The sequence below is a fragment of the Oryza sativa genome, chromosome 7 (genome assembly GCF_034140825.1).
Source record: "Oryza sativa Japonica Group chromosome 7, ASM3414082v1".
NCBI lineage: Eukaryota > Viridiplantae > Streptophyta > Magnoliopsida > Poales > Poaceae > Oryza > Oryza sativa.
In genome coordinates this window covers 1,183,552-1,252,661 of record NC_089041.1, presented here as the reverse complement: position 1 = coordinate 1,252,661, position 69,110 = coordinate 1,183,552, and the positions used below count along the sequence as shown (strand labels likewise).

The following is a 69,110-nucleotide window of genomic DNA, read 5'->3' as shown; positions in this document are numbered from 1 at the left end:
TTGCGGTAGATATAAACAGGAGAGCAACGATGGAGTCGTTCCAATCTGATAGTGTTTGCATAAAGGAAGAGAGATAAACGTCAGGAAATTTAATTAAGAGCGATTAGTCGTCATTGCCACTCATGATTATATAATTAAGAACGGTTTGAGCGTGTGATCACTAAAAGAGAGCCAGCCAGGCCATACATACGTCAAGCATTTTTGCTTGGACAAGTCAATAATACCTAATTATTTTAACCAAGAAAAGCTGATAACAATATCATACTCCATATTTCATCTATTTGGTACTGGGACCGAGTGATACGTGGTAGCAGTAGCACACACTAATTTAGTAATTTTTAGTATGATCGGAAACGTCACTCTGTTTCTCCTACGCAATTAGGTATATTTAACCCAAAGATTTAGCTCTCTCTCTCTCTCTCTCTCTCTCTATATATATATATATATATATATATATATATATATATATATATATATATATATATATATATATATATATATATATATATATATATATATATATATATATATATCTAAGCTTATCGATCTATTGATTGCGTGCTCATCTATATTAGCCCTATACACGAATGAATGAGAAGTTGAGAACAGCGCAAAAAAAAAAAACATCCACCTTATTAGTCAATAGCTAAATTTATGATACTTATAACACATTGGAGGAAAACATTGTTAGTTGCCACCGACGAATTAAAGTCGAATTCCACAAACATGATCTTAACCAACAAATCAAATTTCTTCCATAATGATGGTAGTATGATTATGTCAAACATGATCTCAACTGACAAATCAATTTTCTTCCCAAATGATAGTAGTACTTATCACCATTTCAGTTAGTTAATTAACAGTTATTAGTCAACTGATGGTGCCATGTCATACGGTGAGTTCTCATTTCCCCCGTGGTGATTAGTGATTAGATTGAACGGATTTCTCCCCTATTTGCTCGGAGTTACGGTGATGATCCGAATGTATTGGAGCCATGCATGCCGTGGCCTTTGATGCATGTAGATCCAGCTATATACGGATAAGATTTTAAAAAAAACCCAATGCATTTTTCCTTTTACCATTCATTTCGGCGAACCATTGTTCTGTCGATCCATCGGTATCCTGGTCAATTGGCAAGTTGACGAAATGCCCCATGAGCTTAATTTGCTGGTTGGTTTATCAGATACATCCAAATTCAAATGTAAAACTTAAATTTATTTTGAGTTGGTTTTGAGATTTTTTTCATTGTAATTTATTTTTAGCACTGGTTTTTAAATCACTAAGAAAACAACCCATTTTGATGAATTCGTTTATTTTGTCCCACAAAACTAATAGCACTATCCACTTTGAACAAACAAGATTTATTTAATTATGACCATTCGCTAATCCGGCCAAGACCTTTCTCTCTTCTCTCCCTCTATAAAAAGCCTCTTCCTCATTTCCTCTTCCATTTCTTCTCCTACTTGTTGGCTTCTATCTCCTGTTAATTAATTTCTCAAGATTAGTAGTAAAAGGGTAGGGTATTAGTGGCGTGATTAATTTGGCGGGAGCAGCGATGAGAAGTGGCGGGAGCGGCGGCGGCGGCGGCGGCAAGCTGGTGAGCTGGCTATGGCGGGCGCCGCGCCGGGCGCTGTGCCGCGCGCGGGACTTCTACGTGCGGAGCATCACCGGCTGCGCCGGCCACCTCCCGCCGGACGCCGCCTTCGGCTACGGCTACCCGACGTTCGCCGCCCCGACGACGCCGACCATGTCGAGGAACAGCAGCTTCGCCTCCTCCCGCTACTCCGCCGGCGGCGGCGGCGACGACGACATGCGCGAGCTCGTCCGCGCCGCGTCGCAGAGGCTGGCGGCGGAGCGCGCCGCCGCGGCCGCGGAGCCGGCGACCGTGCCGCGGAGCCAGAGCGTGGCCATGGCGAGGATCGACGAGGACCGGCCGTGCGAGTTCGCCGGAGTTGGGCTGGTGTTCCCCCGGAGCCAGAGCTGCGCCGTGGGCGCCGGCCGCGTCGGTGGGCGGAGGGGGAGGGTAGCTGCCGTGGCATGAACCACCGCCGCCGATCGCCGCCGGCGATTCTTGCGTGCGGTGAGGCGTAGAACGAAAGCGAAGGACACGAACACACGACGTGTTCTTGTTCAAATTTCGATGTTTTCTTTTTCTTCTGCTCCAAAATTTGCAGCTGCGATCTGTAATTCTTGTTGTTTGCCACTATTGATCTTCATTTTTTTATATTGTTCTTGTTCATCTGTAAACATCCCATTAAGAAGAACAGAATTAAATTACTCGTTTGGTTGGCTTGGTCGACCGAGGTAAAAAACTGAGAGGATTTTTAAGGTGATTTTCACCCTAGGCGAGATGGATTCAAAGATATATCAGATATCTTTGAATTTCGGGTGAATTTTCAAGCTAGGGAGATAGATTCGAAGATATCTGCATCAGAAATCTTGAGGTAGATTTCGTCGGCAGCCCATGCGATCCTATCCTTGTGTCGATTGGTGTTGAATAATTCATCTGGAGTAGTATGCGGAGTCAAATCCCGTTTTAACCAGTCAACGGTACACCAACCATTCGGAAACCGAAATGGTGAAAGCTCTGTCACTATTTTGTTCTCTATTATCCAATGCAGGATTATCTTTAATTTTTTGTTTGAGATGTAACGGTTGCTTGAAGGAACGTATCAAAACAAAGGGCCTCATCGGTTGCCCTATAGTTTATAAGCCAAAGCCAAAATTTAAATTTTAAAACTTGATTTTGAATTTGATTTTAATGTTTTTTCAACATAGTTTTTTTCAACTTTGGCTTTTCAATCACTAAGAACATACATACAAAAGTTTTACTCACATATCATTTTTTAATCGCTAATAAGCCGTTATGGCTTATAATAAGATGCGGGCAACCGATGGGGACCAAAGGATTGGAATATCTAAGAAAATTTCTTATACACGCCTTATAGAGCATTTTGAGATTATCAAATTCCTATGGATTAATTTCTTAATTCTTATGCCCCAAATGACACTTCTCCTTTTGTCTCTCTACTTCCTCTCTCGTATCCACCAAATTCCTGTGCATTTTTATATCTCCATGAGATTTGGTAGCGCGTGACATTGTAACACGCGTGTTTTTGTAATTTAGAGTATGACCAACAACTTACTTATTCTATTCTATATCCTCAGATTTAAATCGCATCCAACAGAATCTTCCAATAATCCAGGTTCCCAACTCCGGGTATTGCGAGATGAAGGAGGAGTTGGCCACGCGGTGCGCGCATAGGGATCAGGGTATTGCGAGATGAAGGAGAAGCTGGCCACGCGGTGCGCGCATAAGGAGCAGCAGAAAAAACTAATTTTCTCTGTTGGTAGTTAAAGGGAGGGAGGGGTTACTGATTAGTTTTCTCACTTCCTATATTCATTTTAGAAGCTTAAAAAAACATAGCTTTGGGATTTGATTATTGTCAATCTCTTGGTGATGCTCTTAGAATATTGCGTTCCAAAGGAGTACTAGATTTTCTTTAAAAGGAATCACATAGAACACACCACCTATATATACCTAGCCCTACCATATTTTTAAACTAAGTAAAAGTCACTAAGTTTCAATTTTTCAAAATTTTCTTCGAACTTAACCATAAACATCAAACTTCTACACCACAACTATTCTTACTGTTGGGCTTGGCCCAGCCGCGCCGAACACTGTCGCAAAACCACGAAGCTGAAGCCTAGTTGGGCCGGAAAGGAATATCCAAGAAGTGTTGGTCCGAAACGTGGCAGCAAGAAACATTTTGGCCCATTTGAGAGCCCACAAGCTATCCGGCCCATCTTCTATAAGAACGAAACGATGATACCATCGTGTCAGTCTCGACTCGTCGGCTCGCCTCCTCCCTTCGCCGTCGCCGATCTCTCTCTCCGCCTCGCCTCCTCCGCCGCGCGCCGCCCGTACGACGGCGCCGCCGCCTCCATGGCGCAGTACCACCTCAGCGCGCAGCTACGCGGCCACGAGGATGACGTAAGCGTCCCCTCCTCCCTCCCTCCCGCACCTCTCGGCGTCGCTTCTCGCCTCGTCTCCGCTTTGCTTCTCCCGCAAGTCTGCGCGATTCCGCCGTCGTTCCCCGATCCGAGCGCTCGCCGGTGGGGGGCTCGGGTCCGCTCGCGGACGCCGCGGGCTGCGGTATCGATCTGCTATAGTAGGGCGATGGCGCGTTTTGTTGCGGGGACGGCGGTGCTGCTTGCGGCTCCGAATTGGGGGTAGCTCGACCTAGCTTGGTTGCGCTCGCTGTTCTAGCTCTCGCGCTCTCCTCCTGTTTGTTCGGTGCCTTACTTGGGTTCGTAGATTTCAAACGCTCGTGCATTGCTAGTTTAGTTTAGTTCGGTCGGCAAGCTTGCTTAGTGTCAGAGCCAACTGCTGTTTTGATTGCTAGTTCGGTCGGCAAGTTCTACCCAATCTATCGCATGTGAATTCACTGTGTTACTGTGGATTTTGGGGGTTTAGTGGAGGGTTATCGTGGATGTCCTCGCCAGTGATTATTGTACTTTGGGTAATTAGTAGATTGGTGAACTCGTGAGTGATCAGTTGCTTGGTCTCAAATTTGATGTGATTCTCTTCATTTCGTATCACAGTAGAACTTCCTGTTCCCTGCTCCACCCGATCTCAGTAATTCAGTCCCATCCAGAATGTTCCTTGTCAATTTGACAACATTTTCGTCCTTTTTTTTTCATTACAAAGCATGTTTTGTTATGCATGTCTGTGCCTGTAGAATGCGTATCTTATATGACATGAGCTAATTGCAGCTTTTCTTTGTGCGATCCTCAGGTTTTTCAATTTCAGCGCAATATAGTTCAATTATGCTTATTGTGCCCTTCCACATTAACAACACATTCTTCTAATTTTACATTTGCAAGCACACTTGTTTCATGGTCTGCTTATTGCGATTTACTCCTCAACAGGTTCGTGGCATTTGTATCTGTGGGGATGCTGGGATTGCAACATCCTCAAGAGACCGGACAGTGAGATTCTGGACACAGCACCCAGAAAAGAAGCATGAATACGTTCTCTCGAAGACTCTTGTTGGACATTCCAGTTTTGTGGGACCATTGGCTTGGATCCCTCCTTCAGACCGCTTTCCTGAAGGAGGACTTGTTTCTGGTGGAATGGATACTCTTGTTTTGCTCTGGGATTTGCATAAAGGAGAGGTTGTTGAGACTATGAAGGGTCACACTTCACAAGTTACTGGACTTGCTGTAGACAACAATGGCGACATCATCTCTTCATCCATGGATTGGTAGGTTTTCTCTGAGAAATCAATATAATTCTATGCTGCTTTCTTATATGGCTTGGTTCTGTTTCTGCTTGCTAATTACTATCCTATGCTAATTTCATTAAAAAAATGTATGTTGTCAATGGCATAATGTAACATGCTATGATAATTTGTATAGCTTTGGCACCTTCTTATTTATGGATCACTCATTTTCTTTCATTTTGTGCCAATTCATGTTTCTACTTCTGTTTCCTTTTCCTTTGAGGCTCTGTTGCAAATGTTACTACTAATAATTTGTGTCAAAAGCTGCCTCTAAGTATTTGGTATTTTAGGCACACGCATCTGCTATTTACTCTTTCTTAAATTGTTTGTTCTAATGACAGGATGGCCTAATACTAATAAACAATTAAGGGTCCTTATTAGAGTGGTTTATTGTTGTCCTATCTGATATATGTATTGCCAATTGTCCATACAGCACTGTAAGACGGTGGAGAAATGGCAGTGTAGTAGAGGTTTGGGAAGCTCACAAGGTTGCCGTGCAAACTGTTCTGATGCTGCCATCTGGAGAACTATTTACTGGTAGAGCATCTGTTATGCCTTCACATTTATTTCGTTTTTACTTGGTACTTGTTTATTTTCTGTATTTGTGCACTGGCACCTTGTTCATAACTGATCCAATGTGATTGGTTTGAGCTTCCTATCAAACTTTTGGAATCTGATGGTTTACTGGAAATATCCCGAAAGCAATGGTTCATCTGGAATTGTTTTGGCTTTTTGAAAGTACTTATAATAGTAATTCTTATTGGATGTACTAAGTAGCTATGTGTCTAGCAACCGCTACCTTAGAGGCGAAGGAAAATGGGTTTACTAGTATAGGTAAACGTCTCAATTTCCACAATACAGTGCAGGGGGTACAAAATGCATACTGAACCTCAATTTATTATAGTGTTTCCTGGGACTTGTTCTGAACAAATGTGACCAAAAATTCGTCAAATGATCTATTGATGCTTTTCCTCCTTCATACAGGCTCAAGTGATTCCACAATTAAGTTTTGGAAAGGAAGGACATGTCTACATACATTCACAGGACATGCAGGTTATTTGCCTGTTCCTAATGCATAATACTCTGTTTATTGTTTATACTTTCTTGGACATTGACACAAATGTATATGTGTGCAAGGGTGCTTCTACTGTAATAGTGTGGTTCACCAGATAGCTGAGAGTTGTCAATTTTACTCTGGTCAATTTTTTTTTCTCACTTTAGAATTGATTCTGGTTGCACTGGAGCAAAATGTTATGCATTTGTTTTATGCAAAGAGAAAAATATCATTTATGAATTGATTGTCAGTGCCCTTCTCAATATATAAGCATAAGTTTGTTTTTGTGTTTTGTTGCTAGCTCACCCATGTTTATTTGACCTCATTTTGTGTAACATTGTTACGGCAGATACTGTTCGATGTTTAGCACAAATGCCAGGGCTCGGGATCCTCTCTGCCTCACATGATGGGTGAGTAACCAGCTTCACTTACAAATAGAGAGATAAAAACTGTCGGTTTGTCTCGAACTAGAAAAGCAGCACATTTACATTATTGTTTGATCATTGTTATTGCTGTTGCTTCTTCTAAGGCCTACTTCTCATGCAGGGGCCCTTTGGTTTACTAAAAAAATTTAGCCACCCCTTAATCCTTTTTTTTAAAATTTTATCACACACATGTGCATCACTGTATTTTATCACGCACGCTCGCAAATGATATTTTGTTTGGTCACAGCACTATTAAGGTGTGGGCATTAACTGGCCAGCCCCTGTTGGAGATGATTGGACACACTTCTCTTGTGTATTCTGTGGACGCACATTCATCTGGGGTAATTGTTAGTGGCAGTGAAGATCGATCTGCCAAGATATGGAAAGGTGATTTGTTCTGCGTTCTTCTTAGACTGAGTTCATGTTAAAATTCAGTAGTATTTTTTCATTGGATTGATTATACTTGCATAGTCAACTCATGAGTCCTACCATGAACATTTGTTCCAAACAATTTCTGAACTGATTTTTCCATTGTGAAGTGCAATCCGTTTTACAAACTCCTTTGTCTAAAGAAATGTAACTTTGTAGTTAAAATCATTATGTAAGATTCAGCTTCCTCTGCTCCAGATCTGATCTTAACTAGTTTTGTATATGACACCTTGGTATGGTAGTTGGTAGTACATGTTTGTATTCACATTTCTTGCTTTTGTAACAAAGGAAACGATCTTTGAGGTGAAACCCAGTGAAGTGTATGTTTTGCTAAGCAGGGATCATGCATGCTTTTTCAAAAAAAAGGGTGTTTTGTATGGTTGTTATAAGTATGTAGCAGAATGCACATTAAGCACCTCATGTACTTGATCAAATGACTTTGCTAGTTGTATAATGCAGATGGGATCTGTGTTCAAAGCATTGAACACCCAGGTTGCATATGGGGTGCTAAATTCTTGGAAAACGGAGATATTGTAACTGCATGCTCTGATGGAATCGTGAGGATATGGACAACTGACAATAATAGGTTTTGCAGTGATGAGGAGCTTGCAGCTTTTACAGATCTTATTTCTCAGTACATACTTAGTAGGTTGGTTCGCTTTGCTTCTTGAATTATTCTATTTATGTTCTATGCGAAGTATTGACATCTTCTCAACGTGCCCCCCCCTCTTTTGGGTATCAACGTGACCTAATTGTAACCTTATCGGTATGCATAAAGGATGCATAAAGTAGTCTATTTACAGTTTAGACATGATTCTTTTAATCTTTTTATTTGAATAATAGAACCTGATGTTTATTCATGCAATATCAAGTTTTAATTTGACCGATAGTTTTTGTGCCTTTTATTTTGCTTGTATAGAAAGACTGTCGGTGGATTGAAGTTGTCGGATCTACCAGGAATTGAGGCACTGCAAGTTCCAGGTCACATACCTCATTTCTTATCAATTTTTTTAGATTATTGTTGATATTCCTACGTTGCTTAAATATACATAGAAAATTCTTAAGCTGTTTGCCTTTTTTTTTTAAAAAAAATAAATCAAAACAGCATGCTACTAGAGTTAAGAAGCATAAGAATTAGACTTGATCTCTAAATGAAGTTTTGTACTTGAAAGTACTTTGTGGGTTTATGCTAAATTAGACTTTTGGAAATGTCTAGAGTATTTTGATAAAATATTGCAGTTGTGAAACTCAATTGTCTACCGATTCTTTAGTAACTTTGTGATGTTCAAGTTGAAGGAATGAAAAGTTCATCTTTCTTTATCTTTGCATAATAGTATCATCATTTTTGAACTTGTTTGCTTGTAAGCAGGAAACTCTGATGGTCAGACACTGATTGTTAGAGAAGGGGACAATGGTGTTGCTTATTCTTGGAATTCAAAAGAGCTAAAATGGGACAAAGTAAGCACTTTTGTGCTTTTAGTATCTCCATTGTGTCCCCCCTAAGTTGCCATTCCTTCACATGAGATAATATGAATGTTGAAGGTGTCTTTTCATTATTTGCTGTTTGATATTGATAAATATATTTAACTTAAATGCAACCTATGCAATTTGACATACCTATGAGGTATTAGCATTATAGGGAGCTTAACACATTTACTGCGTAACAGGTGTCATAAATGATGCTCTCTGTTTATATTTTTCCATGCCCATGCTTGACCTGCACTTTGTTTTGATTTTATATGTGATTTTACCTTGTTATTAAAAAATCATGCTAGATTGGTGAAGTAGTGGATGGACCTGGGGATGCTGCAGCTGCACCAGGCCAGTTTCATGATGGTGTTCGTTATGATTTTGGTAAGTTGCCTTCTGTTGGATATATTTTTGTGCTAACCTCATCATTTACTTATGTTCATCTGAAATCCATGCAGTTTTTAATGTTGACATTGGAGATGGAGAGCCTATGCGAAAGCTACCCTATAATCGATCAGGTATGCCTCTTTTTTTTAATGCTTTTGTCTGCTACTGGTTCTAGAGTAACCCAATTAGTATTATAATTCATATGCTTACTTTACAAAAGAGAGTTTTACCATTTAAGTGTCCACTAAATGCAAGGTCCTTTGCTTGCATGTGCATTTACCTTTAGAGACTCTCTTGACATCACTCTGACACTCGCGTACTTTCTTGCAGATGATCCGTATGCAGTTGCGGACAAATGGCTCCTGAAGGAGAATCTCCCTTTGACATATCGCCAACAAGTGGTAGAATTTATACTACAGAATTCTGGCCAGAATAATTTTGTTCCAGATCCATCTTTTCGGGACCCCTACACTGGAGGTATATGTTTTTTTCCATCGTTTTATTTATATTTTTTTATTTGCCAGTTATGGTGTTGCTGTTGACATTTGAGTTGTTTATGGTTCAGCTAATGCATATGTACCTGGGCAATCAGCGTCTTCAACTGGTATGTGTCCACTGATATGAAAATAGAGATCTAACTGATCTATTTTATTACTTTTGTTGTATTCAGTGATAATGGCTTTGCTCCCTTTCCCCACTCTCCTTTTTTTGCTTCTTCACAAGTCCTAACATAATGTTCAAACTTGTTTTCAGTTAGTGCTCCTAAACCAACTTTCAAGCACATACCAAAGGTAATACTCACCTTTGTCATTGTTGATTGTGGATTTACTGTTATTGTTAATAACTTAATGTAGTGACTGAACAGTTAACATACATATGAATTAGCACCCTGTACCAAGATCTTGTAACTTGTTATTTTGTAAGCACATGGGCTCGTACACATCTGATATATCTATTATTTGTGTTAAATTGGTTGGTGCTTAGTGCCTTAGTGGAATTAGCTGCTACTATCATTTTGTGTTGCAACCTGTAACCTGTTGCAATTTTACTCAAAATTTGCTTATGCTTTGCAGAATGGAATGCTGACATTTGAGACGGCTCAGTTTGAGGGAATTCTTAAGAAACTCTCTGAATTCAATGCAACACTTTCATCTAATTTGGTAATTTCAAAAATCATTTGTTGGTGAATTTGTTTCTTCTGATAATTTAGTATTTTCTCCCAGAACCTGGGAAGTTTAGCTTGGTTTATACCATCCTGTCATCCTGTGTACTATTTTGAAGTTTAGAACTATGTTGGTGTTTTAATGCTTTAGTTCGTAGGCAATGAGTTTTAAGCATTGATACAGACCATTCCCACCGTTTGAGTCTCTTTTTTTTTTCTAGCTGTGTACCTAGCCTGTTTGGAGTGCAGGAATGTCCTCAATTCTTGCAGGGACAGAAATTTTCCTATGAAACTCCTTTATTTCAACTTAGTGCCTTCTTTGAACTTAATCATTGACTTCTTTCAATTCAGGAACAGAAGGAACTATCTTTGTCTGAGATCGAGTTGTCCAGATTAGCTGCCATAGCAAAAGTATTGAAAGAAACATCATTTTATCATACAAGTAAGCTTGCAGATGCTGACATGACCTTGCTGCTGAAAATGTTGAAGTCTTGGCCTACACAAATGATGTTTCCAGGTACATGCTTTTCTCTTGAAATTTTCAACTGATGATCACTGAAACAAATCCTTGAAATTTGCATTTAATTAAAGGAAAATGAATAGAAGAAAATCATTATGAACTGTAATAAGAAGGAAGCAGTTTAGATAAATTATTACAGAATTTCTGTTAAGGTTTTCCTTTGACTGGGAATTTCTGTAACAATAACAATAGGAATTTAGTTACTGCTTAAAACTATAACATATATGTTTTTCCAATTGTAAAAGTAGTGACTCCTTTAGTGGTCGTATTGCAACCATCAAAAGTGTTTAGAAGATCTAAAGTTGGATGTCTCTTATTAACAAAATTGTGTATGTGTGGGTGTTAGAAACAAGTGAAGCCAATAGTCATACCCACTAATGAGAATCAAGCATCTTAATCTCTTAATCTTAGTCCAAGCACCATAAAATACAAACCAATCAAGGAAATGTATTTAGTTAAGTCCTTCTATTGACCTTTCCAATGCAGAAACAAAGTACAGGTAAAAATAGGAATGTTACACCCCCTTTTCTCTTATACAGAACAGAAGTAGTTCTGTTCATGCCATAAACCATGTACCGCATATACTTTAGACAATATAACATCGAGTGAAGATTTATTCTAGGCTATTCAGTTGCTTGGGATCACGTTTCTTGACTTTTGTAGGATTTAGCTTGCAATCCATCTGAAATATTTGTCCATCTCTATCTTGCAGTTATTGATTTTCTGAGGATGTTTGTGTTGCATCCTGATGGAGCCACTCTACTTCTCAAGGCTATTGAAAGTGGAAATGGTACAGCTTGGATATATCCTGTCTGTGAATGTTTTATTTGCCTTGTCTGAACTATCTTTACTCTTCGAGCTTAGATTATCTTTGTTATCTTCATTACATCTCTTTATGATTGCTGCCAACTAATGTTTTCTTTCATACTATTGTGAAATTCATCGTTTTGTTAGTATTACTCCAAGTATTAACTACAGTTACTCATGAACTGCCAGATGTACTTGCCGAGACTTTCCATAAGGTTGTAACGCCACCTGTGCAGCCACCAAATGTGCTTACAACCCTTAAAGCAGTTACTAACTTATTTGACAAGCCATGCTTGCACCAATGGTTGAGAATCCATGGCATGGAGGTCAGTTCTTGAACTACATACGGTCATTTTGTTCTGTAATGCATAAATGTAACCATTAGTTCATTTTATTTGTTGTATTATAATCACAACATCTAGTGACCAATGCAAGCGTCTCCTTTGTGGGATCACTAGTCCGCAAAACATAACTAGCTTTGGTAGACACTTAGATTGACAAGAGTTTGTTGTTTTTCTGCTCAGACTCTAGGAATTATTATTTAATCTATTTTTAGGAGACTGATATTTTTTGTTTGCTAATTTCAGATTATTGATTCAGTATCAAGCTGTAAGACAACTTTTAGCAAGAATGCTCACCTGGCATATTCCACACTTCTACTCAAGTAAGTCACAAGTTGAATTCCGTGTAATCATGCTTACAGATTCTATTTTGTCATAATTTTGGATAATACCTGTTCTGGTCATGAAAACATGTTGTTTTGGACATTGACATGCTCTTGAGATGTAATTTTGAATATCTATGTATGATATTTTGTAAGGTCCAATAAAGCTGTTATGAATGTACTTTATGAAACATTAATGCTCAAAATTTTGAGAAAGTTTGCATGAGCGGGGGGACTAATAAGCATGCACAAAATGTTGATGTTTGATTTCCTACATCTTTCTCCCAGTTATGCTGTTCTTTCAATCGAATCAAAGGATGAACAAAGTCAGGCACAGATACTTTCTGCTGCCCTTGAAGTGAGTTTCTCTTATCTGAACTTTGTAATTATGTGATCGTTACAGTGTTTTCAGTCCACCCATTGTTACATCTTCTTTATTTGAAAATTCAACAGATCGCTGAAGACGACACCCAAGTTGCTGATTCGAAATACCGGGCCCTTGTTGCAATCGGCTCTCTCGTATCCTTCTCAATGATACACAACACAATGCTTAGTACTCCCTCCGTTTCACAATGTAACACTTTCTAGTATTGCCCACATTCATATGCTTCATCCGTTTCACAATGGAAGTCATTCTAGCATTTCCCACATTCATATTGATGTTAATGAATCTAGACAGTACTGTCTAGATTCATTAACATCAATATGAATGTGGGAAATGCTAGAATGACTTCCATTGTGAAACGGATGAAGCATATGAATGTGGGCAATACTAGATAGTATATGTACTGTCTAGATTCATTAACATCAATATGAATGTGGGAAATGCTAGAATGACTTACATTGTGAAACGGAGGGAGTAGATGTTAATGAATCTAGTATTGTGAAACGGAGGAGTATTAAATGTTTTCAATAGCTTTCTTTCTTTCTTTCACAACAGTACAAAAATATGTTTTGGCCGTGTTGTCCTTAACCTTACCCCAGATGTTGAATGGCCTTGTGAAGTCCATTGCTCTTGATCTTGATGTTAAGAGTGTTGCGAACACCGCAAGAGCTTCAAAGGACTCGAAGATCGCTGAAGTTGGAGCCGACATCGAGCTTCTGACAAGATGATAAGATGGCCGAAGACTCGCAGACGGTTGGTAGTACGTCCCCCCTTGCTGGAGGCGACATTGTTCATGATACTGCTCATCAGTCACCATGGAGCCGTCACTCGTGCAGGGAGGCAGTTTAGTGTTTAGCCCGTGCACCTGGTGGCGCCGGTCGTGGGGTAGGGTCAGGTTTGCAACTCGGTTGCTCGTTGCGCCTTCTTGTAACAAACAGCTTGTGTTTTTGAGCTTGAATCACCCGGCCTGAGCAAAAGGTTTGTTTTTAAGCCGATGTTTTTACGTGGGTTTATGATTAGATAGCTGCACCTATACACTTTTATCCAGAAACGGCAATCCCAATTCAATTCTTTCACAAACCTGGTTTAAACTTTCCTCATCTGTGTTGTTATCAAGGGCGCTTGTTCTGGGCTGTGCACCTTTTGTGTTGAAGTTACTGGACTACCTCTGTCGGAGAATGAACTCCTCCACCAGGGAACCGTGAGGCCCCTCTTTGTGAGTTCGGCCGGGGGCAGCGGGTGAGATTCGAGGATTCGGTGAGTAAAGCTGTGTGATTTTGAGGGGTTCAATCCCCTAAAGACAATGAGACAAAAGAGGTTTATACATGTTCGCGCCGCTGAGAAACGTAATACCCTACTCCTGTGCTTAGCTGATCTTATGAGAAATTACAAGATCTCCTTGTTGGGGTAGAAGGTGTTGATCATCAGGGGCTCCAGCCCCCCCTCCTACTAGGCCTGTACCTCCTTTTATCTCTCAAGGGATTACCACATGGGCCAAAAACATAACTTAGTGGAGAAGGATTACAATCTTTGCATTAAATGCATGTCTTGTCTCTTGACTTGGGAAGCAAGCGCACGTCATCTTGATGATGAGGCCTGTCAAATCTTGCCGCCTGACACGGGGGGTGCCCCTGTCAGTCACCATTTAATGGGTGAGGACTTCTGGGCTCCTATTACACCAGGAAACGGGAGCCTTGCTTTGACCAGAGCGGGAGGACCGACTCCGGCTAGGATAAGAGGATGAGAACCTCTCACCATCATTATTTGATGGGACATGTCGGGCTGTGTCACGCCCGGAAATTCACCAGTAATTTCCGAACTTATTTGTGCATAAAATCCTCGTCCAGAAATCAGCCGAGGTACACAAACTGACAATTTAATATACAGATTCATCAAATTAACTAAAACGATAAATACTTACTTAAGAGGCACTTAGTCCTCACCAAGAAGAAAATTGCAGCGGAAAATAAAATCTAGCGAAGCTCCGGCTCCACTCCCACAGGCAGCTCAACTGGGGTATAAGCCAAACGTCTTCTCCTTCTGGATCCTTTTTCTTCAACTGAGGTTGATTGATTATTGCAAGGTGAGCATATGACATACTCAGCAAGCCACACAGCAAATATGCAAGTGCACAAGGATACCAAAGGATGGCATAATATAGGCTCATTTGCAAAGGCAGCATTTAGCAAAACATTTAAGAGAAGTAAAACAGTGGAGTAATTAATCAGAAATTTTAATCAACACCGAACAGCACACCCATGCTGCACAGGCCCAACCATTCTGAACAACCATACCCGGCTGAACAGATCTAACTCCAAACCAGGAGCTAAGCAAATTATTACCAGGTATAACATCCATAATTATTGTCAGAGGTGTGGGACTAATCACGAAAAACATTGCTCAACTCGCCCATAACCGCGGGCACGGCTATTCAAATAGTTTTACTCTGGCCAGAGGTGTACCACTGTACCCACAAGACACAGCCTCAACATCATGTCTACCATGCGTCGCGATACTGGAAAGTACCCGAATAGAGGCTGTGACAATACCCTCTGCATAACACAACTCACCACAGTGCACCATTCCTGGATCATAATCACCCCCTTATAAAACAAGGCATGGACTCCCCAGCGACCCCCGTGGGCTTATCTCCGCCACTTCTCAGTCTGGTGCTCCGCAATGAACCATGTTATACAAAAGGTAAAGCCGTTGCCCACGCTGGCTTGTGGTTGGCACGGTTAATGTTTCACAATAGTAGCTCGCGAACCGGTCCTTAATTGTCATGAGCACGACTCTCAAAACCATGTGCTCACAACCCACCATTATCAAGTTTTAGTTGGCAAGTAATTAATTAACCAATCACGATTAACCATCGTGAACTATCATTAAACCATCATTAAATAATAATGAATCATAAGTTATCCCAATAGTGTGCTAATGTTTCTAAGCATGGCTAAGCAATCACATCTAATATCTAGCTGAACCAATATATAAAGCTCAACTAGTCAAATTATAATAACCCAAGGTATCAAGGATTAAAGTAATCAATGCAAACAGGCCATAACAAAGGAATAGATTCACACCACCCAGTGACATTCGAAAATAAATGCACAGTTGAAATAAATAGAGAATTTAAATATAGGATCAACATGCTCAAAGGATTGTGTTTAGGATCTGTGTGACTTGCCTTGCAATAATCGGTCTTCAATTAATCTTCTTGAATACTTCCGGCGCATTCGCGAACCTTCACAACGACGAAAACGACAAGCTAACACGCAAAACGAAGAAAAAGACTAATAAAAACCAAATAAACAATACATAAAAAGTAAACAAACATGTAGATCATAATTTTAGATGAATTATGAGACTTGAACGGCCTCATTCTGACTTCATATGAATTTATTATGAATTTTACAAGATTAAATCTAATTAAAGCCCATTTAAAAAGAATTAAATAAATTTAATTCAATTTATGGACAATTTTAATATGTAGATCTTTATTTTATATAATTTTTTCAACTTGAACCACATTAAACTGAGTTAAGATGAATTAGTTATGAATTTTTAAAGATTAAATCGGATTAAAACACTTATATGGATTTTAATTGAATTATGACGCAATAATGAATTATTTTTGAAAAGGAAAAGAAGGATTATTGCGTCAGCGGCTAGGGTTTGCGGTGGACCGGGTGCACGGCAACGGTTCACGAGAACGGACGGCCGAGATCGATCCTATCCAAAACGGACGGCCGAGATCGAACGGTCCACGACCGGCTTACGGGAAACGGCAACGATGACGTCAGCGACGACGGCAGCGATGACGTCAGCACCGGCGGCGACTCGGGCGGCTCGGACGCGCATGCTCGCCGGCGAACGACGGCGCGGCGACGCGAACGGAGGGCACCAACGGGTAGAGGACGACGCGGCGAACTCACCGGTGACCAAAACCACGGCGGAAGAGCAACAGACGGCGCCGGCGACGAGGAAGAAGCGGCGGCGGAGATCGGGTCGACGGCGGCGACGGTGCTCCGGCGATCTTCGACGGCGGCGAAGGGGCGGACGGGGACGGCGACGACTTGGCGATCCCGACGGTGGCCTTCCCGAGCGACGACGACGACCGTAGCGACGGCGGCGCACGGCTGGACGAACGGCGGCGACGGCGGCGCAAAAGCTCATGAGGCTAGGGCGCTACACACGACGGCGGGCGAAGGCGAGAGAGGCGGCGGGTAGAGGAGAGCTCGGGGATCCTTTTAAAGGGGCTAGGAGGCGGCGGCGAAGGCCCACGGCTGCCGTCGACGAGAAGGAAAGATTGGGGAAAAACGAATCCGAATCCAACTCGAATCCGCCTATTTCCAAAGGAAATTGACCGGAGTTTCTATAAGAGAAAAGGAAGAGGAGATCGAGGAGATTATTTCCCCTCAATCGATTTCACCGGAGAAGGAAAGGAGCGGCCGGATTGGAAAGCGGCGGCGGCGCGGCTAGGCTAGGGTTTCGGGCGGCGGCGGCCGGAGGAAGACGACGGATCCGACAAGTGGGGCCCACCTGTCAGCGACAGAGAGAGAGAGGAGAGCGGCAGCTCGGCGGACTGGGCCGGGGAGGGAGAGAGAAAGAGAGGTTTTGGGCCGGCTTTCGGCCCAAAGCCAAAAGAAGACTTTTAAAAACCTTTTTCAATTTAAATTATTCATGAAATGCAATTCCATTTATTAAAAATACTTCCTTAGCTCAAATAAATCCGAGAAAAATCTAGGAATTATAGAATTAAGCAAAGTATTTAATGAAATTTTATCTAGCCCAATTTTATATTGAGATTTAACAAATTAAAATTAGATCTTCTCTTTTAGGCTTTTAAAATCATTTCTAATAATTCCTTTTAAACAACAATTTATAATTTAAGGATTTTAAACAAGAAAAGCTCTTAACAATTATAATTAGATCATTATTGATCAAATAATTACTGAACTGTTCTTTGTATCATTTAGGAATTGAGCTCCGAAAATTCCGAGAAAATTTCAGAGAGTATAATTAATCATGGAGAATTTAATAAAAAATTAAATCCATCCATGCTTTATATTTAGGAAATTTTATTTCCCACATTTAACTTCACTTGTAAATTAAAGAACATTTAATATAAATTCTATTAATAATTTATTAAATAATTTATAAATCCTGAAACGAAAATCAGGATGTGACAGGCTGCACGTCACCTGACACACGAGCAGCGCACAGGTGCACTACCCCAGTCCCATCGGTCATTCGACCGGTCACAGACCGGTTGAGTGCATTGCACACCGCATTAAATGTGGCGTGGCGCGACTACTCGGGCCGCCATAAATGCGGGTAGGTGGGCACCTGGAGGCGGACACTTAACCCACCGTACATGGTGACCTAGAGAGGGGGTCAGGGGAGCCCGACCCCTAGGCACGGGAGGGGGCGGCCGCCGCCCGACCTCAGGCGGCCCGATCCCCCCTCGGGGGAGGGCCACGTGGCGCCTAGGGCATCCTTTTCCCTCTAGTCTCGGCCAGGGAGTGGCCACCGCCCTACCTCGGACCCGATCCCCCTCGAGGGAGGGCCACGTGGCATTGGGGGGCAGCCTCCTCCGTCCAATCTCTAGAAGGGAGTGGCCGCCACCCCACCTCGGGCCTAACTCCCCTCGGGGGAGGGCCGCGTGTCATTGGGGGGCAGTCTCCTCCGACTAGTCTTTGTGAAGGAGTGGCCGCCACCCCACCTCGGGCCTGACTCCCATCGGGGGAGGGCCACGTGGCCTTAGGGGCAGCCTCCTCCCTCTAAACATGATACCCCTGGGCCCATATCACCGACAGTAGCCCCCGGCGTTAGTCCTGACCAAAACCTTTCCCAGGTGGTCAGGGTTGACGCCAATCTTCTAGTCAGTTGACATGTGGGCCCGATCTTCTATCCTATCATTCTGGGAGTTGGGCGGTGGGAGTTTAGTCACGTTCATACGTCGCCTTAACTTCCCACTGTCCTCCCGGTTTCCGAAGCGCTGTGGGCTCGGGAGTTTAGCACGTACCTTAGGCCGTGAACTTATTTCCTGTATATACTCAGCAAACGTTGTTAGATTCTCTCGGGCCCGTGACCTTACGCCGCGTACCTCGCTTGCCCCTGCCTTTTGTTAACCTCTGTTGGTGTTCTACTTCATCTATTCAAACAATTATTTTCGTGTGAGCGTGAGGACTGAACTTTCCATAGCCAGCAATCTTTACCCGCGATCAAGCCAGGCTAGGCGCCGTAGCCAGCCGGCGGGGCCAAAGCTAGCTGCTATGGAAGAGCCAGCATAGGCGGCCCCGGGCGTCGACGGCGACCAGAGCTCGACGCAGGGCTAGGATAGAGCTAGGAATCGTAGCCCCCACACTTTTAGCAAAGAATCATTTGAATAGATGAAGCGAATACAAACTTTTTGTTACCAAGGGGGGCAAACGAGCGCGCGACACGTGGGTACCGCGGGACCGCGAGGAAGAGATGGGCGAGAGATAAATATAAGCAATAATAATTCTATGCAAACGATTATCTTCGCGCGAGTGCGAGGACTAAATTTTCCATAGCCAACAATCTTCACCCACGATCAAGCCAAGCTGGGCGCTGTAGCCAGCCGTCAGGGCCAAAGCCAGCCGCTACAGAAGAGCCAGCACAGGGGGCCCCAGGCGTCGACGGCGCCCAGAGCTCGACGCAGCGCTAGGATAGAGCTAGGAATCGTAGCCCCACACTTATAGAAAAGAATTGCTTGTATGAATGAAGCAAACACAAACCTTGCTTGCATGTCGCGACCTTTCAAACCTTTAGCTCGAAGAGAGCCCCCCACCATGGGTTCCGAACCATCTTGGGAAGCCTGTGATCACTTAGCAAATGAGGTCAGGTTCCCACGAGCCTGTGTCCCCACGCTACATATTATGTTTGCTCTTTCCTTTCGGTGGCCTCCTTCCAATATCTCTCCCTTCTACACGGACGACAACTTTCGCACGAGTGTGAGAGCCGAAAAACTCTAGAGCCAGCGATCCCTGTCTACAGTTGAGCCGGGCCGGGCGCCGTAGCCAGCCGGCGGGGCCAAAGCTAGCCGCTACGGAAGAGCCAGCACAGGGGGTCCCTGGCTTCGACGGCACCCGGAGCTCAACTTAAGGCTGGAATAGGGCTAGAAAACTTAGCCCCCACACTTGGCGAGGAAACATTCATGTAGATGAGAGAGAGATTGGGCTCTTACCACTGAGGAAGCAAACGAATGCGCAACACGCGAGCGTCGCAGGGCCATGAGAAAAGAATGGGGGGAAAAGAAATATAAGACTTCAAGCTGTATTAAGCTGATGAATTGAAAAATTAAAAATACTTGAGGCTTGAAAGGACGATTAGTTGAGCCGGGCCGGGCACCATAGCCAGCCGGCGGGACCAAAGCTAGCCGCTATGGAAGAGCCAGCACAGGGGGTCCCGGGTTTCGACGGCACCCGGAGCTCAACTGCAAGAGTCCTCCCAAGAGTAGACCGAGGCAGGCAGCAGGTTCATGAGCCAACCCCGCGCTTGGCCCCTGAGGGTCATGGGGAAGAAGCTCGCCATGACCTGGTCATCACCCCCCGCCATCTCTATGATCGTCGTGCAGATCTGGAGGGACTCGGAGGGCCACGTGGTATTGGGGGCAGCCTCCTCCGTCCAATCTCTGGAAGGGAGTGGCCGCCACCCCACCTCGGGCCTAACTCCCCTCGGGGGAGGGCCACGTGTCATTGGGGGGCAGCCTCCTCCGACTAGTCTTTGTGAAGGAGTGGCCGCCACCCCACCTCGGGCCTGACTCCCCTCGGGGGAGGGCCACGTGGCATTGGGGGGCAGCCTCCTCCGACTAGTTTTTGGGAAGAAGTGGCCGCCACCCCACCTTAGGCCTCACTCCCCTTAGGGGAGGGCCACATGGCCTTGGGGGCAGCCTCCTCCCTCTAAACATGATATCCCGGGCCCATATCACCGACAACCTCTAAAAAGTCTAATTGTACTTCGTTGCAATAGCGAATGTCAAATGCAAGTTCTCACAAAAGTCTCGAGAGTTTTTACATGACGAAATGCGTAGTTTGTGCATCTTACAAGTGTAGTCAGGGAAAAAAAATTCTCCCATTGTCGTTTTTCCTATGCGTTGTTTAACACCGTGTTAAACTATATGGTTTCACTTCTTAAGCCACTTCTTGCTAAACAGTGTTTTTCTTCCGCTAATGACAATGGAACTGAAGCCAATTAAGCCACCGGTGAAGTACGTGATGCAAATGGTGCAGAACTGCGTAGACCCAAGGGGGATCAGAGACTAAAACTCCGACCCCTTTTGACCTTTATTTTTTTACGTGCCTATCAAAGAAGTAAAAAAAAAAACAAAACGGGGGTTCGTGATCTTGTAGTTTTTGCAGGCCTGTCACTTTTTTTAAAAAAAAAAACTGATCTAAGGGGTCAGAATTTTAATCACCGACCCCTCACTTGACCTTTTTTTTCCTCACATTTATCTAAAAATTGAAATAAGGATACCAAGCCCAAAGGGAGTCGAGATTAGGTTTGACCTTAATTTGTTTTCTGGGCATATGAAAAAAACGAGATTGTAGTAGATAGAAAAAATGGCGGTAGGCTTTATTGCTTCATTGTTCCTTCGATTCAAGTCTAACCATTGTATATTTGTATGCATTATGCAACCTAAAATTCCGTTGGATTCCCTTAAAAATAGATCACTTTGATACCTTAATTATTTTTTTTTTGCTGGAACGTCCATTCAATACCTTAAAACATCCTAGCAGAGAACAATATTTGTCTCTTACCTATTTGCCTGTAAATCGTGTTGCTACTGTTACATCATCATCAGTAAATACAAAACTTAAACCACTTTAGGTAGTTAAACAAAAAAGTAAGAAATCCGAGCAGGGAACAATATTTATCTTACTTATTTGCCTGTAGATCGTGTTGCTACTATTACAAAATCATCAGTAAATACAAAACATAAACCACTTTAGGTAGTTAAACAAAAAAAGAATTTAGGTAGTTAAACAAAAAAAGTAAGAAAAAAGTTTCCATTGCAGGGATTTGAACCCGGGTCGCCTGGGTGAAAGCCAGGTATCCTAACCGGACTAGACGACAATGGATTTTTGAAGAACTGATTCCATCAAACAAATTTATTCAAAATACACCTCTCGAGCTAACATTATGTGGGTCAGTGGGTGCTTCGATATTGGTCCTCACGGTCAAGAACTAAAAGTTGGCATTGCATCATCAATAACCTAATTCAAGCTAAGAAAAGCTTGTGTGTTTTTTTCGGGTACCATTTCACCTATCAACTTTTGTAAAAAGGCAAAAAGAAGTGAAAAGGACTACAGGAACATGAATGAGCTTTTGTGTACATGAACTTTTTCTCAAAAGCATGTGTTGAAGTTATGGTCAAAGATACACTGATGGACGATCCCTTGTATAAATTTGATCAAAGCGATTGAGAGGCTTTAAAGAAAAACCACGACATTAAGGCACGATAATGCCTTGTGCTTTACTTCGTCAGCATTGTTTAGGCAAATGCTTTACGCGATTACATGGTTGAGAGCAAGGTTTATCTTACCAGGGTAGGAGAGGACCAACCGTGGATAATCCTAGGTCACATCATATTCTAGGTTGTTTTTTTATTGAGGGAGTATTCGTTAAGCCCAATTACTAAATACTGAAAAAACCGGATAACATTTCCTAAAAAACTAATTTATGTTCAGTTTTTAAAATTAGGTCCTTATCGTTACTAAACAGCGACAGTAAACCTGGTTACCACGAATAACCGGCAGTAAGGAAACCCTGGTTGAGAGGCATTCTACGGGATTAGATCGATCCGTCTTAATTATGACAATTGAGTTACGACGACCTGCTTGAATTGTGAGAATTTTCTCTTTCTAAGGGATGATGTATGCTTTTTTTTTCTAATTCATGCAAAATTCTAGAGTTGGTTGCGTGCTTCCTTGATGTAGAGAACAAAGCAGTCGTGCACTCTTTCATTATTGAAAATGTAAAATTCTAGATGGATATTTTTGTTTCCCATATTGAGTCTTACACTATCATATGTGTGGGGGGCTATCCCACAAGAGGTTGTTTAAAAAAAAACAAAATAATTCTTCTTTCAAAAAAACAAAATAAGTCTTCTTTAAGTTTGGGCCCTTGGTCATGCAATCACTAGGGAAAAAAATGTTTTTTTAGTGGAACTAGAAAAAGAATGTTGGTTGGATCAAATCAATCTTGTAACAAATTGTTTTCTCAATAATGAGTAGCCCCAAAGAAACCGAGCATAGCGAACAATCACTAGATCTCACCTCGGTTTTAGCGTATGATAATTGGTTCAAGTTTTCTAATTTCAAATCAAACTACTCCACCTTGAAAGATGCAATCTTTGAGTAGTTGCTCCAATCATGGAGCACTACCAAGTGCCAAAGAACCTAGAGGAGGAAAAATAAAAGCCTTGAAATCTAGCGGCACACAACACAAGCATCATCACCAATCTCAAGCAATCAGGCGTGCAAATGCTGCAGAAAACGGCAAACGAGTGACTACAACTACAAACGCATCGTGTGTGAAGAACATGCGTACTATCCTGCGCCCTCTTCTCCATAACGTTTTGGTAGTTGTTAATCACTGGGATATATATATATGTTTTGCCCATAGCTTCCAAAAACATAATGCTCTTCAGCATCGATCAATGATGCAAATGTCCCAACATTCTCTCTTCCATTTCGAACTTTACATCGAAAAGGTCCAACCTTTTTTTTTTTGAGAACTAGGTCCAACCTTTACTCATCAATTACACGCCAATATCAAGAAAGAAATGTTTCTGCACTAGGTAGTCTAGTAGTACGTGTTTCTTTGTCAAAGTCATCCCAAACAGTCAAATTTTTTTAGCATTTTTCATTGTTTGGGTCACAAGAATTTAACTTATTAAAACGATACAATATTAGTGTACATCCTCTATTCTAAAATATAAGCATTTTTTTTTACAATTTACCAGGACCGAGCTAGGGTTATTGATATAGCTACAAATGCTTACTACTTTGTCAAAAAAACGAATTCCTAGCTACAAACGTGGACACATGTGTGTCCATATTCATTGGTAGGATTGATTTTTTTTTTTGGACGGAGGGGGTATATGTTTTGGATCGAAATGAGTAACAGTTACCAATTTCGTACGTTTGGATTGTCTAAAGGCTTTATTTGGAATGTATGAAGTTCACGGAAATTTCAGAAAAAGAAATGCTTCATTTTCGCATGAGTACAAAGTTTACACCTGAATCTAACATGACTACGTACATCCAACCAACCGAGAGTCCAAGATTCGAGCAACTCCTGCACGCAGACCAGAGTCAAAACTCCGCAGGGTAGAGGTAAATAAAAGCTGTGGTAGCAGGTAAAAAGGTTCGGTAAGTTCAGCTAAACTTTTTCCCGGTGACAGAAGAATCTTAGTTAGGGTGTAGAGTTTTTTAAGTATACATACACACCTTTAAAGTATTAAAGGTAGACTAATAAAGACCAGATACTGGAGTACTACTACTAGACTGAGTGTGAGTGCGAGGCTGCGAGCTCGACGACGACGCATCTTGCTCTCATTTCATCCGAATCAAAAGAGCAAAACGCCCAAAGCGACGCTTCATCAGTGCATCCAGTGCAGTACTATTGCAGGCTGCAGCTGCTGCTGCTCGCTACAGTCGCAGCCAGATTCATTTCAGCTCTGCAAGTCTGCAGCTGCAACATGGCGAGTAGTGCTGTCAAAAAGCTCTCACATCGCATTCACTGATTGATTGATTCATTCGCATTGCGACGGGGCCAAGGAACAAGAAGGGGGTAGGGTGGGGTGGGGGTTGAAGAACAAGCAAGAAAAGCTTCAAGAATCAAGAAAAAGGTTTCAAGTTCAAGAAAGAGAGGGGTTTTGAGGGAATAGGAGGAGGAGGATGCCATGCGAGGCATGCCATTTGCAATGCCATGATTGCTGGTGTGGTGTGGTAGAGGGGTAAAGCGAGGACACTACTCATTGGTCCAGAGGTAAAAGGAGCTAGCTTCTCTGCCTGCCTTTGTGGTGCTCTTTACTTTGCCCTTCTTGGCTTCTTGCTTGCTTGCTTGCTTCTCCTCTTTGCCACCAGCTCTGGGAAGAAGAATGGTGTGTGTGATTGTGAGGCTGCCCTTCTTCTTGAATCTTGATTGATTGTTTGGTGCAGCATGAGCAAGGTTGTAATGTGAGGTACACCCTGTTCTAGTATTTTGTTTCTTGCAGTTTGTTGCCCTTCACAGTGTTCTGCTAGTTCTTAAGTTGGAGGGATTGTGATTTGTGAGAATGTGGGATTTTCTGTTGCTATTTTTTTGGTCAGTTTTGTCTTAGGATGGCAAAAGATGAGGGGTTTGGTGTGAATTTTAATGTGAATTTTTAGGAGTGTGGAAGAGTAGTTCATCTTGGTTCATGTGCTTGTTTGCCCCTCCGTTCTTCATGATGCTTTGCTTCAGATTTTGTGGTTTGAATGGGTTGGAGAGTCTTATTTTAGTGGTTGAAAGTTGCAAATTTGGTTATTCCTTCATTCTGATTCCAAAGGTAGTTCATTTTTTTATATGTGATGAATATGTACCTAATACTAGGAATGAAATGAGAGTTAATGTACTGGGTAAAGTTTAAATTCCGGCTCTATTTCATTGGGGAAAATGTGAATGGGAGAAAATTAGCTATGTTCTATTAGGTAAGGAAAAAAAACATGAAAAAGGAATCAAGAAAAGAAAGCCTGCAAGTGCAATGAATCATGCCATGTTCTGTTGTTTGCTTACTGGAGATCTTTTTGACTGCATCCCCTATTTCAGTTATTCAGGTGAATTTTGACTCTTCAGTTAATTATTGTATGTCTTTGTTCAGGGGTGTGCAATAGTGCCAATCATAAGGTCAAAAGAAGATCACATAGTTGTTAAAAAACTTTCTGAATCAATCTTCTCTGAAGATACAGGCTTCTTCTGAAGACAAGCATGGAAGAATTCAGGTTTGGAAGGCTTGATGGTCAGCCAGCAAAGATCAGAAATGTCCCCATTGCTGTCACACCTGAAGGATTCTGGTGCTGCCCGTCGCAGGCCATCCTCCAGAAGTCGATGAAGAACCAAAATCAGCATGCCAGACCAAAGGGAGGAGCATCCCCATCTGTGTCCAAGGCATCCTCAGTTCAGAGGACTCCAACTATTTCTTTGGAGAAAAGAACACACTCTACTCCTACTAGGTCTAGAACCAATTCAGATGAGCAGGTACTGCCTCCAGCAGATGATGCTATCCCTGATCAACCAAAGGTATCACCAGTGCCAGACAAGAGACATAATAAGCAACACAAGATATCGGTCGGATTCGGTCAGCTTCACACGAGTGATTTGAAGGTTATGCTTTATGGCAGGGAAGGGGTTGCTGTAAAAATGATTGTTCACAAGAACATCCTTGCTGAAAATAGTACTTTCTTTGCTGATAAGCTCTCTAGGCAATCTCCAGTGTCATGCATTGAGGTATCGGATTGCGAGGATGTGGAGATTTTTGTTGAGACTGTTGGGTTGATGTATTGCAAGGATGTTAAGCAGAGACTGATCAAGCAAGCTGTTGCGCGGGTTCTTCGAATCTTGAAGGTTTCTCCTTTGAGGCTCTGATACTTTCTTTAGTTACCAATTTCATATTATTGATATCCAGGTTAAACATGTGCAAATATTGTTAGCATTTACAGCTAGATCAAGATAGTTGATAATTTAAACTGGTGTACTATCAATTGCTCACCCAACTAAACTATTTAAAATGTGTGCTTATTTACATTTAGAATTGTGTTGATCATAAGAAATCAGTTGACAACCAAGAATGAATCTGGAATCGCCTTCCTTAATTTAAATGCCTTACCATTATGCATTGTTGTTCTTCTCACCAAGAACCTAGTTATGTCACTAAGTTAGCTTAATCTGTGGCATTTTTATATGAACATTTCACAACTTCTTTTAGTAACCTTTTGGAACATTGCACATTGATACAAAGATATGCATCAGCTAGAAAAGGTAGTATTTTCTCTGGTCTTATATACGCTTTTATTCCTAAGTATTTTTGTATGGTTCCAAACTACAGAAATAGCATCCCTTGTGTTAACTGAAAGTAGTAACTCGTGTTTCTGAACTCATTATACTCGAACTGACATTGTTGCACAAAAGTACCTCTATAAGGTACAACTGATTATATTTCGATGTCCATTTCATGTTGTTGAATTGAGTGCATCTTATCTTCTCAATGATAATACTGTACCATTTCATAACCCATAGAATCTGACAAGGACTGCACTTGATAGTTGATCAGTGCCAATTTAGGTAGGCTGTCGTTCCTTATTAACTCATTATACTCGAACTGATTTTTGCAACAAAGTATCTCTACAAGGTGCACCTGATTATATCTCGAGGTCCATTTCATATTGTTGAATTGAGTGCATCTTATCTTTCTGAGCAACAATAGTAATACTGTGGTGTCATCACATAACCCATAGAATCTGAGAAGGACTGAATATTTGACAACTTTGAAATATCATCTAGCTCAGTGATCAGTTGATAGTTGGACAGTGCCAATTTAGGTAGGCTGTCATTCATTATCTTGTGGGACAAATAGAAATCGGAGGAAAACATGTTCACCAAATTTGACCATGGTCTTTTGTACCCTGTCTGTCTCTAAATACATGGTCACTTTTGTTAAGGATTAACTGATTGGATTTTTTCAGAGCAAACACTACTTCCTCTGCTTGTAGTGTGTCATTTATGTGGGCTTTTCCTGTACAGGTTGCAGAATCACTAGGTTTCCCAACATGCATCATGTCATGCTTAAATTATTTGGAAGCAGTGCCTTGGGTTGGTGATGAGGAAGAAAATGTGTTATCATCGATACGGCAACTTCACTGTGAGAATTATGGAGTTAGCCCCCTCCTGAAAAGAGTAGCATCTGACCTAACAAATCCACCTAGTGACACCCTTGCACATATCATTGAGTTGGTGCTGAAAAGCAGCGATGACAGAGGGCGGCGCGAGATGAAATCTTTGGTCCTGAAGCTTTTGAAGGAGAATAACATCTGGACCAACGGTTCATCGGATTCCTGTGTAGTGACATTCTACAGTTCTTGCCGGAATTGCTTGGAATCACTATCGAACTTGTTTCGCCAAGCTTCTGAACCTGAATTTTCTGAGCAATCTTCAGACAGTAAAGAGGTGATCTTTAGACAGATCACTCTAGAGGCTGATAACCTCCTCTGGTTAGCTGAGATCTTAGCTGACAGAAATGCAGCTGATGAGCTGACATCAATTTGGGCAAGCCAGGGAGAGCTGGCCAAGCTGCATTGCAGGATACCAGTGATGCACCGGCATCTCATCAGCTGTGTCACTGCAAGGCTCTTCGTCGCGGTAGGGAAAGGCGAGGCGTTACCGTCTAAGGAGACGAGGCAGCTCCTCCTTGATGTGTGGCTCCAGCCTCTGATGGATGATTACAACTGGTTGCAGCATGGCTGCAGGTGGTTTGATCGGAAGGTCATCGAGGAAGGGATAGGGCAGACCATCCTGACGCTGCCATTGGAGGATCAGCAGAGCATTCTGCTCACCTGGCTTGGAAGATTTCTCAAGGTTGGAGATAGCTGCCCAAATCTTCAGAGAGCATTCGAGGTGTGGTGGAGGAGAACCTTTGTCAGGCCTTACACTGATCAGCAAGCGAGTTCTTCGTCGCAATCGCGATGGAGCTGATGAAAAATGGAGGGTGATGTTGCTTACACGTTGCATAATATGTGTAAGAACTTGGTGGTATTGTTAGTTAGGAGAACATCAGTAAGGGAAGAAGAAAAATTGTGTAGGATTAGTAGTAGTGCAGGTGCTCTTTTAACTGAACTGAGGGTGTGTGTGCTGAATTGCTGATTGTTCTTGTGTTGTAATGCCTTGAAATGTGACAGCTCTCTGATTTCTTTGTTACAGGAATAAATCCTGTATGATTTACTAATTGTGAGCAATACTACTATCTTTCATGTGTTGTAATGCCTTGAAATGTGATAGCTCTCTGATTTCTTGTTACAGGAATCAATCCTGCTGTATGATCTACTAATTGTGAGCAATACTACTACTATCTTGGATGTGAATTATTATGTCTTAAGTTGCTTGATGTTCTTGTTGAGTACAACCAGTTTGTCTGCTACGCATTTTGGCCATGAATAGCAAAATCAGGCAAAATAAACTTGTGCACTCACTACTCTGTCAGCCTGAAAACTGAACTATTGCAATGTCTCAGAGAATAGGCTAGCTACTGTCCAATTTTTCTCCCATCCATTTGCAATCACATCTGTGTCTACACTGTATATATGCAAAGCATGCATGTACAGTTATTGCCTGAATACATTTTGACTGTGGCCATTGGCACTCTGCTTTTGCATCGGCTTCTCTGAATCTCCTGTGCAATTTGATCAGGTTGCCAGATACGCGTGCCATTCAAGCTTATGCATGCGAGCATTCACTTCACTGAATCCTGAAGGTTGGTGAGCCAAAAATGAATGAATGAATGCTTGATCTTCAGCATTAACCACCCGGAGATCCCTCTGTTCCCTCTTTACTACTGTCACTCTGACATTGTGTTAAAATGGTCATCAGTGCAAGTCTGACAGGTCTCCTTGTTCGTCATCAGTGACTGCATCCATCCACGTCAGCCACCAAATGTACAATCAGCAAGTGCCAAGAGGGCAATGTCACCTTTGAACTGTAGTACTCCTATATGCTTGCATGCTAGAATTGTGTTTGCAGAAACATGTTATCCTTTCAGCTGCATTAGCATGCATGTTCAGAACAGTGTAAAGATAGTGCTACTTGTTTAGTTGTAATCCAAATTTATTTGCACTTAATAAAGGCCAGCTTCTGCCGGAGACCCATTGGGCTGTGCACCTGGGAACGCCCGGGGTGCGAGGGTGGAGCCCCCGCGGTACGGATCGTAATACCTTTTAGGGTTCCATCTCATATATATACCTCTTGTAAGCCGCCGTGCGGCGTTGTAACCTCACCCGATATAGTGAAGATATTTTGCTGGCTGATGTCCGTAGTTTTTTTCTCCTGTTTTGGAAGGGTTTCCACGTTAAATCTCGTGCCTTATGTAATTGATCTATTGTTTTTTATCGTTTGTTTGCCTATCACTCCCTAACACTACTATGTGACCATGATGTTATTTCAGATAATAAAATTTATCCCGACCTTTACTTCAAAAGAACTATATCCAATTATTACATAAGTTGCAGGTCGAATGAGTGTGAATCACAAAAATTAACTACTTGGTTAACAACAAAAAAGAGCTACTTAGAACACTAGCCTAAAGATAAGAGATAACACAAACTTCTGTCTATGGTTGATGAGAATATACATAACCGTTGTTCCACTCGGTGGACTTTATGTTATAAATAGCTGTATTTCCTTAGAAATTGTTGCTTTCAGATACAAGAACTTTGTGGTAGTAATTATTCAGCAAAAGGAGAGTAGCAAATTAGGTGATGCACTGGTGCATACCTGCAGCAACACGCCTCACTCTTTTGGCAATTATCTCACCGACCATGCTGTAACTCTGTAACTTGCAACAAAACTGACGACAAAATTCACATCCGTGAGCCACCGACCTCACCTGTGCCGGCCGCAGATTAAGAAGCAATAAAACCGGGATTAGTCATGTCATAAAACACTCACACACCACTATCTATTGGCCGTTGCTATGCAATCCATTGTTAAAATTCAGAATTAGCTTCCGCTATCCATTAATACATTTTTTTGAAAAAGAAGAGCTTCTAATAATTTCACATTATGCTTTCTTCCACTATCTATTAATACATACTCCATTCGTCCCTAAATATAAGGGATTTTATATAACATCCAATCAAAATCCCTTATATTTAGGGACGGATGAAGTATTTTATATAAAAAAGAAGAGCTCCTAATAGTTTCACATTATGCTTTAACAAATCAACTTTCTCATGCTTAACTGATGCACATTCGGTGAGTGACATCGTTAGGCATTATTGATTATAAGCCGTCAAGCTTATTAGCGATAAAAAATAATTTATAGGCAAACATTTATATATGTGTTCTTAGCGACTTAACGATCAATACCGGAAAAAAACTACGATAAAACATCAAAATTAGCTCTAAAAATAAGATTTAAAATTCAAATTTTGTATACAGCTAATAAGCCGAAGAGCAAATTAAGGTCATGTGCTGCTGTCCTGACATTCGAAGTTTTTAAATCTAACCATGCAACCCTCGCCCGCTAATATTGAAGCATGTCTCATCTTTTGGTGAAAAGATGATTGAAAAATTTGGGCCTTTTTTCCCTCACATTGTTCCTTCTTTTTGCCTTTTCTACAAAATTTTCTTTTCTGTCTCCCTTGTGGGTATATGTATTGAAACTCTTCTTTTTTCACTTTCTCCCTTTAAGCCTCTTGATCCCTTTTGGCTTTTGTTGCATGGGCCATTCATTTTGATTTTTTTTTTCTCCTCTTGGTGTTGGTTTTTTTTTCATGTGTCTCTGTGAGACAGTGTGTGCACAAGAAAAAAGTTTGGGCGCACGTATCATTGGCCTTTTCTGCTTTTACGTGCATGCATGCACACTGTAGGGTGCAGCACGATTCTCGGTGAGACCTATGCTAATGCTAATAGTACTAATTAAGATTCACTTAGGCTTCCTAATTGTAGGGTTAATTATAGTGGTTATTTCGAGGCCCTTGAAGCATGCTGCCAATTGTACGGATTGAGAGCCAAAAGTTCTTGCTAAGCATAAGACCAATGTCATTTGGAGTAATTGTTTTGCTTCCACTAGTATTGGAAGTATTTCCAATTAATGGAATATTGTTGTCATGACTCATGGTAACTATTGTGGTTACTGTGTTTAATTATGTTTTTTTACACAGGTTAAAATCGTTAAAATGGAGTATTTCCCTATTTGTAATTTCGGCGTAAATTTCTGTGTTCCAAATGGAGTGCTATACTCCTAATAACAAAAGTAACACGCATGGGTACATTTTCAATAGAATTTTAGTGGGGATTTGCCGCTGGTTTCCAACTCTTTGAGCGAGTATTGGGGAGACGCATTTGTAGGTGTGATATTTGTAGTGACGTGTGTATATGCGTCTTCAGTGTAATTGAAACAAATAAAATAAACAATCTCATCCACAACAACTGCCACTGCAACTGCAATGTGGAGAAAAGCTATCAGCCAAAGCCATCCCCTTTTCATGTGTTCTATAGAAAATACTTAAGAAGGGTTGTCATTTGGGATGGTAATTACGTTACTATTAGCTAGCAACTTGGTTGTATGGCATTAGAGTGGACTTTGATAGAAGACATTGGATTCGCCCGTCATTTGACTTCGAAGTAAACTAGAAGAAAAACGGTGCAAAAACCTAGAAGGAGACCTTGGGGAGACTAAAAATTTGCACACTTGAACGCAGTTGCACTTAGATAAGATCAAGCTTATCAAACATAGTGTGCAGAGAACCACAGAGGAATCTTCTTTTGCTTATAGTAAACAAATATTTTCAGTTTTTGGAGTTTGGACATAGATTGGTTAAATCTGAGCTGATCCATTTAAAGTTGTATTACTTCTTTGGCTATATTTTCGGATCAGTAATTATTTTCTTTTTTGGTCCTTCACCTCAACATATTTTTCTTTAATTAAGAGTCACCTGAAGAATTAAGGATTGTTTAGCATCTGACCGCAAGTTTATGAAACAGAATTAGGTATAGCCCTTCTTCAGTTTAGGTATCAAACCTCAGATCTGAACAAGATCCATGTGTGATTTGACGATGTAAATTTATAATTCTACAGATTCCAAGCCTCATCTGACTGCAGGCATATGTCCGGCTGTTTTCCTGTCTGTCGATCTTGTTATCTTCTTGTGGCTGGCTGGCAAATAAATATTTCTTTCGCATCATCTTATAATCATTAGAACAGTTAAAGGACACTGGTGATGCTAATGGACATAAACCGGTAACATGAATGATAACTCGAATTGTTGTTCCATTCTGTCGATCTGAATTCTAATATATACTATTATATTATCAATATTCCCACCCCCTCCTCCAGAAATTGTATATTATGGTCCTTGGGTTATATATTTGTTGAAAAATTAGATATGCTGAGATTTCGCAGGACATAAACACTTGTATGAATAATGTGAATCTCATATGTTTGGTTGTAAATTGATTGGGATTATTACTGAATCTAGTACTACTACTATACAATCAGACAAGTGGAATTAACCTTGCTATATTAAAAACTTAATTTAGGTTCAGGTAAGTCCAGGCCAACCAGCCAAACATAGCCGAATTTATTTGTCCTACTTAGCCCATGCATGTTTGAAAGTGAAATGCAAATTCAGAGCCCCACAAACTCATCCAAATGAGACATGCAGAGACAACATTCCACAACAAGGATTATTCTTGTGACAAGCAAGAAGGTCCCTTAGGGCAGAGGACAAGTACTTAGTTGTATTGGGGCTTTCTTTTGAGAAGAGAAGAGGAGAGAAAGCTTAGTGAGTGAGGTGAGCACTAGTGGTTTCTAGTCCAAAACAAGAGGAAGCACCCAACAGGGCAAGGCTTGTTTTCCTTGGGGCACAGCTACATTGCCCCCTTTATCCCCACTTTCATCACTTTTGAGGCTACCCCCTGCACCTTTTCTTCCATTCTTTTAGTTTCATGCACCTGAAGAAGGTTTAAACATTCTTTGGACAAAACATGGTTTTGTCTTTAATGACTGATTTTCTCTTAAGTAGTGTTGGCCTACTACTATTTTCATATTCTGGTGTCTTTATTTAACAGTTCTAGATGGACTCCTTCACCAATATGGCAAAAAAGAAATATTTTGAATAAATAAATGAATAAAATGTAAAAAAATAAATTTGGATTCATAGTTTTAAATTCATATATTAAATCCACCAAAGTTCAGAAGACATTTTGGGCTTGTTTGGTTTAGTACCCTACCAATATGTTGGTAGTGCCAAACTCTAGGCAAGTTTTGGCACTACCAATATATTGGTAGGGTAGAATTGTAAATAAGTGCTTTTGGATTTATGGGCATGTTTGGATTGCTATCATACCAATTTGTTTGTAGTGCCAAATTTTAGGCAAGTTTTGTCACTACCAACATTTTGGTAGAGATTTCTATTGATTTGGCAAGTTTTGGCATCAATCCAAACATCACACAAGTACTATTTAGACTACCAAAAATTTGGTAGGGCAAGATTTGGCACTAAACCAAAACAGCCTTATGTAAATTAAGAGCCAAATTTTAAATTGTAGTGAAGAATATTCAAGAATTGTGCCAAATTGAGTATAGGCATTACCAAATATTTGGCTTCAAACCAAATCATCACATTTACTATTTAAACTACCAAAAAATTGGTATGGCAACATTTTGGTATCAAACCAAAACGCCCCTTTTTTGGCACTTGTTTTGCTCTTGATGTAAACATACAGTACTACATTGAAATTATGAACATTTTTTTAACAAAAAAGAGAGAATAGTGCAAAAATCTTGAAGCTATATGAGGTGGTTAGGTTACTTAAATGCCACAGTCAAAGACCTAGAACTCATACTCCAGCCCTGCATTCATATCCTACTCTTGTTCTCTTGTCCATCAATGTCACAAAGATTTCAATGTGAAAGGGAAATGAAATAATACTGGAATTATGAATGAAATTCTACTTCTGTTTGTCACATCCGCAAACCTACCAGTGAAAATGTGTACAACAAGTACCAGAATTAATCATAGGCAAGAGTTTAATATGCTATACTTTATCAATGTTCTTGCCTTTATTTTCCATAGCTTCATGTCACCATGTGACCATTTAGTCCTGCTCACTATTTTGAAGTTGAAATCTTGATTAGTTTGGTAGGAAAAGAGAGATGATCCGCGTCCCTAATTCTATCGTTTGCGTTGTCATTTGTCAGAAAGCATTGGCTCCATTAGGGAAGAGGAGACAACAATCTTCCACTAACCTAATTGTTATATCAGTGCTCCACTGTACCTGAAACTATTGTTATGTCCAGGTCAGGAGCAGTGATTAAAAATAACAGCACACAAATAACCAAGCACAAGTTTAAAAAGTGCAACCTTTTCCCCTAGTTTTCCATAGCTGTGTAACAAAAACTACTAGTATTAAGAGCTTGCATTGCATGGCAGGAGTAAAATTTTCTGACCAAGGCAAAAAGGTGCAGTAGTTAATATGGTATCATCTACTACTATTACTGTACCATCTACTACTCACAACAAGGAAGCAAAGGCAAAAGCTTATGTTTTTTTAATTAGGTGTCATGGTCAATGCCTTTTTGCAGGCTAACACACTACACTATAACAAGCCAGTTGTGGATGCTGTTTTGGGGGGTTTCTGTAACTGAAGATGCAGTTAAAGAGGCCTTTTTTCCCTTTGCAAAATGTCTACCTAGCCTAACACTTTGACCTGGAGAGGAGGAGTTGGTGGTGGTAGATAGATGGCACATTGGCAGTGATGGCTGTGTACAGTTGCAAGGCTTCTTGGATTTTAGTGTGGCTTCTCTGCTCTCTGAATCCACCATTCTGCTCGCCTGCATCATTGGGAGCTCTCTCTCCTTCCCTTCTTTTCTCTCTTAAACTCTCCTCAAAGTTTTGAGCAAGCTGGGAATAATTGTGTAAGTTATTCTTGTGTTCTTCCTGAATGCTTCTCTCCACCTGGTTTCTGGGCTTTTCTTGATCAGTTGTTTCTTACTGCCATGGTTTGGTTTTCCATGTTGGTTTCAGTTCTTGATTGGTTCCAGAAGGTGTTCTTTTGAAGAACAGAGATGGAGATACTGGAGAAGAAAGGGCGTAAATCCTTGCCCAAAGCAATGAAGCCCTCCAATACCACAGCAAAGCACAATCGTTCAAAGAGGTTGGACATATGAACTTGCTTCTGAAAGTTTCTCGCTTTTTTGTTGTTGTTATCTTACCAACAATAAATGTTAATCAAGAAATTTTTATGGTTCTTGTAATGTCAGTGATTTGGAGGATAAGAATGCTAAAGATGCGTTGTGTTCTTCACTGAAAGCATGCAATCAACCTAAGCTGGTAGGTTCTTGTGTTTATTGCAAGATTCCTTCTGTTACTTGTTGCTGTAAATTTGAGCCATTTCTGAGGTTTTCTATTATTTTTCCCCAGCCTGGTAGAAACTCAAACCCTCATCTGAAGAGTGAAACCAAGAAGGGAATTCAGCCATCCAGGAGTGAGGCACAAAACTCCTTGAGAAAAGAGGCAAGGACAAGAAAAAAATTTACTGTTCTTCATTGAACCTATCCATTATTATTGGTTGTTGTACTCACATCAAGAACAGTTCACTCCAGGACTTCCAATGTTGACCTGCCTGTACTTATCTCTCTGAAAAAACCAAATCCTAAGTCAAGTCTTTGCAAGGACATTTGGTTAATCTCCATCTTAATTTTTTTACTGAATTTTTTTCTGATGCAGATTCTGCAGCTGGAGAGTCACCTCAAGGATCAGCAGGTGGTGCGCGGCGCACTGGAGAAAGCACTGGGCCCTGATCCTGATCATCCTGCTCCTGTCAATCTCTCGCTCGAGAGCCCAATGCTAAAGGTGAAATCATTTCCTGTGTTTACTATCTTCCATTCTCTTTTAGCTTGATCCATCCAGCCATGAACAGCATGTTCATCGGATCATGGTGATGTTTCAGGTTCAACCTGCGAACGAGCTGATTAGGGAGGTCGCGACATTGGAGCTAGAGATCAAGCACCTGGAGCAGTATCTCCTGACACTGTACAGGAAAGCATTTGATCAGCAGCAGCAGCAAGCAGCGACAGTGGCGTGTTCAGATGCGGCGAGGCTGTCGGTGAGCTCGCGGTGCTCGCAGCTTCTGGAGGAGACGCCCAAGGCGAAGGCGGCGGCGGCGGCGGCTCCAGGCAGGAGAGGCGGCGACGCGATCCATTACAGCTGCCCGCCGGCGCCGGTGAGCAAGAGGTGGAATAATGGCGGCGGCGCGGCGGACGACTGCTCGCCGTCGACGTGCCCGAGGAAGACGACGGATTCGTCCGACCAGTACAGTGGCCTCCGCAGCCAGTCCGCGCTCTCGTTCCGGGGAGTGTGTTCGTCCAGGATCTCGCCGTCCGAGGACAGCCTCGCGAGGGCTCTTCGCTCCTGCCACTCTCAGCCTTTCTCATTCTTGGAGGTGATTCCTTTTTCTCTCTTCTTAGGATGCAATGAAAATTTCTCAGATTGCTCTTGTTAGATTACTGCATTTCTTTCAGAAATCAACTTTACAGAGTGTTCAGAAGTTTTTTTTTTTTACACAAGAAAATATCAGCAGGAACTTCACTGACTGTTCAGTCTGTAAGAATTTCTTTGATAATTCATGAAATTTGCTCAGATTGCACTTGTTTGATTGCTGCATTTCTTTCAGCAACTAATTTTACAGCTTATTGTTCAGAAGTACTAAGATTAACAAAAGTATTAGCAGAAACTTCACTGAAACTGAATGTGTAAAACTAGCATTCAGTATTAGCACTGAATTTTGTTACATTGTAAGATCCTGAATTCTGATATTAACTGACAGTGCTTGTGTTCATGAGCAGGAAGGATGCCGTGAAATTTGCTTAGATTGCACTTGTTAGATTATTACTGCATTTCTTTCAGAAATTAACTTCACTGATTGTTTAGTCTGCAAACATTTTTTTTAAAGAAATTCTGCAAGAAATTATCTTGATAATTCTAGGATGCCATGGGATTCAGATTGCACTTGTTAGATTACTGCATTTCTTTCAGAAACTAATTTTACAGTCTAGTGTTCAGAAGTACTAAGATTAACAAAAGTATTAGCAGAAACTTCACTGAAACTGAATATGTAAGACTAGTGTTCAGTATTAGCACTGTAACATTTTAAGAATCTGAATTCTGCTATTAACTGACAGTGTTTGTGTTCATAAGCAGGAAGGAGAAGCAGCACCATCAGGAGTGGTAAGCTTAGCTGACTATCTGGGGACAAATGTAGCTGATCATATCCCTGAAACTCCAAACAACCTCTCTGAGGAGATGGTCAGGTGCATGGCAGGGGTGTACTGCAAGCTTGCTGATCCTCCTCTGGTGCACCACCGCGCATCGTCGTCTCCGGCATCATCATTCTCCTCAACCAGTGTGGTTTCCCCACAGTATCTTGGGGACATGTGGAGCCCCAATTGCAGGAAAGAAGCAACTCTCGACTCCCGGTTGATCAACCCGTTTCGCGTCGAGGGGCAGAAAGAGTTCAGTGGACCGTACAACACCATGGTTGAAGTTCCATCGATTTCCCGTGATCGTCGAAGATTAAGAGAAGTAGAAGATTTGCTCCAAACTTACAAGTGAGTGGTTCTTGAAAATGGTTCACGTTGCTTTTTTACTCTCAATCCTCAAGTGGGTTCAGTACTCTGAACTGTGATATCTGTAGTACTATACACTTATAATTAGCATTGGTTCTTCAGGTTAATTTTGTATCGGTTGGAGACCATTGATCTGAGAAGAATGACAAATGATGAAAAGATTGCTTTCTGGATCAACATACACAACGCATTGTTGATGCATGTAATGTTCCTTCTCATTTCAAATTATGCACAGTGAATTGTAACTGCTACTGTTCTGCCTACTCATTCTCTGAAGTCTGAATATAATGACAATTGGCACTAACTTCCACAGGCATATCTCAAGTATGGCATCCCACAGAACCATCTGAAGAAGACATCACTTCTTGTCAAGGTAAAGTGGGACCTCACTCCTGGCAGAATCGTCAAAATGACCTCGAGAACAAGTAAAAGTTTTTTTTCCTTCTTGATCTTGTTCTGAGACTGTCTCGAAATGCTTCCTTCAGGCTGAATGCAAGATTGCCGGGAGAACCATCAATGCAGCAGTCATCCAGGGGTTGGTTCTTGGATGTAGCACTCACTGTCCAGGACAGGTATGTGTGTGTGGACATCATTTGGTCAAGAACCTAGTGAAGAACAGAATGTTCCTACATAGTACTTGATGAGATGTTTAAACACAAATTTTTAACCTGAATTTTTGTTGATCCTTTTAATGCAAGCAGTGGCTGAGGACTTTGCTTCACCCAAGGATCAAAAGCAAAGCGAGCAAAGCAGGAGGGGAATGGCAAGCCTTTGCCATCCATCAATCGGAGCCTCTTTTGCGCTTTGCGCTTTGTTCAGGAAGCCATTCCGATCCCGCGGTAAAAAAAAAGAACACACCATCCCATCTCTTAATTTTTTCACCTGACAGAAACAGTAACCAAGCTAGGCATGCCATTTCCTGAACACTCTAAATCTGAACTTCTGAACTTCTGAACATGAACATAATCCTAGTAGAGTACAGTACGCATGTTTCTCAAAGTGTTAAAGCTATCCATGCAAAGCAAATCCTGACATGACACAATCATGAAAGAAACTTGACAAGTAGTATATCTCCTCTCTTTTCTTTCTCATTTCTTCACCTCGATATGAGCTACCTACCTTAATTACCTAGCAGCTGCTGCTGCTGGAAACTTGTACCATGGAATGTTTCAGCAGCAGCAGCACTGCATCCACTGCACTTTGTTCATCATCATTTCTGCATCGAAGTAAGCATACTCCACTACAGTAGTAGAAGAGGAATTCATGATTGGTGATGTGTGTTCATGGCGATGGCAGGTGAGGGTGCTGAGCCCGAAGCGGCTGTCGCAGCAGCTGGAGGCGGCGAGGGAGGAGTACATCCGGGCGACGGTCGGGGTGAGGAAGGAGCAGCGGGTGACGCTGCCGAAGCTGGTGGAGTCGTACGCCAGGGACGCGAGGCTGTCGCCGGAGAGGCTCGTCGACGCCGTGCAGAGGTGCCTGCCGGAGAGCCTGAGGGCGGCGGTGCAGCGGTGCCGCCAGAGCAGGCCGGCGAGCAAGGTCGTCGAGTGGGCCCCCTACCGCCACAGCTTCCGCTACCTGCTCGCCAGGGACCTCGCCTTCCCCCACCTCACCTAGCTCACCGATCTTGGCGTCCGCCATGAATGGCTTGGCTTGAGCTGTGTCAAGCTGAGTCTGAGTGAGTGAGATTAGAAGAAGATGATTAGTTCATGTGTTGATAGATTTGGTTCTAGGATGTTACACCTAATTATCTAGGATTGTGTTTGTGTGTGTGGGGGGGGGGGGGGAGAGAGATTAATTGAGCTGTGCAGAGTGTGATCTGTGCGCTTGTAAAGATAAAATTCTTTTTTATTTTTGTAGATACAGAGAGGAAAAAAAATAGAGGAAAGTTGAGACCAAGTGTCAGTTCAGTTCAGTTCAGTTCAAATCTTTAATCTGAAACTGAAAGAGAAACATAAGTATCGTTTAGTTCAGTTCCAGTTCCAGACACAGTTCAGAAATTCAGATTTGAATATGCAAATCAAAGTCGCCCCCTTTCGTTTCAAATTCCTTCTACGATCTGTGCGGGTTTCGTGGTCACCGCCACATCCAATAACATGACATGCAGATCCTCTGCAGAATTGCTGAAACAGTAAGCAATGGATAATATGAGGGTCCGGATCCACACAATAGGTTGAGTTCTTTGGGTTGTGTTTCAAGTGGCCAACTCACCTTCGTTTTTCTCGTGCACGTTTTCCAAACTAGCATATACTTAATTAATCATGCACCAAACAAAGAATCATATTAATACATTTTTTTAAAAAAAATAGCATATACTTAATTAATCAATCATGTACTAATAAGTCACTCTATTTTATGTGTGAGAGTAATTAGCTTCCAACGATAAGCAAAGAACACAGCCTTTAGTGTCTACTACTACATCAGCAGTACTGCAGACAATTGAACACAAAATATGTCGTGCGCGCTCCTGCTGATGGTGGCGACGGTGGATAGGACCTTTTCGTGACTAAAATGAAAAATACAGGGACTGAAGCTTAGGGTGATCTAAAACTCTAAACTTTCCATCACATCACATCACATAAAAACTTTTCTACTCACATAAACTTTCAACTTTTTTTCCAAACTACCAACTTTCCCCAAACTTCGGAACTAAACACAGCCTTAAAAATCCAAGAGAGGGATGATAATGAAAATGTTCTGTTCCGATGGACCAGATCGCAAAGCAGCCCATCACGAGAGTATCAGATCGAACGGCCAGCATCGACTCGGGGCCCACCTGCAGGCGGATGTGTCATGCAAAGCTTCGGATTCGGATACGCCCTCGGCCTCCTCACCACCACAGCCACGAGGAGGAGAAGACGACGCGCCGCCGCCACAGCTCGCGTCGCGTCTGCGCTCTCCTAGCGCCGTGCGGGGGTTTAGCTAGGGTTTTCCGCTTGCGGCGGCGGCGGCCATGGAAGGGGAGGAGATTGGCCTCGTCCTCGCCCGCGCCTCCGACCTCCGCTCCAGGATCTCCGCCTGCGTCGCCGCGGCCGGAGCCAGGGAGCCGCCGGAGGGCGAGGGCGAGGGCGGGGAGGCGGTGAAGCGGCTGTGCGATGGGGAGGAGGGGGAGGAGGAGGAGGAGGTGGAGAGCCTGGTCGGTATCAGCAACGCGCTCGAGTCGCTCGAGCGGCAGCTCGCCTCTCTGCAGGTCATTCTCATCTCATATCTATTCTTGGTGTTTCGTTCCATGTGTAAATATGCTAATCCTCATTTTCTAGTAGAGATTGAGGCTTGCATTGAAGATTGTGGGTTAGTAATTTTGTACTGCATTATTACTTTTCATTATATAATATACTCCGAATGATGCAAATCTATAATAATCGCATAGTAGAAGGTTTATGAGAGGGGAAAAGATAGATAGGTATCAATGCCATACTTGCAAATAAGGGCATTTTGAAGTTTGAAATGATTAAAAACAAATGATATTATCATAGGAACAGGGTATGACTGGAGTGACTGTGCAAGGTGTGCAGAGCGAACGAAGTTGCTGTCCATTAGTTAAGCTCATATACCAAACCTGCCATTTCTTAGCTAGGAATTTCTCTGCTTTCGGGGGAGAAGGGTGCTTCTGGTAAGAGGTGTGATGAGTTGTTGGGATGCAGATTTTCACTTTTAGTTATAACCAAATGGCCAAATTTAACTGTAAAACTTGTGAATCCTGTTTACTTGCTTTGCTGCACTAGGTTGGTATTTAACTATTTAAGATGCATCCCTTACTATTGCTTGTGTTAGTGAATTTCCTAAGAACTAGGATTGGCTTCCATTGCATTATCCCCATGAGTTTGTTTAGTTCTGTTATTTATTTCCATCTGAGTTTAAGTTTAAATAAGTCTTCTTCTATCACATTGAATTGTTAGGACTTGAATGTGTTCTATTACAATCTAGATTGCCATTTTTCATTGCTAAATATTTTGCTTTCTACTTCCTCTGTTTCACAATGTAAGTCATTCTAGCATTTCCCATATTCATATTGATGTTAATGAATCTAGATAGATATATATGTCTAGATTCATTAACATCAATATGAATGTGGGAAATGCTAGAATGACTTATATTGTGAAACGGAGGGAGTACATACTAAATGCCTGAACAACTTGCTGCCACTCCCAGGACCTCCAACACCAACAAAGATATGAACGAGAGACCATTTTGAGCCAGATTGATCGCAGCCGAGGATGTCTTCTTAACAAGCTCAAAGAATACAAGGGGCAGGACTGTGAAGTAATACATGAGGCTGCTTCTTTTGCTGGTGAAAAAATTGAACATGATGATGGTCTCATGCTACCTCCGTACTCAAATCATGTCACCAATTCGTTTGTTCTTGATGATCTGTATCCTCCAAGTTACTTGGCCAAGTTAAAGTGTATGCACAACGGATTGGGTTCTGGTGGGACTAACCAAGATGTTACAAAGACAAACAGGCTGGAGAACAGGAATGGTAGCATGCCAAACGGCAATTCACAAGGAGGAATTAGATCTTTTGTTGGATGGCTTGCTAAAACTGCAGTAATGGTTGTAGGTGCTGTATCTATCATGAAGGCTGCTGGTTACGAGCCAGTGATAGGAAGACACAGCATAAAATTGGATATGGCAGGTTTGTTCAGTAAGGAGGCAACCAGTGGAAAAGATCAGGCTACTGTCCAATGCCCTCCTGGTAAAGTAATGGTTCTCGAAGATGGCAGGGCTCACTGTGTTGTGAAGGAAAGAGTCGAGATACCTTTCGACACCAACCTCGCCTCTCCAAATGCAAGTTATGGGTTAGGCTGAAATTGGGCTTTTGTCAATATTAGGATTTAGCTAGTCTTTGAGGCCCTTTATATGATCTTCTGTAGAATGTGCCGAGCACACTTGTCTAAAGATTGAAGCCTATGTATTATATCTATCTATGATCGTCCATGTCTTGCTAATTGCCCTCGTTGGTGAACTCCATCAGTATGCTGCTCAGTTGATACCAGTATTATGTCATCAGCAGTTTGGTTTCATGTGTTGTGTATGTTGTCTCTTGTATTGGTGATGCGGTGGAGGGATAGATGGCGATTTTACTCTCTCCGTCTCAAAAATTGAGGAATTTTGGTTAGAGGGTGGCATATTCTATGAGCATGTTCAGATTCTAGGATGTGTGTCATTCAACCAAATCTTTTATATTTTAGGATAGGACGAAGGGAGTATGTTAGTACCTGTCATTGTATGTCTATGTCAGGTCCTGAAGGCACGGCATATTGAGGCTCGAAAAGGGCCAACCTGTGCCTTCGAAGCTGTGCAACAAGAATCTGAATCCAGCACAAAATTTCTCACCAGGAGGAAACAAGGTAGTAGTACATGTTTCTGACGATCCTTTCGAGGAATCTCATCTCTTCGCTGTCATGTGTCGTAGTAGAATCGCTGTGTGAAGCACAGGAAATTAAGCTGTTTGCTGCCAACGGAATGAAGCTGCGTATTACAGTACTTACATACAAACTCTGGTGCGCATATGCTAGCTGCAGAACAGCAATGGCAGTTCTTTTTTTCTGAACTTGGTTAATTTTTATTTCCAAATAACTTATTCCATTTCCAAGTGAAGGAACTAAGCTAGATGGATGAACGAGTTTCCATCAAGTTACAGCACAGTTGACAGGATCGATCGAGTTATACATTGTTTTGAACAGCAGGTAAAAACTCGTGTTGCTTTGCCTATAACCTTAAGCATGTGGACTTGCGAAGCACTAGTAATTAAACCGATGTCCAATGGATTAGTGAGTAGAGAGTATATGGGCCTGGCTAAGTAGCATAGGTAGATTTAGAACATGGGCCGGCGAGCGCATCTGATGGATGATGGATGGGGAATTCCATGGATGCTCGCTAGCGATCTAGGCTGGGACTCTATACGTGCATGCCTAATTGGGAGTAAGCTAGTAATAAATACTATCTCCGTCCGACAATATAATGAATGGTTATATAGAGAAAATCTCTTATATTCTCGGATAGAGGTTGTAGCGGATTAATTTTCATATGAAATTAAAAAATAATCATAAATTTAGATTGTATCACTAAAAATCTATAAATTCGAAGCATAAAAATTTCTCTAATCCATACATGAAAAATGCCATTTAAGCACTGTAGTGGCCAAAAAAAATCAGTAGCAATCATTAAGCGCTATAGCGACCGCTAAGTTTCTATATATCATGTTTAATCTGTCGCCTCTATAATATTGTTATTGTGATTGCTATGAACACTATTTATTGGGAGCAATGAGAAACCGTGAGAAATAAACCACTTGACATAAAAATTAAAGCGGGTTGCTGCATCGTCTGTTCGCCGCACCCTAGCTAAGCTAAACCATTGATGCCACGACCGATGTAGCCTTCAATTCAGGCGCGGGCAGCATCGATCGTGTGATGTCCACCGCAAACACGAAAGAAATTAAGAGATCTATAGCAATGTTGGGAGTGATATATAGGCAGCATGCACGCCATTGACCTGCTGATCGATCAGATCCCATATCCGTGCAATGCAACAACTTGCAAAAGTGGCCGTGGTTCACACTTTCACACACCACAAGGCCGGCCGGCCGTCCGTCGGTTCACATCCCCGTGTGCCTTTGCACGCGCCTACTCGTTTCGTTCCATAAAAGTCCAAATGTAAAACTGAAGAAGATACTATAATATAATACAAATATACAACAAATCTAAACTTCATCTTAATTTTAAGTTGGTTTTTCTTTTACGGAAAAAAGAACCAGACGAGACATGCTCGCTCAGCTGTAATTACAGGTCGCTTTTGCGTGACCTCACCACTGACGTTACCGCTGTATAGTACCAGCAACAGGTAGCCGCGTTAAAGCAAGGATAATAATAAAGCCAACTGCTTACTATCTATCAGCTCACTCATATAGTGGTTAACTCTTCACTATAAATATATGGTCCACCTGTCTATCTCACATATTTTCTTGGTTCCTGTGCCTAAGCCGGCTGTAAACTTACAGCCCGCTTCTCATCTCTCCCCTCTCCTCTCTCATCCAATTCAGCATTCAGTCTTCTTATAGCCCTCTATTATACTTGACCTCACCACTGACGTTACCGCTTCACCAGCAACAGGTAGCCGCGTTAGAGCAAGGATAATAATAAAGCCAACTGCTTACTTATAGCCTATCTATCAACTCACTCATATAGTGGTTAACTCTTCACTATAAATATATGGTCCACCTATCTGTCTCACATATTTTCTTGGTTCCTGTGCCTAAGCCGGCTGTAAACTTACAGCCCGTTTCTCATCTCTCCCCTCTTCTCTCTCATCCACCTTAGCATTCACTCTTCTTATAGCTCTTTATTATACTTGCTCTTACACGGTACAAATCGCGCGCCTCCTGGCTAGTAGCTACGACTCCATAGCTGCAGCCTGCAGCCTTGCTGTAATAGCCAGCAGCAGAGCAACTATTCTACACAAAATCGAAGCTCGTTATAAGAAAAAACGGTTAATAACGAATGAAAAACAATTTACTTTCTCCATCCTAAAATATAAATATTTTTAGCATTGTGTCGAGTCAAACATTTTTAACTTTAACTATTAATAGCAAAATATAAAAAAAGATCAATCATGTAAAATTGATGTTACTAGATTTATCATTCAACAAACTATCATAATATGTAATTCTTTTTATTTAAAATATCTTATTTTTATAGATGTTGTTGGTTAAAGTAACGTCTCGAAGACTGTATAGAAGTCCAAAAATATATTTTAGGATGGAAGGAGTATGATACAGTGTGTCTTAACGAGCCGTAACGATTTAAAAACCAACACTACGAGATAAACTTATAATTAAAAACATCAAAAATCAACTCTTCAAAACTTAAGTTTTAGAAATTAAATCTTAGTTGCGAGTGAATAAGCTGAAGAATCTGGCAAAGCTACCAATGCCCATCAAGCTGGACACCACACACTGTTCAACTCCAACACGAAAACGCCGGCCTTTTCATCTCCTGCTCTGCTTGCACACCGCTGTACTCAGCACGCGAATGAACCGTGTGGAGGAACCAAGACGCCGAAAATGTCGATCTCCGTGTGTACTTATATGGATTATTTGTCAGGCAAATGAAAGTGATCGATCGTCAGATCGCGATGGTTTTTCACGTACTTTAATTGCTCCCTGAAAACGATCGGGAGATTAATTGATAGCTGCAGCGCGCTAATTAACCCTGCTCTGAAAACGAACGATTTGGACTAGACTATATCCTCTGTGATCGATCGATTATCCCACCCAATTCAGCATTTACAATGCTCTTCTTTTGGCACATTTTTCCCCTCAAAATTAAGACGATACTACTCTTAATAATTAAAACATCACAAAAAGAGAAAAAAGTTGGACTCACTTTCTAGGTCCTTCCTTGGATGACTCGCTGGTTCCTCCAATTGATACTAAAAATATTACGTATACAATTACTAATTTGAAACACTTCCTGTTTCATCACAACTTTTGTCTCTACGTGTCCCGTCAATCTGTCATGATGCGCTGCCCTCAATTTTTGGAGTATTAGCTCAAACAAGACGACGAAATTGATCGTTGTTTAGTCAATTGTCTTGTAGCACTACAGGTTTCTTTGTTTGTTCAGCATACAAATTATTGGGTTTCAAAAAAAAGCATACAAAGTGGAGTATTGCTAGGTATGGACCAGTATTTTGAGAGGTTGAGACAAACACGTGGAGAAATCAAGCGCCGGAGAATTTCTATTCACATTTTTTTTTTCATCTCCATACTCTTTATGTTCAAACATCAACTCAAATCTATCACCAACAAAATTCCTACTACTAATTCTTCGAGAGGTAATTACTAGTAATTTGCAGTGCTAATCAATTTCCTCATCGATCGGCAGCATCTCAGCCGATGATATCCTCGTCCGTCCGATCGGGATCCGACGGCCGAGCAGCGCCGGGCCCACCAGCAGCATCAGAGGTTTTCCACTGTTCGCGTCCTTGCTGGCTGTTCCCATCGGAGTGGTTCGACATATTTTATCGAATCCAGCTCGCATTTGGAGATCGAATTGGGGGATTTGAATCCCCAAATTTGGTTTCGATCGATTCAGTTCAATTGTGTCGTCGTCTCGCTCACTCGGTGATCATGTCGAGTTCGGGAATGGCGGTGAGATCGGTAGCGAACTGCCTCCCCTTCCCGCCGCCGCGGCGCGCCGCCACCGGCCGCCGCTTCCCCGCCGCCGCCGCCGCCGCCGACGCATTGCTCTTGCAGTAATCAGACGCGTCGTACTCGTACTCCTCCTCCGGCGGAGCGAACACGAGCGGCGCCACGGACCCGCGCCGCCGCCGGCCGCCGCCGCATCCGGATGTGGTGCTGCTGCTGCTGGCGGCAGCGAGCGCGGCGGATGCCTTGACGGCGAGCGCCGCGACCTCCTCGCGGCGCATCCCGCGCCTCCGCACCTCGCCCGGGAGCACGAAGTAGATCTGCCCGGGGCGGAGCTCCGCGGCGGCGGCGACGGCCGCGACGGGTCCCTCGAAGCCCATCTTGTCGGCGTCGCAGAGGAAGAAGCGCCGCCCCACATCCTCCTCCTCCCCCTCCGCCGCCGCGACATCCTCCAGCACCCGCGCCGCCGTCGCGGGGCGCGGGTACTCGCGCAGCTCGCCCGTCGGCAGCAGCACCATCGCCGTCGACGCCGCCATCCCCGCCTCGGCCATCGCCGCCGCCACGCCGCTCGACAAGCAGAGCCCCATGCCGATGCGTTGGTAGTACAAGTAGTGTGAGGAGGTTGAGGAAGAAAGAGGAGAGAGCAATGGAGATTGATGGGTGAGATGAGATGGCGATGGAGAGGTGGAGGTGGAGGGGCGCGGCTTTATATACACGGGGGAGGAGGAAGACGAGGGGGTTTTGTCGTGTTGCTTGGAGAAGGGGAGCATGACAGCCTGGCGGTTTGCTGGTGGGGCCAGCGCGCGCGAGGAATCGGGGATTTTTTTTTCTTTTCCTTTTTTCCTTTTTTGTTTTTTTTACCGTTTTACTGCTACTGCTCCGGTGTGTAAATACGTGGTGGATACGAAGGTTGCGTGGGCGGCACGTAGCGTAGATGGCGGCGTGGCAGCAAAGGGTGCCAAACATAGAGAGCTTTAAATTACACTGAAAATAAGTAAATTCATTATACTTAATTTTATATATGCGTCGAGAATAACCGAGGTAGATTAGTTAGCGAATAATAACTGAGGTGGTTAACTTAGGTGAATAAAGGTAAATATAGCGGCAGTACTAATTATCCTCCAAATTAAGCAGCTGATAATTAAGATAGCGTGCAGTAAAAAGAGTGATGCATTTGGCACAAGACACTACCAACTTTTATGCTTTGAAGATGGCTATACGTATGAAACGTGTGTATGCAGGAGCGGATCCATGCCTCGGATCATCCGGCCCATGCATGGTCCGAGTCCTAGGATTGAATGCACATTATGCAATATAAAATTTTACCATGTTCATTCAAGTTTATCCTAAACTGTAATGGGTTGGCCGAGACCTTGGGTCAAGCTAGGCTGGATCCGTTCCCAAATCTATGTCCGACTCAACAAGTATATAGATATGGCTGTTGTTTTCGTAAACTCATATGAAGAGAAATTGAACGCATGAATTGGTGGATTAGACGAGGTCGGATACTAAATATATAAGGTATAGTTGTATGTGTAGTAGGACTCTTTATGTTCGAATTATGGCCCTGTTTAGATTTCAACTTTTTTTTCTTTAAACTTTCAACTTTTCCGTCACGTCGAATTTTCCTACACAACAAACTTTCAACTTTTCCGTCACATTATTTCAATTTTTTTAAACTTTAAATTTTAGCATGAAACTAAACACAGTCTATATGTGTTAAATAGAGTAATGGGAGATAAAGCCGCGCTAGCTAGCTAGCTTTTGTAAAAACGAAGGCGCCAGTATATTGCGGTGGTGCTATACATGCTACGTACTGCTACTTCCTCCGTTTAATATTATAAGACTTTTTAGGATTGTCAATATTTATATATATGTTAATAAATCTAGACATGTATGTGCCTAGATTAATTAACATCTATATGAACGTAGACAATGCTAGAAAGTTTTATAACCTGAAACGGAGTTAGCAGCTAGCTACTCAGCTACTCGTCCGGCTTTACAAAAGAAACGTGGAAATACCATGGCACTTGCTTTGCTACTCCGTAGCTAGTTGACTCGTAAAGGATCAGCAGATCTCAAATCGTATCACGATCGATTTTTATTGGGGCAAGCAAGGTTCGTCGATGTCGTCATAGTACGTAGCAGTACGTACTACTACAAGTATGTGTATGCACAGTTGCACACTCTATAACTATAACTAGCTAGGGATAGTAGTTGATAAAAAATGGTGTCGACATATATACATACTCCCTCCATCCTAAAATGTTTAACGTCGTTGACTTTTTTTAAAAATATTTGACCGTTAGCCTTATTCAAAAAATTTAAGTAATTATTAATTCTTTTCCTATCGCTTGATTTATTGTTAAATATATTTTTATGCATACATATAGTTTTACACATTTCATAAAAGTTTTTGAATAAGATGAACGGTCAAACATGTTTTAAAAAGTCAACAACGTCAAACATTTAGGGAAGGAGGGAGTATATATATATATATATATAGTGGGAAATGGAAAAAAAAGAAAAACAGTGGGCACAACAAATTGCGCGATACAAAAGTATAAACACGAAAGCCGTACGTGTGTCAATAGAGCCTAACGAGCTAGTACCAAAATTAATGGGGAGAGCTAAGGTAGCAGATAGATAGCCAAATTGGAGGCCAGTCAGGACATTCATCAATGTCGATCGATCATATCGTACATGGTTTTGCAGAAAATCGTTGGCGTTGAAGCTAGCTATAAGCTAGCTACGTACTGTACGTACATACCCTAGCCAAAAGGTGACCTGAAAGCACCATAGGTATACGTAGTTCGTGCTTGCAGCTGGTGTGGTTTGTTTCCTCGGGAGCAGAAGTCACTAGACGATGCAGCTAGCTAGTTGAGAAAACCAGGTCAATCTATCTCTATCGGTTCATGGTTCTTTGGTTCAACCACGGTCGAAGCGATGAACCAGACAAATCAATAATATTATATTTTACTAGTTTTTATGAGTTTTAAAAGGTGCAAATCAAATGTATTTTATTTTTTAGCAGAAGAAATAAACCTATATGAATATCTTTGAGTGCACATGTACTGCCTTGTCTTTTTTAATAAATGACACCATTAACTTTTTGACACATATTTAACAATTAGCTTTATTAAAAAAAATGTAAATTTGGTTTATTTTATTATGAGTTTTTCTAGTATGATTTATATCTTATACATTTGCACAACATTTCATATAATACATATAATAAAATATGTGTTTAAAAGTTAATTAATAACATTATCTATTGAAATACAGAGAGAGTATTTAAATCTGGTCCAGTTTTTTCAACCATATATGGATCCGAGTGGGGACGAGACAACGACGGTGAAGCAAATTGTGTGCATGCATCTAAATATGATATGGCGCACCAATATAATCCATGCATGCACCAAAGTGGGTACTCCTATCAAACACGTCCCAAGGGTGCATGCCGCATGCACGAGATCTAACTATGCGATGGAGCCATGGAGGGGACGACGGCCCTGAGACGGACGCGTGGCGGTGTGCATGTGGACCTTGAGATGCAGGGTCACGTGGCTGCCCCCGTGGCCCCCGCCCTCCACGCTGGCACCTGATCGATATATCAGTGTCTCTGTGCTTTCAATGCTTTTGTATATATTGGTCCTGCGCCCACAAAAATTCGGTGCATTCGAATATTGTGGTTACATAACATGGATATGTGCGATGCATTCAGCTAGGTCTCTGCTGCTGCATATGCATATGCATATGCTTCTTTCTTTTCTTCGAGGTGCGCTGCATTCGGCGTGCTATAGCTGGCACGTACTTACGTTAGTTCGGTCACTGTGGCCTACCACTACTCCTGCTGTGCCACGTATCAGCATGCAATTGCACTAGCTCATCTGAAAACAATGTTATGTTCAATTGAGCTATTCATTTAATCATGGGAAAAGAATACTTAGAATCTGTTTAGGATAGATAAGATTCTAAAAACAACTGATTGATATATATGCCAACTTTTAAGAATTTGGATTCTGACTTCTTGTTTTCTTTTTATTCTACCACTACAGTTAACCTAATAACTACTCCAGCATGTACGCTAATACCCTGCGACACTGCGTGTATAGTTAGGTCGCAGATCGATCGATCTTCAAAGTTGAAACTTCAGTCAACAAAAAAAAAAGGAAAAATCGCCGGTCACATGGTGAGGCTCCAAAAATGAAGGGCATCCATACAAATGTACAATGCTATGCTAGCTATAGCTACCTTATCCATGTTAGTCCTACATACTAACATCCATGTGACCGTGCCTTTGTTATTTTACATTGCAATCGGCAATAGCTCGCGTGTCTCTGCTCGCGTCGCACGAAGCCGATATGTTTTATATAATCTGTCTATCACTAATCCAACTACTACCACCCAACGACTTTATCGATCCCATCAAACAGTGTCCCAATTAGTAGCAGTAATAACATACTCAATATAATGTTCAATTGTGGATGACGAGACCTGATGTACAGTACAATTCATCATCATCGATCCGGAATATATTAAAAATTCTAAAAAGGGAGTTCGAGAGCTCCGGATTGGAGGAATGAAAAACATGTGCCAATAATTGTAACCCTGCTGACCCACTGTAGCACGCAGTACGCGCGCTGGAGGACCACTGTTGATCTGTCGGCCCCTGCCTGCAAGGCCAAGAGAGGCCACCAATAATTCCACCACCATACAATGATACAAATGCATGTACTATTATATTGTGTATATATACGCGTGTCCAGGTGAATGAACACAATAATATTCTGAAAACGAATTAAATATCCCCTCCAGACACGCGCACATTTTAAAATTTAATTTTCAAAACATTAGGCTAACAATTATTATAATATAAATTAATTTTTGTTTGTTGAAATAATATCATCGGATTAATATTTAAATTTACTTTTGTATGGTTATAATATTATTAAAAAACCTTATATAGTATACAGTTAAATATTAGTTTTAGAGATTGTATTAAATTTAATCATATCTTATATTATACTATTTCTTTTTTAAATGTACGATGTTATTATTTTTAATAATATCTAACCATTCGTCTTATTAAAATCTAATATAAATACTCCCTCCGTTTTAAAATGTTTGACATCGTTGACTTTTTAACACTTGTTTGACCATTCATCTTATTAAATTTTTTTTTGAAATATGTAAACCTATATGTGTACATGAAAGTATGTTTAACAATAAATCAAATGATATGAAAAGAATAAATAATTACTTAAATTTTTTGAATAAGACGAATGGTCAAACATATATTAAAAAGTCAACGGTGTCAAACATTTTGAAACGGAGGGAGTATATAAAAAGTATAAGTTAAGATTATATTTTGTTTGAGGATAAAACAAGTTACAATAAAATAAATGATATTTATAAAATTTTTTAGTAAGATAAATAGTTAAAACATATATTTTGGAATGGAGTAAGTATTATATAGGAGTACGATCCAAAAAATACACGCAGAAAAGCAGATCGATCGATCGATCAATAATTTCATTCGCAGGTAAAGCGGCGTGACACGTCGACGAGCAGCCTGCAAAGCAGGCGACGTCCGTGGCGGCGTGCATGCAGCTACGCCAATTAACGCCACCACCCAATGCGCGCCAATTCCAGATTCCCCGAGTGGGGCCCACATGCAGTAGGGGGGGTCTAGCTAGGGGGACGCGGGGGGCGTCTCGACCATGTTCGGCCACGTCGTCGCTGGGTCACATGGACCGGACGCGAACGCATGGGTCCGATCCGGTCACGTCTCGTCCCGGGAGTGTGGGACTCGGGCCTGGGTCCGACCCAGGGTGGCAGTGCATCGTGCCAACAACAATAATTGTGGGTTGGATGGATGGATATGTCCAAAGGACATGCGTGCATGCAAACGTTAGGCAAAAAAAGAAAAAAAATAGAAACAAAAGAAAGAAATATATATGTGATCGAGCGTGTAATTGGACTGTCATGTCGAATTGGTACGGGTACAACAATTCGTATACCTTTTGTATACGTACATAACAAAAAATAAACGATTTTGCTAACGATCACTCGCGTGATTTTTTTTCTGACATTTCACCTTTTTTTTCAGGCTCGTCAGCCGGCGCGTCGGACACCAGCACGTCGGCCACCGTGTCGGAGAAGCACGATGACACGGTGGCCTTTGACCGCCAGCCGCCGGTAGCACGGCCAACACTGATCGGTGAGAGACATCGTTTCTCTCAGAAATATAAAATTACAGTCCTATATAACTAAATTTATATTTGTAAATTCAGTTAATTTGACGTGTAAGTGCACTGTAATTTTGATAAAAATAATATGTAAGTAAATATGTATTTATTATTTTCTTTAAAATATAAAATTACAGTCCTATATAACTAAAATTACATTTATAAATTTAGCTGAGTTGACATGTAAGTGCACTGTAATTTTGATAAAAATAATGCGTAAGTAAATATGTATTTATTATTTTATTTAAAATATAAAATTACAGTCTTATATAACTAAAAATTACATATGTAAATTTAGTTGATATGACATGTAAGTGCACTGTAATTTTGATAAAAATATTGTGTAAGTAAATTTGCATTAGTTATTTTATTTCAAATATAAAATTACATTACTATATAACTAAAATTACATATGTAAATTTAGTTGATATAACATGTAAGTGCACTGTAATTTTGATAAAAATATTGTGTAAGTAAATTTGTATTAATTATTTTATTTTGTAGTCCGTTGGATGTAAATCCAAGGAAAGAAAAAAATCTGGGCACCCGAGTGATGCATAGGCGGTCCCAAAAATAAATCGTAATGTGGATGATTAACTGTAGCAACAACCGACCAATATATATCAATCAGTCACCCTAATCATGTATTGCCTCATGCATTTTGGCTACGCGTGGCTGGCTGTCTGACCATTCAAAGATACTGTGACTGTGTGCAAGCGTGCGCATGTACATACGTGCAGCTTCCGTGAACGTACATACAGTAGTACGTATATATACGCGTATCAATGTATGCCATTTTGTATTTACTAGTATGGAGTAGCATTCTAGCAAGATCCAGTCGATTTGGTTCAGGGAAATCTCCGACAATATATCGATTTGGTCCTAGCTCGTTCAACAGCTGCTAATAATAATAATAATAATAATAATAATAATAATAATAATAATAATAATAATAATAATAATAATAATAATAATAATAATAATAATAATAATAATAATAATAATAATAATAATTTTTAATTGTTTTAATTTTGATTTGCGGGGAGATGCTCATGTTATGACTTAGATGATCATTCGTGTTTATATTGTTTGGAATATTTGTGGCTAGCTAGCTGTTGGATCTCCCGGGAATAACTTTTTTTTTAAAAAAAAATGTTCGGGAGCAGTAAGTGAGAGAATCAACACTAGTTAGTAGGAGTGTGTGTGTATATATATATATATTACTCTCTCCGTCTTATAATATAAGGGATTTTGATTTTTTGTTTGGAACGTTTGGCCACTCGTCTTATTCTATTTTTTTTGAAATGATTATTTATTTTATTTGTGACTTACTTTATTATCTACAGTACTTTAAGCACAACTTTTCGTTTTTTATATTTGTAAAAAAAAATTGAATAAGACGAGTGGTCAAACGTTGCAATTAAAAACTCAAAATCTCTTATATTTTAGGACGGAGGGAGTAATATGATTAATCTAGAGCTAGCCAGCTACCCGATCGAATCCAACATTATGTTGTCCTACCACCTGTACGTACTCCCTCCGTCCAAAAAAAAGGCAAACTCTGGGTTTCTGTGTTTAACTTTGACCGTCCGTCTTATATAAATTTTTTTTATAATTCGTATTTTCATTGTTGTTAGATGATAAAATATGATCAATATTTTATGCTTGACTTGTCTTTTTAATTTTTTTCATAATTTTTTTAAATAAGACGGACGGTCAAACGTTGGACACGGAAACTAGGGTTTTCCTTTTTTTGGATGGAGGGAGTACGTTCTGTACATGCGTGCATGGATAATTAAGCAAGAACAAACAAGGAACCTTAAGAATTAATCAGCCTAGATTTATTTTAGGAATAGGTTAGTTAACACATGATGGTTGTTTAATCCTTGTGCATGATATGGGTATCCCAGTCGATCACTAATGGTTTAGATTAGTTGCATGCTTCCTGTTGTTAGTGGCATCATCTGGTAGCTACCAGTTGTTAGCAATGGTTGGTTCATCATCATATCAGATCGACAGAGTGAGCAGCAAAGTCGATCTAGCTGGTAGTAGTGCTAATCATCTAGCAAAGCAAAAGATAGCATACATACGTGATCTAAATCTGTCACCAGAAGATAGTAGTACTACTCTAGTATCAAACAGAGCAGGATCTAAAACAAAAATCATACTGTATGCATTATTATGCTGATTAATTTGGCCTGGTTATTTGGATGCATCGAAGAGTCCACGAGAGCGGGAGACGGGCCTGGCCCATTGGGCCCCAAAGTGGTCGGGCCCATAGGAGGGTCGTGGCGTGGCGTGCCCAGGTGTAGCGCAACTTGCAGTTCGGCAGGTAGCTGCATCGGGCCGCGGGCGCCACCACAACCAGCCTGGAAAGCGCATACACACGCGAGTACGCAAAACGCTGTACTACTATGCAGCTACAGTGCAAATGCAACCAGAAACAGACGGGTTCTTTTTTTAAAAAAAAAAAGAAAAAAAAAGCAGAAACAGACGGAGATGCTCATCTACTCTACGGAGTATAGTGTACTCCTACTTGCCACTAGTGTGGTACGTAGTTTTATACTTTATTGTTGAGGGGAATACCACGTGTGGTATTTGCAATATGCTGCCAAACGACAACGGAAGTCTGTGGACTGTGTGGCATGTATGCTGACCTTTTGTTTTGCTTCACTACACTCGCAACAAAAAAATGTCATATTTGTTTGGCTGGACCGCCGTATAAAAGTAAACGAGACAGCAAAAAAGGATTTTATATTTCTACTCTATAAGCGTCATGAAAGTAAAGGCCGAAAAGAAAGATAAAATATCTACTGGTTAACGAGGATCATTCTTTTGCGGTGAATGCTTAATTAAGTATTTAATAACTACTGGCAAAAATAACTTCTTATATATCGCAGAATCACTCACATCAGTGTCAGTAATTTGCCCTATGTTTTTAGATCAAGATTTGAGCTCCATATGTTCCTGTAAAATACTAAAATTACGCGAAGATATCAGCTTCGCTACACTCGGCCTTCGTTCAAATTTCAGCCCGTTAGGCTTCGTATGATGCCCATTAGGCCCACAAGATCGTATGCGAAGCCATGGCCCAAAAGGCCCACTTATATTAATCTCAAAGTATTCTAAAAAAAAAAGGAATAGTATTCGACGAATCCCCAGCGACATGAGCAACCATTGCGTCGGCGGCGGCGCCGCCGGAGTCGATGACTTGACGGACGACCTCATCGCCGAGATCCTCCTCCGCCTCCGGCCGTCCGAGCCGGCGTGCCTCGTCCGCGCCTCGGCCGTCTGCAAGCCCTGGCGCCGTCTCCTCACCGACCAGGCCTTCCTCCGCCGCTACCGCGATTTCCACGGCGCGCCTCCCCTGCTGGGGTTCCTCCACAACGTCGCCGGCGGCGGCGAAGACCGGTACGTCCCCTTCACCGCCTCCCCGGTCTCCCCGCCGGACATCGCGTGCCCTTGCTGGGTCGCCCTCGACTGCCGCCACGGCCGCGCCCTCCTCGACGAGTTCCCCTTCAGCGCCGACTTCACCGTGTGGCACCCCATGGCGGGACGACGGCGCCGGCTCCCCCGGCCGGACCTCCCCTACTTCATGTCCTACGCCGCCGCGGTGCTCTGCTCCGCCGTCGGATGTAACCACCTCGACTGCCGCGGCGGCGGCCCCTTCCTCGTCGTCGTCGTGGGCATCGACGAGCCGGAGCAGCAGAACTCGCGGCCGTGGGCGACCGTCTACTCGTCGGATTCCGATTCGTGGAGCCCAACGACCTCCGATTACCTCAACCTAACCCTAACCCCCAATTGCGACGTCGACAGGAAGCCCGCCGCCCTCGTCGGAGATGCGCTCCACTTCGCCCTTGCGGAAGGTTCTGGAATCATCAAGTACAACATGGGAGAGTGCTCGCTTTCTCGGATCCATCCACCTGTTGTGTACAAGGGAGGCATTGTGGTGATGGCAATGGGGGGCAATCTGCTCGGGCTCGGCGGCATCGAGGGTTCCATCCTCTCAATGTGGTCTAGTGATGTGAGCCTGGATGGTGGTGTCAGATGGGAGAAGAACAGGGTTATCAAGTTAGAGAGCTTGCTACCAAGTATCGATTGCGTAGAGGCAGTAGCATGTGAGCTTGCACAACCAGCACCGATTGGCTTTGTGGATGGTGCTGATATCGTTTTCGTTAGAACAGATGCTGGCATCTTCATGATTGAGCTCAAATCAATGTGTGTTAGGAAGGTTTGCGAGAGAGGATACTTCAAAGCCGTCTTCCCCTATACGAGCTTCTGCACTCCAGGTACTTGACTCTATCTTGATGTAAAATTTCGACTTCTACATGTTTCTTAGGCACGATTCAGGAATAGTTTGTTTGTTTGCTTTCAAATTGGCCGAGTAATAAAGGAATATATTTCACCAGAATTGGCTTGGCCTAAAAATGTGTTCATCCTAAGTGGCAGACCAATCCCATCACATCGATGAGGCGCAGCTCATTGTACCAATTTCCATTTGAATGAATAATCTGTTGAGCAAGCTTTTATTGCAGTGAATATGTGAATAACAAACTAATGAGTGACATGGGTGATGCACACTTGAATGGTTTGATTTGCTACGTTCATTCTGCACTAGTTTTTCTACAAGTTGGTCACAATGATGTGATCAGCCTATTTTAAGGTGTGAAGGATCGCCATATTGAATTGTGACATTTCCCTAACATATATTGATGATTTCGGTTGACAGCATTTATTTTTTGTCACTTTGAACTTCCTTATTATAGTTTGAACTTTTTTTTAGATGTGTAACCTAAGTTCGCACCTTTATCACTCAAATCTGGGCTCTGCCACTGCTTGCAGGCGTCCATCTCCAGCAAAACAGAGTTCAGTTCAGTAGGAAGCGGTTGCTGGAACTAAGAGAAGGCGATGTGGCAACAGGTATGCAATCCAACGGCAAGAGCCACAAGGGGCGACAGCCGTGACGGCCAAAGACCACCTACAAGGATGGTGCTGGCAATGGGCAGCGAGCTCTGCAGCATTTTGTTGTCTGCGTCAGAGTAAAAATGGCAGGGAAATGTTTGGACATGGGAGAGAGCCGATTGCTTCTTCCCATGTGAGTGAAAAATTTCATTTCAAATATGCACGGTTTGCTTGCATTTCAACTAAAATGTGAGGTACTTCCTCCGTTTCACAATGTAAGACTTTCTAGCATTACTCACATTCATTTAGATGTTAATGAATTTAGATGTTAACAATTAGCCCAAAAGCCTGGTACAAGGATTGAAAGCTGAAACTGAAAGGTGTGTAACTGTGTAACGATAAGCCTAGAAGTAAACATGAACCATAGCTCTGAAAGTCATGGCTTGGCACAAATGGATGGAGGGAAGAAACACGGTTGGTAAGGCTAAATAACTGCTTCCTTAGAATAACTGTTGGTAAGGCCAACCGTAAACAAAATACTATTGTTTTTTTTCCTCTCTGTATCTGAGAGAACTTAGAATTCTACATTTGTAGTATCATAAACCATCTTTTCAATTTTTATTCGAAATTGTCCCTTCTTTATTCCTACAGGCCCTGTGCCTTGATGAGGGGAACCTCATCGTTGTTACGAGGCTGTGTTTATATCCAGTGGAGAAAAGTTTTGGCGTGTCACATTGGATATACAGACACACATTTGAAGTATTAAACGTAGACTAATAACAAAACGAATTATAGATTCCGCCTGTAAACTGCGAGACGAATTTATTAAGCCTAATTAATCTATCATTAGAAAATGTTTATTGTAGCATCACTTTGTTAAATCATTGGGCAATTAGACTTAAAAAATTATCTCGCAATATACACGTAATCTGTGTAATTAGTTTTTTTTCTATATTTAATACTCCATGCATGTGTCCAAACATTGTGACATGGTGAAAATTTTTTGCGTGGGAACTAAACAGGGCCTGAACTCCTTAATGGAATGACACACCATGCTTTTGTGTGTCTGTGTCTGAACTCCTTAATGGAATGACACACCACACAGACACACAGTACACACACACCAAAAATAAGAAATCGTCTCTTCATTTAGCAGTGTAATAAAGCACTCACAGCAACACCAAAAGAAATTTCTGAAGAATCCTCTCAACCTATCAAATTTCTTATGACTACTAACCAAGCAGCAAAGAAGGGATGCATCAGCTTCAGTCAACAGTTTTGCACATCACTAGCTTCAAGTAATCAACCAAGAGGCCAACAGCTAGAGGCTCGATCTGACGTATTAGCATAATTTGGACCCATTTTGTTTGCTAAATTGATGCTATAATTGTTGGAGATGGCAATTTGTTTCTATCACGACCTGAAAAAGATGCAGAAAAGTTATAATCGTTTTACAACCAATATTCACAAAGTATTTTGAGAGAGCATTCCTACTACTGACAAAAGGTACCAAAAACAAGCATTGTCAACAGACAGAAAATGATAACAGAACAAAATATCTTGCCCATTCTAGTTGATCCTCGACAAGTTAAAGTACCCAGTGTCACATATACTTTTCCCCAAGCACATTATCATCACCGTTTTGTTAATGTTGCTGAATTAGTATTACTTATGAACCAACCATATCCCATCAGTTTTAGCAAACAGCCAGAACGTCTTACATTCTTCGACATCCTGAAGACATTGTGCTAGTTTTGCAAATTATTACAGCTTGACAGCAAGATTGACATGAAATAAAGTGAAAACAACCAACTTGAACTAAGGCCAAGATCAGCAAAGATGGGATGCATCACCTTCAGTCCAGAGTTTTCCATATCACTAGCTTCAAGTAAATAAACAAGACCTCCTAGGATACCAACAACAAGACGCTTAATTGAACCCAACAGATTAGCAAAATTTGGACACATTGTTTGCTACTAGTTTACTGCTGCAATTGCTGGCGATGGCAATTTGTCCTATCACGACCTGAAAAGGGTGCAGACAAGTTATAATCGTTATTGTCAACACACAAAAAAGGTTTATCAGAATAATATATCTGCCCATTCTAGTGGATCCTTAACAAGTTAAAGTTCCAAGTGTCACATATACTTCTCTCAATCCATTATCGTCGCCCATTCTAGTATTACTTGTGAACCAACCAAATATCCAAAAAAATGTTTTCATGTCACTCTCTGAATTCTGAAGCATACTGAATCTAGTACTGAATATCAATGAATCTCTCTTTTATCAGTGTTATCAATTATTTTCAGAACTTTTTATAACTATCTGATTGATGCTAATTATGAGCCAAACAAGTATATTCAACATTGTTTTCATGTCACCGTCAGAAACATACTGAACATTCTTTTTTCCTTTCGGAAGGTCTGAGACACACAGAAAAGATATCCCTGAATCACGATTGGTGAATTGAGCAAGAGGCATGCTCCATTCTGAAACTTTGAACTGAACGATCCCCAAATCCTAATGCTAGCAAATTGGTAAAGGATGTACCTGGAACGAAGAAGCTCATGTAGGGGAAGATATTGAAGCATCTGTCCTTCTCCCACAGCTTGCTGATCTGCAGTGACTTGAGCTCCATCCTGTAGTCGCCATGAATGGTGTGGAGGAAGATGATGTCGGTGCCCTCCGCGAAGCCAACCAGGGACAGCGAGTGTACAGGATCAAAGAAGGGGAGAACAGCGTAGAGGTCGATCACATTGCGCCGCACCCACCCTGCACCCGCCACCCTCGCCCAGAGGTGGATGGAGGCCTCGCCGTCGAAGAGGGCGAGCCCCAGCTCGCCGTCCTCCGCCGTCATGAGGAGAGCGTCGCCGTCCCCGTACGCCACCGGCGGGAGGATCACCGAGAGTTCCAGCTTGGTGAGGTCGTAGCGCAGGATGGCTTTGCCGAAGTAGGTGAGGAAGTGGACCGCGTCTCCGGCGAGGACGCTGGGCTTGCTTTCGAGTTCGAGGGAATCGTCATGGTGGACGGTGGAAGCGGCGGTCCATGTCCCGGTCTCGGACGAGTAAGAGGATGCCGACGCGATCTCCTCCCCGTCGTCGTCCTCGTCGTTGCCGACGAAGACCAAGACGAAGGGGCCTCCGTGGCAGTCGTGGTGGTCGCAGCCGGGCACGGCGCAGAGCACGGCGGCGGTGGCGAACGTGCAGAGGGTGCCGTAGGGCTCGCGCTGCCGCCGCACGTCGCCGGTCATGGGGTCCCAGATGGTGAGCTCGACGTTGCTGGACTGGAAGAGGGCGCGGCCGTGGCGGCAGTCGAGTGGCCAACAATTCTTGTGCTCCAGTTCGGCGGGGCGGAACGCGGTGGTCGGGACGAACTGCGCGAAGCTGGGGACGCGGCGGGCGGGTTCGTCGGAGACGTGGTGGATGAAGCCCAGCAACGGAGGTGCTCGTCGGCGGTGGAACGCGCGGTGGCGGCGGAGGAAGACGGGGTCGGAGAGGAGACGGCGCCAGGGCTTGCAGACGGCGGAGGCGCGGGCGGAGCACGAGGGATCGTCCGGCGGGAGGCGGAGCAGGATCTCCTCCACGACGTCATCCGTCAACTCCGGCGGCGCCATGCCGCCGCGCGGCGAGGTCAGGCGTTGGATTCCAGATGATTTGGGGAAGAGAAGGGTTGTATGTTTCAGCTTAGACCCTATAAAACTCGATATTTACGACTACGGCTGTGTTTAGATTCAAAAAATTTTTTTGACCAAAAACGTTACATCAAATGTTTGGACACATGCACGAAGTATTAAATGTGGACAAAAAAAATCAATTGCACAGTTTACATGTAAATTGCGAGACGAATCTTTTGAGTCTAATTACGCCATGATTTGACAATGTGTTGCTACAGTAAATATTTGCTAATGACGGATTAATTAGGCTTAATAAATTCGTCTCGCAGTTTACAGGTAGAATCTATAATTTGTTTTGATATTAGTCTATATTTAATACTTCAAATATGTGTCCGTATACGTAAAAAAAAAATTGTCCAATAAACTAAACACGGCGTACATACACCAACACAGGCAATTCTTACAGCATCACCAGCCATGCCCTTATTCAATCCCTAATCTTATTCTTTTGGGATTTTGGTGAAAAAAGAAATCCAACAGCTATCCTATTTTGATGCTAATATTTTGAAAACCATATCATCACATCCATCGCTCTCTTCATTTGAGGGGGAGCGATGTGGCACGCGCGTCCCGGTGGTGTGGAAAGAAAATCAAGGGGGAGCGATGTGGCGCAAGCGTCCGGGTGGTGTGGAAAGAAAATCACAATCAGGGATGAGGAGGAATAAGGGGGTGTTTAGATCTAGGGGTGTAAAATTTTAGCGTGTCACATGTTGTATTACATAGGGTATCGCATGGGATGTTCGGGCACTAATAAAAAACATATTACAGAATCCGTTAGTAAACCACGAGACGAATTTATTTAGCCTAATTAATTTGTCATTAGCAAATGTTTAGTGTAGCACCATATTGTCAAATCATGTAGCAATTAGGCTTCAAAGATTTGTCTCACAAATTAGTCGCAATCTGTAATTAGTTATTTTTTAGCCTATATTTATACTTTATGTATGTGTTTAAATGTTCGATGTGACATGGTGAAAAATTTTAGGGTTGAATCTAAACAGGCCTAACTTTTAGTTGGTAGTTTACTATGGGTTTCACTTTCTGGGTTAGAGATTCAATTTTATAAGATCTTTTGGAAGGATCACTTTTTTGACATACTACCTTCGTTTTTTAATATATGACGTCATTGGTTTTTTTTGACAAACGTTTGACTATTTGTTATAAAAATATTTAAATCATGCTTAAAGAATACTTGATGATAAATCAAATTACAATAAATAAATGATAAGCATATAAAATTTTTTGAATAAAACGAATAGTTAAACGTATAAAAAAAATCAGCGATGTCATATAAACGTATTAAAAAAATCAGCGATGTCATATACCCTATTAAAAAAACGGTGGGAGTATCAAATTCTGATTAGCATTATCAAATTCAGATTTTTGGAGATTGATGTTACCTATTCCGTTGGTGATGCTCAAATATTAGTATTAAGAAGCCATTTGGAAAATACGCCAGGCAGTGAAGATCACCCAGCAAACAAAATAGAAAAAAGGAAAACGAGAACTAAACTTCATAATGTTTAACGAGAACTAAACTATTGTATATACTACACCAAAAAATTTAGTTCACTAGCTATAGTTTAATTTGCTTTTTTCGTTGCGAGACGTAGAATTTGAAATTTGAACTTATATGTTTACGAAGTGATATATCACATATTAATACATCTTTTCAAATTTTTTCATAACCATTTAAATGACATGTAAATAACAAGAAAATATCCCTTCGAGGATCAAAATCCACTCCCATAAAATAGAGGGAGTAGTAAATTTTCAATTATAAAATTAATTTAGTACTCTTAATATATATCTCAAATAGTTGGAGCTAGCAAATTTAGTTATACCTCCTGATGCCTCTCAAAGGAGTCAAGGACGTACAGTAAAAATACTAAAATGACTTATCAAAGAATAGAGAAGTTTGAGAAGAATAGGGACTGAAAACTTCTCCATTGGTCATTGCATTAACCAAGAGTATTGCATTTTCCTCATATCACCAATACATCCAAGCAGAAAACATAAACAGCTGAAGCCTCAAAACATCCGCTCTTGAGGATATATTCCCTCCTTTTTCACACATTGTCTATCGGCGCGTGAGTGACATTGTTTGCCAGCCAGATTAATCAATTACAGTGTAATTGCTGAAGGTGGCAACTTGCCTTTTTGACGACCTGATAATAAAAAAGAAAAAGAAAAAAAATACAGTGACAATACTTAACCAAAATCACTAAAAAAGAAACCTACTTACTCCGTTTCATATTATAAATTAAACTTTCTAGTATTGTACACATTCATATATATATTAATAAATCTAGATATATATGTGCCTAGATTCGTTAACATCTATATGAATATAAACAATGCTAAAAAATTTTATAACAATATTTAATAAAATCATTGAATCGAACATATGAGTCGATCGATCATGTACCTGGGAGAAAGAAGCTCATGTAAGGAAGAACACAAGAGGCGTAGCACTCGTCCAACACCTTCGTCACCTTGAGTGTGCTGAGCTCAATCTGCTGGACAACCTGGGCACCATCATACGTAGTGTCCACGAACACCATGTCGGTGCCCTCTGCGAAGCCCAACAGACGAGGTCGCATGGCGTCGCCGGGAATCACGAGGTCGAGGTCGATCACCCTGAGCTGCACCCACGCCGCCGCCGCCGACACCGGCTTCCACGACCAGAGTTGGAGGGAGTGACCTGAGACCAAGCGGGCGAGCCCCATCCCGCCGTCCTCCGTCGTCATGAGGAGATGATTCTCAAAGTCGTCGTCGTCTATCTCCGGCGAGGCGATCACCGTCAGGTCCAGCTTGCGCAGGTCGTAGCGCAGGATGTTCCTACCGTGCCAGGTGAGGAAGTAGACGGCGCCGTCGCCGGCGAGGACGCTGGGCTTGGGGAAGGGTTCGGCGTTGTGGTGGCGAACGGTGGAAGGCGCGCTCCATGTTCCGGTCTCCGACGAGTACAGCCATGCCGACGTCGGCGACGTGATCTCCTCCTCCTCCCCCTCCATGACATAGTTGGCGACGAAGGCCACGGCGAAGGGGCCGCCATGGCAGCCGCCGTGGTCGCAGCCGGACACGGCGCACAGCACCGCACTGGCTTCGATGTTGGTGCGCAAGGCAAGGGTGTCAGCAGGCGAGCGCAGCCGCTGCACGTCGCCCGACATGGGATCCCAGACGGTGAGCTCGTCGTCGCCGGAGTCGGAGACGCACCAGATGTGCGGAAGAGGGCGCGGCCGTGGCGGCAGTCCATGGGCTTCCAGCCATCGTGGTCGAGATCGGCAGGGCGGAATGCGGTGGTCGGGGCGAACCGGGCCAAGGGGGAGCCGGCGTCGTAGATGAAGCCCAGCCGCGGAGGTGCTCGGCGGCGGTGGAACGCGCGGTAGCGGCGGAGGAAGCCGGCGTCGGCGAGGAGGTGGCTCCAGTGCTTGCAGACGGCGGACGCGCGGGCGGCGCACGAGGGATCGTCCAGCGGGAGACGGAGGAGGATCTCTTCCACGACGTCGTCCATTAGCTCCGGCGCCGGCGCCGCCATGTCGCAGCGAGGAGATCCGATCAGTATACCGAGGAACGGAACCTATTGACAAATTTTGGACTTTCAGGCTTTCACAGATCTCATCTTTTTTTTAAGCAGTTTTTTTTATATGCAATATTTTCTCGATCCATTCAGGTGGATCAATCGGAACTAGAGTAGAGATAAGATTTATCTCCTCCTAGAACCCCTATACATATAAGGACAGAGTGAGACATCTAAAGTTGTCATGTACTCCAGACGAGATATATAATGAAGACATAGCTCTTCTCTATATATATTTTCATTGTCTACTTCTGCAATGTTCTTGAGGGCAAAAAGAAGGGCACGGGTGTTTTACATCATCTCACGTCTCTACTACTATAGAAGGGATAGGGAACGGATCCGGTGATCCGCTAATAGACGCGTGGTTTACAACATGTTATCACTTTAATTTGACTAGAAAAAATACCCGTGCGTTGCAACGGCTGAAGTCTATTTTAATTTTATTATTGTTATATGGTTTAGTTAAGATGAAATTCACTGTGGGAGTTCGCTTGGATATATAATTTTTTAGAAAATCATCAGCTGCAGTTAGGAGTCCGATCGTCTCAAGTTAGCATGCGAGTTTTTTTTAAACATATTTCTTATATGATTCTTTCTATATTACCAAAAGTAAACGATCTTAGAAACTGTCACACCCCAATCTGGCATCGCCGTACAACGGCACCTGACAGGAGCGTGTCGTAGGAAAAACGGTATGAACCGCTTCCTACGAAACCGCGATCTCAGTACCAGTCCCAGGACATAGCGCTGGTACCCACGGTGACAAATATGAATCATTGCAATCCTTAAAATAAATAGAGGACTTATTTACCTTAACTTAGGTTGCAGCTCAGAACAGCCCGAGAATGCAACCGACGACGCAGACGAGGAAACACCAACAACAGCAGCAGCAGCGGAACCAACGGACTAACACCCAACACTACAGGCGACGGCTGGGAACTAGGACGAAACCCTAATCTTCACTTCACTTCATCTTCACTTAAAGGCAGAGGAACTATATATATATTTATATAGAGTAAGGGTGAGTACTTTCGTACTCAGCAAGTCACAAGAATTTAGGTGTTTAATGCAAGCTTGGAAGAGAGGCAAGGTTGTTTTGCAAATCCTTTGTTTGAAATCATTTTTGAAATCACTAAGTGATTTATTTCTTTTTAACTTTGGGTCGAAAGGAGACTTTCATCTCGATTCGACTTAAGAGATGCTTTTCAACAACTCAATTGATAATGTACCGACCTCCTGGGTCAGATCATTACTTCTCGGCTCTCGGAGCCATTTCACTTGATTAAGCGGCTCCCAGAGCCTTTTTCATTTTCTCGGACTCCCAGAGTCCAGCTGCCCAGTAGCACAACAATCTGCTTCCACTCAGGAAGCCTAGTCTATGATGCCCGCAGACATCCCGAATCACACAGATTTGTTTCCGACCACTCAGGTCATCCATCTGCCACATAGGCTGATTCTGGTAACGATTCCCACACCACAACAACTTTTCACAAAGCACATGCAATCAAATCTACGCAACGGGAACCACCTCACATCCGCCCATGACCGTGGGCACAGCTGTTCGAACAGTTAGTTAACCTCTGCAGAGGGATACACTTTACCCACAAGACACGAACTTACTCCAGACACTGGACGATGTCAGAGGTTCGCGACAAAGCCTTTCCCAAGCCGACCCAGGGATACCTCATGCCACATAGAAGGATCAAATCCTCACATAAACATAGGCCATTTTAGGCGTTCACAAATCAAACTCCAACCACCTCGATCGGTAATTCAACAAGCTTCTCGTTCTTACATTACCAGGAACCCGGTTTGGCTCCAACCGACCCCGCCCCGGCGTTCCCAACTATTGGCATGCGAGGTTTCCCTGAATCAACTAGTTATTTAGCCAGGGTGTCCCATTCCACCTTGTGGTTGCACTTTGATTATGTTCGATGAGTTTCCCACAGGAATCGGTCCTTATATACGAATACGGGACAGTGCCACATAGCCACAACCCCCGCATCGCGAGTTTTCACAATTCATTTTATTTTCAAACACACCGACACCACATGTCGGGTTTTGAAGGCTTCACAAACCCATTTCCCAAGTTTTCAACAAACAACGGTGTATGTGGGATATTTGGTATACGCGCTCAGAGAGCACGAATACCGAGGTACCACAAGGGTGGAGCAACAAGGAATCAGGGTAGTACGACCTACGGAAATTAGTGCGACTACTGGGTAGGTCCGTCGGTTTGGCACGCAAACAGAGGCCAAGCAAGTTAAGTGTGTGATTCTAATAATGCAAGTTGCAAACAAAATAATAATGACTTTTCAATTATAGGGGCAATTGATCAAAGGGTGACTTGCCTTGCTCAAGGTCTTCACGAAGCTTCACGAATCTTCGAGAAAACCACGATCGACGAAAAATCCGGTAACCGCAACTATACGCAAACAATCGAAAACCTAAACAAAAGACCAAAATAAAGGTCCTATTTAGACTAAATAATAGTGCCATTAAATAGATCTCAACTTTACGGAAATACTGGAAGCTGAACGGAGTCAATCGGACTTACGGATCGAGATATATGAATTTCGGAAGCTCGAATGGGATTTTCCGGACAAGGAAATGATTTATCGGAATTTTCTAGATTACGAGAAATGGTTTATGGAATTTATAGAAATAATATTCTCAAGAATATTATTGATGGTCATTGATATGAGGGACCAAAGGAAATGATTCATGGAATAAAGAATTGATTTATGGAACGAGGGAAAAGGATTTAATAATCCCTTTGGAAACGAAAAGGAAGGAGGGATGTCAATCAGACTTCCTCGGGCGGCATTGGTGTGGCCCAAGGGGATTTGCATGCGCGGCCGAGCTGATTGGGCCGGACGCGGGCGCTAGGAGGCGGCCCAATGGGGCTCGGGTGGGGAGAGAGAGGCGGTTCGGTGGACCGGATCCACCGCGTGGGGTCCAGGGACGGGGCCCACATGGCGGCGGCCTGGTCCACGAGGAATAGGTGCACGCGAGAGCCGCGGGGTGGGTCGGGGGACCGGGAGACCTTGACCGGTCTCTGCGGGGCCGGGCAGGTAGACGTGGCGTCCACGTGGACAGCCACGTTGGCACGGGCGAGGGAGGAGGCCGGGCGGCCGATCCGACGGCTGGCGGCGGGCGGCGGCGAACCTGGAGGGGCGGCGTGCACTGGAAGCAAGCGGAGGTCAAGGGGAACTAGTTCAACGGTGCGGATCATGGAGAGGAGGCGCGACGGCGGGATGGGTGGCACGGCGCGGGCGCGGCCGGCGAGGCGGGCGGCCGCGGCGGCGCGCTGGGAAGGTTCGAGGGGGTTCGGGGATGGTGGCGGCGCCGGGAATCAAGGAGAGGAGGGAGGCTGACGGCGGAACGCAACTGCGCACGGCGGCGGCGAAAAAGGCGGGTGGCGAGGGAGCGAGAGGAAGGGGAGACGGCCATGGCAGCGCGGCGCGTAAGCGAGTGGGAAGGCCGGCGGCGGAAACAGAGCAACGGCGACGACCCAGCTCCGTAATCTCCCGTGTAAATGAGCATGCCTAGAGAATTTATGCCGTTTATAGGGGAGA

General features: G+C 42.4%; 9 protein-coding genes across 14 annotated transcripts; 6 read left to right on the top strand and 3 right to left on the bottom strand.

The window, feature by feature from the left end:
* The first annotated feature begins 1,428 nt into the window (after positions 1-1,428).
* Positions 1,429-2,277, top strand: LOC4342301 (uncharacterized). The gene has a single exon (XM_015790289.3). It carries the CDS (start codon positions 1,556-1,558, stop codon positions 2,039-2,041), a length of 486 nt encoding a protein of 161 aa, XP_015645775.1. The 5' UTR covers positions 1,429-1,555; the 3' UTR covers positions 2,042-2,277.
* A 1,548-nt stretch (positions 2,278-3,825) lies between these two features.
* On the top strand, positions 3,826-13,668 carry LOC4342300 (uncharacterized). Its single transcript, XM_015792376.3, has 22 exons — positions 3,826-3,994; positions 4,933-5,267; positions 5,719-5,822; positions 6,270-6,338; positions 6,689-6,749; positions 7,012-7,151; positions 7,653-7,842; positions 8,113-8,174; positions 8,563-8,651; positions 8,969-9,047; positions 9,122-9,181; positions 9,381-9,527; positions 9,616-9,654; positions 9,804-9,841; positions 10,124-10,210; positions 10,564-10,729; positions 11,445-11,522; positions 11,729-11,865; positions 12,127-12,203; positions 12,492-12,561; positions 12,657-12,722; positions 13,188-13,668. Exons 1-22 carry the CDS (start codon positions 3,827-3,829, stop codon positions 13,314-13,316), a joined length of 2,391 nt encoding a protein of 796 aa, XP_015647862.2. The 5' UTR covers position 3,826; the 3' UTR covers positions 13,317-13,668.
* A 10,554-nt stretch (positions 13,669-24,222) lies between these two features.
* On the top strand, positions 24,223-28,715 carry LOC4342298 (BTB/POZ domain-containing protein At3g50780). 4 transcript variants are annotated; one of them, XM_066312802.1, is made up of 3 exons: positions 24,223-24,609; positions 25,463-26,205; positions 27,382-28,715. In XM_066312802.1, exons 2-3 carry the CDS (start codon positions 25,570-25,572, stop codon positions 28,327-28,329), a joined length of 1,584 nt encoding a protein of 527 aa, XP_066168899.1. In that variant the 5' UTR covers positions 24,223-24,609; positions 25,463-25,569; the 3' UTR covers positions 28,330-28,715. The 4 variants fall into 4 exon arrangements, with proteins under 4 accessions (XP_066168899.1, XP_066168900.1, XP_066168901.1 ...); XM_066312803.1 differs by having other exon boundaries at positions 24,480-24,609; positions 25,551-26,205; XM_066312804.1 differs by lacking the exon at positions 24,223-24,609 and adding an exon at positions 24,683-24,805 and having other exon boundaries at positions 25,551-26,205.
* Positions 28,716-35,117: 6,402 nt separating this feature from the next.
* On the top strand, positions 35,118-39,874 carry LOC9268571 (uncharacterized). Its single transcript, XM_015789758.3, has 12 exons — positions 35,118-35,269; positions 35,379-35,508; positions 35,615-35,684; positions 35,775-35,867; positions 36,081-36,206; positions 36,304-36,795; positions 37,554-37,960; positions 38,081-38,180; positions 38,292-38,351; positions 38,464-38,550; positions 38,680-38,817; positions 39,275-39,874. The coding sequence occupies exons 2-12, from the start codon at positions 35,420-35,422 to the stop codon at positions 39,590-39,592; spliced, it is 1,980 nt and encodes a 659-aa protein (XP_015645244.1). The 5' UTR covers positions 35,118-35,269; positions 35,379-35,419; the 3' UTR covers positions 39,593-39,874.
* Positions 39,875-40,815: 941 nt separating this feature from the next.
* LOC4342296 (plastid division protein PDV2) lies at positions 40,816-42,999 on the top strand. Its single transcript, XM_015789572.3, has 2 exons — positions 40,816-41,165; positions 42,128-42,999. The coding sequence occupies exons 1-2, from the start codon at positions 40,929-40,931 to the stop codon at positions 42,782-42,784; spliced, it is 894 nt and encodes a 297-aa protein (XP_015645058.1). The 5' UTR covers positions 40,816-40,928; the 3' UTR covers positions 42,785-42,999.
* Positions 43,000-46,691: 3,692 nt separating this feature from the next.
* Positions 46,692-47,804, bottom strand: LOC9271184 (uncharacterized). Its single transcript, XM_015790263.3, has one exon. The coding sequence runs from the start codon at positions 47,711-47,713 to the stop codon at positions 47,096-47,098; it is 618 nt and encodes a 205-aa protein (XP_015645749.1). The 5' UTR covers positions 47,714-47,804; the 3' UTR covers positions 46,692-47,095.
* An 8,710-nt stretch (positions 47,805-56,514) lies between these two features.
* Positions 56,515-58,718, top strand: LOC4342294 (uncharacterized). The gene is made up of 2 exons (XM_015792390.3): positions 56,515-57,666; positions 58,220-58,718. Exons 1-2 carry the CDS (start codon positions 56,544-56,546, stop codon positions 58,339-58,341), a joined length of 1,245 nt encoding a protein of 414 aa, XP_015647876.1. The 5' UTR covers positions 56,515-56,543; the 3' UTR covers positions 58,342-58,718.
* A 491-nt stretch (positions 58,719-59,209) lies between these two features.
* Positions 59,210-61,934, bottom strand: LOC4342293 (uncharacterized). 3 transcript variants are annotated; one of them, XR_001547816.3, is made up of 3 exons: positions 60,830-61,934; positions 60,133-60,304; positions 59,210-59,699 (listed from the first exon to the last, which is right to left on the bottom strand). XR_001547816.3 is itself a non-coding variant. In XM_015792392.3 (2 exons), the coding sequence occupies exons 1-2, from the start codon at positions 61,890-61,892 to the stop codon at positions 59,650-59,652; spliced, it is 1,113 nt and encodes a 370-aa protein (XP_015647878.1). In that variant the 5' UTR covers positions 61,893-61,934; the 3' UTR covers positions 59,210-59,649. The 3 variants fall into 3 exon arrangements, 2 of the variants coding, with proteins under 2 accessions (XP_015647878.1, XP_066168610.1); XM_015792392.3 differs by lacking the exon at positions 60,133-60,304; XM_066312513.1 differs by lacking the exons at positions 59,210-59,699; positions 60,133-60,304 and having other exon boundaries at positions 60,631-61,934.
* Positions 61,935-64,076: 2,142 nt separating this feature from the next.
* On the bottom strand, positions 64,077-65,490 carry LOC112939628 (uncharacterized). Its single transcript, XM_066312151.1, has 3 exons — positions 65,169-65,490; positions 64,381-65,055; positions 64,077-64,120 (listed from the first exon to the last, which is right to left on the bottom strand). The coding sequence occupies exons 1-3, from the start codon at positions 65,488-65,490 to the stop codon at positions 64,077-64,079; spliced, it is 1,041 nt and encodes a 346-aa protein (XP_066168248.1).
* Between the last annotated feature and the right edge of the window lie 3,620 nt (positions 65,491-69,110).

Bases quoted from the DNA above. Each gene is read 5' to 3' on its own strand.
- LOC4342301 (XM_015790289.3), top strand. From the start codon at position 1,556: ATGAGAAGTGGCGGGAGCGGCGGCGGCGGCGGCGGCAAGCTGGTGAGC.
- LOC4342300 (XM_015792376.3), top strand. From the start codon at position 3,827: ATGATACCATCGTGTCAGTCTCGACTCGTCGGCTCGCCTCCTCCCTTC. The intron at 3,995-4,932 runs GTAAGCGTCCCC...ACTCCTCAACAG, and splicing joins TACGCGGCCACGAGGATGAC to GTTCGTGGCATTTGTATCTG. The intron at 9,182-9,380 runs GTATGCCTCTTT...ACTTTCTTGCAG, and splicing joins GCTACCCTATAATCGATCAG to ATGATCCGTATGCAGTTGCG.
- LOC4342298 (XM_066312802.1), top strand. From the start codon at position 25,570: ATGGAAGAATTCAGGTTTGGAAGGCTTGATGGTCAGCCAGCAAAGATC. The intron at 26,206-27,381 runs GTTTCTCCTTTG...TTTCCTGTACAG, and splicing joins GGGTTCTTCGAATCTTGAAG to GTTGCAGAATCACTAGGTTT.
- LOC9268571 (XM_015789758.3), top strand. From the start codon at position 35,420: ATGGAGATACTGGAGAAGAAAGGGCGTAAATCCTTGCCCAAAGCAATG. The intron at 35,509-35,614 runs GTTGGACATATG...TTGTAATGTCAG, and splicing joins AAGCACAATCGTTCAAAGAG to TGATTTGGAGGATAAGAATG. The intron at 37,961-38,080 runs GTGAGTGGTTCT...TTGGTTCTTCAG, and splicing joins GATTTGCTCCAAACTTACAA to GTTAATTTTGTATCGGTTGG.
- LOC4342296 (XM_015789572.3), top strand. From the start codon at position 40,929: ATGGAAGGGGAGGAGATTGGCCTCGTCCTCGCCCGCGCCTCCGACCTC. The intron at 41,166-42,127 runs GTCATTCTCATC...TGCCACTCCCAG, and splicing joins GGCAGCTCGCCTCTCTGCAG to GACCTCCAACACCAACAAAG.
- LOC9271184 (XM_015790263.3), bottom strand. From the start codon at position 47,713: ATGGGGCTCTGCTTGTCGAGCGGCGTGGCGGCGGCGATGGCCGAGGCG.
- LOC4342294 (XM_015792390.3), top strand. From the start codon at position 56,544: ATGAGCAACCATTGCGTCGGCGGCGGCGCCGCCGGAGTCGATGACTTG. The intron at 57,667-58,219 runs GTACTTGACTCT...CACTGCTTGCAG, and splicing joins TACGAGCTTCTGCACTCCAG to GCGTCCATCTCCAGCAAAAC.
- LOC4342293 (XM_066312513.1), bottom strand. From the start codon at position 61,892: ATGGCGCCGCCGGAGTTGACGGATGACGTCGTGGAGGAGATCCTGCTC.
- LOC112939628 (XM_066312151.1), bottom strand. From the start codon at position 65,490: ATGGCGGCGCCGGCGCCGGAGCTAATGGACGACGTCGTGGAAGAGATC. The intron at 65,056-65,168 runs GTGCGTCTCCGA...CCAACATCGAAG, and splicing joins CGCCCTCTTCCGCACATCTG to CCAGTGCGGTGCTGTGCGCC. The intron at 64,121-64,380 runs GTACATGATCGA...TTTTATTATCAG, and splicing joins CATGAGCTTCTTTCTCCCAG to GTCGTCAAAAAGGCAAGTTG.